Source organism: Brassica napus, chromosome A8, assembly GCF_020379485.1.
Source record: "Brassica napus cultivar Da-Ae chromosome A8, Da-Ae, whole genome shotgun sequence".
Lineage (NCBI taxonomy): Eukaryota > Viridiplantae > Streptophyta > Magnoliopsida > Brassicales > Brassicaceae > Brassica > Brassica napus.
The window spans coordinates 19,325,705-19,386,652 of NC_063441.1; the positions used below are offsets into that span (position 1 = coordinate 19,325,705).

General features: G+C 34.6%; 12 protein-coding genes and 1 long non-coding RNA gene across 14 annotated transcripts; 6 read left to right on the forward strand and 7 right to left on the reverse strand.

Annotated features, from left to right (window-relative positions):
* Window positions 1-3,768: 3,768 nt before the first annotated feature.
* On the reverse strand, window positions 3,769-7,388 carry LOC106434221 (polyadenylate-binding protein 3). Its single transcript, XM_013875058.3, has 7 exons — window positions 6,785-7,388; window positions 5,449-6,230; window positions 5,282-5,359; window positions 5,119-5,208; window positions 4,708-5,022; window positions 4,398-4,631; window positions 3,769-4,189 (listed from the first exon to the last, which is right to left on the reverse strand). The coding sequence occupies exons 1-7, from the start codon at window positions 7,089-7,091 to the stop codon at window positions 3,974-3,976; spliced, it is 2,022 nt and encodes a 673-aa protein (XP_013730512.2). The 5' UTR covers window positions 7,092-7,388; the 3' UTR covers window positions 3,769-3,973.
* A 3,156-nt stretch (window positions 7,389-10,544) lies between these two features.
* Window positions 10,545-12,315, reverse strand: LOC106434191 (ras-related protein RABG3b). Its single transcript, XM_013875028.3, has 7 exons — window positions 12,001-12,315; window positions 11,894-11,920; window positions 11,673-11,772; window positions 11,445-11,591; window positions 11,278-11,358; window positions 10,981-11,126; window positions 10,545-10,870 (listed from the first exon to the last, which is right to left on the reverse strand). The coding sequence occupies exons 1-7, from the start codon at window positions 12,051-12,053 to the stop codon at window positions 10,807-10,809; spliced, it is 618 nt and encodes a 205-aa protein (XP_013730482.2). The 5' UTR covers window positions 12,054-12,315; the 3' UTR covers window positions 10,545-10,806.
* A 473-nt stretch (window positions 12,316-12,788) lies between these two features.
* On the reverse strand, window positions 12,789-13,819 carry LOC106434188. 2 transcript variants are annotated; one of them, XM_013875025.3, is made up of 4 exons: window positions 13,515-13,819; window positions 13,326-13,385; window positions 13,190-13,236; window positions 12,789-13,103 (listed from the first exon to the last, which is right to left on the reverse strand). In XM_013875025.3, the coding sequence occupies exons 1-4, from the start codon at window positions 13,680-13,682 to the stop codon at window positions 13,016-13,018; spliced, it is 363 nt and encodes a 120-aa protein (XP_013730479.2). In that variant the 5' UTR covers window positions 13,683-13,819; the 3' UTR covers window positions 12,789-13,015. The 2 variants fall into 2 exon arrangements, with proteins under 2 accessions (XP_013730479.2, XP_048593998.1); XM_048738041.1 differs by having other exon boundaries at window positions 12,789-13,120; window positions 13,515-13,789.
* A 2,800-nt stretch (window positions 13,820-16,619) lies between these two features.
* Window positions 16,620-21,576, forward strand: LOC106434232 (phosphatidylinositol-3-phosphatase SAC1). Its single transcript, XM_013875068.3, has 16 exons — window positions 16,620-16,878; window positions 17,003-17,207; window positions 17,288-17,453; window positions 17,520-17,742; window positions 17,815-17,891; window positions 18,095-18,282; window positions 18,390-18,487; window positions 18,573-18,706; window positions 18,780-18,914; window positions 19,030-19,414; window positions 19,510-19,631; window positions 19,890-20,000; window positions 20,143-20,355; window positions 20,590-20,775; window positions 20,956-21,067; window positions 21,168-21,576. Exons 1-16 carry the CDS (start codon window positions 16,750-16,752, stop codon window positions 21,417-21,419), a joined length of 2,736 nt encoding a protein of 911 aa, XP_013730522.1. The 5' UTR covers window positions 16,620-16,749; the 3' UTR covers window positions 21,420-21,576.
* A 1,456-nt stretch (window positions 21,577-23,032) lies between these two features.
* On the forward strand, window positions 23,033-24,201 carry LOC106434210. The gene is made up of 3 exons (XR_001286717.3): window positions 23,033-23,518; window positions 23,593-23,645; window positions 23,799-24,201. It is a non-coding gene; the product is annotated as an uncharacterized LOC106434210 (long non-coding RNA).
* Window positions 24,202-28,117: 3,916 nt separating this feature from the next.
* On the forward strand, window positions 28,118-30,798 carry LOC106434228 (protein NRT1/ PTR FAMILY 5.15). The gene is made up of 4 exons (XM_013875065.3): window positions 28,118-28,419; window positions 28,496-28,713; window positions 28,798-29,345; window positions 29,812-30,798. The coding sequence occupies exons 1-4, from the start codon at window positions 28,296-28,298 to the stop codon at window positions 30,614-30,616; spliced, it is 1,695 nt and encodes a 564-aa protein (XP_013730519.1). The 5' UTR covers window positions 28,118-28,295; the 3' UTR covers window positions 30,617-30,798.
* A 1,425-nt stretch (window positions 30,799-32,223) lies between these two features.
* On the forward strand, window positions 32,224-33,510 carry LOC106434192. The gene is made up of 3 exons (XM_013875029.3): window positions 32,224-32,417; window positions 32,527-32,699; window positions 33,243-33,510. The coding sequence occupies exons 1-3, from the start codon at window positions 32,300-32,302 to the stop codon at window positions 33,255-33,257; spliced, it is 306 nt and encodes a 101-aa protein (XP_013730483.1). The 5' UTR covers window positions 32,224-32,299; the 3' UTR covers window positions 33,258-33,510.
* A 7,835-nt stretch (window positions 33,511-41,345) lies between these two features.
* On the forward strand, window positions 41,346-43,631 carry LOC106434194 (transcription factor bHLH94). Its single transcript, XM_022712181.2, has 3 exons — window positions 41,346-42,031; window positions 42,620-43,003; window positions 43,376-43,631. The coding sequence occupies exons 1-3, from the start codon at window positions 41,594-41,596 to the stop codon at window positions 43,460-43,462; spliced, it is 909 nt and encodes a 302-aa protein (XP_022567902.1). The 5' UTR covers window positions 41,346-41,593; the 3' UTR covers window positions 43,463-43,631.
* Window positions 43,632-44,998: 1,367 nt separating this feature from the next.
* LOC106434213 (cytochrome c oxidase subunit 6b-3-like) lies at window positions 44,999-46,239 on the reverse strand. The gene is made up of 5 exons (XM_013875047.3): window positions 46,055-46,239; window positions 45,737-45,832; window positions 45,581-45,663; window positions 45,407-45,488; window positions 44,999-45,316 (listed from the first exon to the last, which is right to left on the reverse strand). The coding sequence occupies exons 1-5, from the start codon at window positions 46,094-46,096 to the stop codon at window positions 45,263-45,265; spliced, it is 357 nt and encodes a 118-aa protein (XP_013730501.2). The 5' UTR covers window positions 46,097-46,239; the 3' UTR covers window positions 44,999-45,262.
* A 177-nt stretch (window positions 46,240-46,416) lies between these two features.
* On the reverse strand, window positions 46,417-48,670 carry LOC106434209 (alcohol dehydrogenase-like 2). The gene is made up of 9 exons (XM_013875044.3): window positions 48,327-48,670; window positions 48,193-48,239; window positions 47,725-48,053; window positions 47,547-47,629; window positions 47,349-47,424; window positions 47,192-47,256; window positions 47,020-47,115; window positions 46,787-46,948; window positions 46,417-46,670 (listed from the first exon to the last, which is right to left on the reverse strand). Exons 1-9 carry the CDS (start codon window positions 48,519-48,521, stop codon window positions 46,554-46,556), a joined length of 1,170 nt encoding a protein of 389 aa, XP_013730498.2. The 5' UTR covers window positions 48,522-48,670; the 3' UTR covers window positions 46,417-46,553.
* Window positions 48,671-49,663: 993 nt separating this feature from the next.
* Window positions 49,664-50,646, forward strand: LOC106434196. The gene is made up of 2 exons (XM_013875032.2): window positions 49,664-50,369; window positions 50,447-50,646. The coding sequence occupies exons 1-2, from the start codon at window positions 49,664-49,666 to the stop codon at window positions 50,644-50,646; spliced, it is 906 nt and encodes a 301-aa protein (XP_013730486.1).
* Window positions 50,647-50,823: 177 nt separating this feature from the next.
* LOC106434237 (14-3-3-like protein GF14 omega) lies at window positions 50,824-52,491 on the reverse strand. The gene is made up of 4 exons (XM_013875074.3): window positions 52,012-52,491; window positions 51,427-51,546; window positions 51,225-51,341; window positions 50,824-51,134 (listed from the first exon to the last, which is right to left on the reverse strand). The coding sequence occupies exons 1-4, from the start codon at window positions 52,489-52,491 to the stop codon at window positions 51,072-51,074; spliced, it is 780 nt and encodes a 259-aa protein (XP_013730528.1). The 3' UTR covers window positions 50,824-51,071.
* A 5,495-nt stretch (window positions 52,492-57,986) lies between these two features.
* Window positions 57,987-60,495, reverse strand: LOC106434230 (phospho-2-dehydro-3-deoxyheptonate aldolase 1, chloroplastic-like). Its single transcript, XM_013875067.3, has 4 exons — window positions 59,606-60,495; window positions 59,079-59,355; window positions 58,741-58,986; window positions 57,987-58,423 (listed from the first exon to the last, which is right to left on the reverse strand). Exons 1-4 carry the CDS (start codon window positions 60,376-60,378, stop codon window positions 58,166-58,168), a joined length of 1,554 nt encoding a protein of 517 aa, XP_013730521.2. The 5' UTR covers window positions 60,379-60,495; the 3' UTR covers window positions 57,987-58,165.
* Window positions 60,496-60,948: the final 453 nt, after the last annotated feature.

The following is a 60,948-nucleotide window of genomic DNA, read 5'->3' on the forward strand; positions in this document are numbered from 1 at the left end:
AATTATTTTTAGATTTAACGTATATAAAACATCAAAAATGATACTTTTAAATTGGTTTAAATACTTGAAAATATATATAGATAGTCAAAAGTAAATATCTGAAATAGTTAAAGTATACTCAAATCACCAAAAATACTTAAAATAATTATTGATTTCGTATCCAAAATTTTAAATCAAGCCAATTGATATGTTAAGTTTAAGTATTATGACATATGTTATTCAAATTTATACGTAATATATTATTTTATTTATACATTTTTAGAAATTTAAAATATATAATGATTTAAGACTTTAAAAATAATTTAAATTAGTTATCCAAACCCAAACCAAACCCGCAAAGATCCAAATCGAACTCAAACCAAAATTTAGAAACATTCTAATAAGGCTAAAATCTTTGACCCCGAAAACCCAAAATACAAACCGATCAGAACTAAACTCGTATGGGTATCCAAAAGCCCATCCCTAGTCATTATTATATATCGTATTTTATCATCATATAATTAATCGTATTTTATATGTACCATCATATAAGTAATCATATAATTAATAGTATTTTATACATACCATCATATAAATAATTACATATATTATATTTTTAAAACTTAATTTGAAATATGAAAACCATAATTTGAGTTGGTATTTCAAATTGGGCTTTGTATTATATTTTTCTTATATATACTAGATCCTTTCGCCGCGCTACGCGCGGATAATATATTTAAATTTGTTACATTTATCATTTTTATTTGTATGTAAATTTTTCTATATTAAATTATATATAACTAATTTTTAAATTTGATTTTTTTTTATTTTTCGTTTGAAGTAAATATTTATATTATATGTAACACAATTAACTAATAAAATATGAAGAATCAAGTCCAAGATTTTAGAGTTATGTAAAAAATATATAATTATGAATACAACACAAATTATCTTAGTTTAAAAGATCGGAATCTCATCTCGAATAAATTTACGAAAAGAAAAAGTACTCCAATAATCTACTTAAAATATTAAACCTCCTTTAAAAAAACGGTATTAATAATATTTTTTTACGTATAATAGTTGAAAATTGATAATTGAATATCGATCTAGAATATTATTTTAATATATCTAATATAAAATATTAATTGTAATAAACATATTTTGAATTTTGTAATATTACATGAATTAGAAGTCTTTAAAATCTAAAATCTATCTTATTAACATACTATTTTTTTATTCATTTATTATTTTAACGTTACAAAATATTGCTTTAGTTTTATTTGTATATTACTTTTTTAATAATTTAGTTTCTTTTTAAGTAATTTTAAAATTATCAAGAATATAATATATTTAAAATTATTTAAATATATCCAAATATGATGTCTCATTTTTATGTGTGTTTGCGTTGAGCATATTTAATTTGTAATTTGTATATTTAATAACACCTTATTGCGTGTCGTTATATGGTTTTAATAAATGTGTTGTCATTTCATTTTTATTACTACTAACATGATTTTTTAGTGATCAGTGATAATGTATTTTTAACGTTATGTATTATATTTTTTAGTTTATTTTTTAACTCTTCGTGGTGGCACTTTTTTTAGAATCATTTTAATTAGATAATAAGTTTCAAGATGTAAATAAAACTGTGTATGTTGTAAATTTAGACTTTTTAGTGTAGCTGAGCACTATCAATAATGGAAATTATATTATGATTTTATTTTACTAAATATTTCTTTCTGTGTATTTTTTTTGTTTTATTTTGTATTTTTACAATATTATTGCATTATTCTTTAAATGCAGAGAATTGATATTTCTATTTTTTGTTTCATATACCTTAAAAGTCTTCGGTTGATTTTTGTTTGTTTTCTTTCTCCAATTATAATGTACAATTCGACCGTTTTTTTTTTTTTTTTGGGATCAAACTACTAATATCATCAGATAGAAAAGCTTAAACTCTAAGAATGGAGTGAGTATTTGTGCTAGAGAAAACTGATTTAACCAATAATACAGTGAGATATTATAATATTAGAAGGTATGGAAACTCTTCTATGTTGTCCTACGCTGGACATAATTAAGTTGTTGTCAATTGATTCTATATTTGTGATAACTGGAAATACATCTTTATGTCCTTCTTACATCATCCTTAATTGGTTTACGGTTTGACTATTTCTAATATATTGAGAGTAACATAAAATTAGATGTTGATTATTTCCTTCCAATTAGGAATGCTCAGAATGAGAGAAATTCAAGATGAGACCACTTTACAATTTTGTCCTCATATCTATATAGAGTTAGTTTATACATTACTCTATCTGTTTCAAAATGTAATCAATTTTAGTTAAAATATGTAATATTTAAAAGTTATTACTTTAGAAAACTGTTATTTAATATAGTAATTTACATAGTTTAATTGGCTACACAATATCTAATAAATATAAAGTTACATTGAAATATAAAAACAATTTATATAGTGAAACAAAAAATACTTTTAAATCATTATATTATAAAACAAAGAGAATATTCAAATTATATTGAAACATTAGAATAGTAAAAATCAAAAAAGCTGAAATCTCAACTTTGATCATTTACGTTGGCCATGTTATTAACTTTGAAGATAACGTGAATGATCAAGAACAAAAAGATTAATTTTAGCTTCAGTCTTTTTTTTAGTCATTTTACCAAAAAGAAAAAAAGAACAGGAAGATGACTAATAAGAGAAGATACAAACAGATGTACTGTAAAAAGGTGTTGATCACAATAGCAAACATTATAGTCTCAAAAATAGTTAACTTTATATTAAATATATTAGTCAAAAATAATAAAATATATAATATTAATAAATTTCATTTTAAATATAATTTAACTTTTAAAAAATTTATCTTTGCACATGGTGCAGAAAAACACCTAGTATTATTTGAATTTCAAAAAGTATCTCATGCACTAACTTTTTGTGACAAAACAAATTTAAGGAACTGGGCAAGAGATTGAAAGGAGGGATGTGGAGAGGTACAAAGAGTCTTCACTTCATGAGTTATAATGGAGCATTGAAGTGCCATTGTTGTAGTCGTAGGAGTTACACCGGTGAAGTTGGGTAGACGAACAGATTTGGAGTCGCTGGAGACGTCTAAGGTAAGTAGACTAAAGAAAAAGAAGCTATAAGTTATACAATGGGCTGATTATTTTGATGGGTTTGGATGGTTCGAGACCCATCATCTAAACATTCGCGATGACGTGGCAGTTTGATTGGTGGAGAATATTTTATCCTATGTGGCACTCCTAAGAAGCCTCAAAATTAGTAGCTTTTATATAGTAGGATTGACAATATTTTTTTATAATGGTTATTGAAAAATAGTTTAGTAAAAATCCATTTTTGAATATATGTATATTTTTGAATCAATTTTTGATATAAATCAAATTTGAATTATTATTTTGATTTGAAATATGTATATAAAGTTTAAATTTTGTTTTATGGTTAGTTTAGAAAAAAAAATTTTAGGGAATTAGATTGACTCATTTTGGTATATTTTAAAAGTGGCCTAGATAACTTTCAATTTTTAAAAAAAACATAAGCCCATTACTTTTTTTCTTAATACTACTATCCTTGTTTTCAAACAAAAATATTTTTTTTTAAAAGACTGCAATCCATGTTTCCAAACACTCCAAATTTTTAAAAGTCCTATTCAAGTCTCCAAACACTCCAATTTTGTACTTGAGTTTTAATAAGATAGATGTCACATCTATTTTGTTAAAGTGATTATAGAGATGACACGTGGCAAATCACTTCTCAAATAATGTTAGTGCCATTATTATATATATATATATAGTCAAGAATAAACTAATTGAAGTAGATTCTTGTTGTGATTCAGTGAATGGACCAAATATTAAGTTAAAAGACTCAAAACCATAAGTTTTAATAAATAGAAAGTTGCTAAAAAGACTAAAGAAAGACTCATAGTATAAAACTAGGAAAATAAAAAAGAAGGTGGAGATTTCAGTCGATGGTAGAGAAACCAAGATCATGATCAGGTGCATCAGCAGAAAGCCTGAGAACATCTAATGCCTCAGAAACTTTAGACTTGAGTGCCTCTGGTGACTCCATCAGGTGCAATATCTCGGCCTGATCCATCTCCAACAACATTCCTGTCACTTTAGCCACGTGAAGTGGTTCCTGCCTTTCCACAAGTGGGTATAGTCGCTCTCCGAGCATCTGTAGAGTCCAACCAAGTCACAATATACATGTTACATTAACTTGCCAATCTTAATCAAATCTCTTTAACATGTTCTTTAAAAGATGTTATAAATCTATGGATTTGTTTACAAATTATACACTAAATGTAAAAGCAATATAAAACAATGGAAACCTAGCTAGGTCTCATATGAGGTTAGCTGAGATGTAGAGGAAAGAAGGGGCAAACCCGTGTGCGATCAGCTGGACTTGCAGAAGCTAAGAGAGAAGTGAGCTTAGAGATTGGAAGTAGAGGAGCTTTCTGGTGATTTTGAGGAGCAACAATACCAATTGAAGAAGCATCAATTGGCAAAGGCATGACTGGAGGCAACGTTCCTTGTGAAACACTCAATTCCAATCCGTTCCTCCCGTTACCCGCACCATTCATGTATCTCATTCCCGGGCTCGGGTTATGGTGTATAAGCTGCAAATATCCAACACAAATTCAGTCTCATGATTAGCTTAAGAACTATAAACAAAACTATGTTAGTTTAACATACTTGTTGCTGTTGTTGGATGTGATGTGGCATGTTAGTAGCACCGCGCCCAAATCCCATTCTATGACCGGCCTGAGGTTGTCTCTGAAGAGGATAAGGCATGATGAAGTTGCCTGGGCCAGAACCTGGACGCATCCCGGGCATGAACTGAGGCTGGAATCCATATCCCATGGGCTGGGATGGGACCATGCTTGAACGCCCATTCTGGCCTACGTACATGTGCTGAGGTGGACCATGCATTGGTCCACCTCGTGGGTGATTAAACCCCGTCATTGGAGATTGCATTGACTCTGGTGCTCTAATCTGTGAAAACAGCGCCTGAAAATAGCATGACGTAATCAGTCACACAACACAGCTTTAACAAACCACATTTTTAAAAAATATATGTGAATAAAGAGAGTTTGATTCAGAAACCTGTAAATGTGCTTGTCTATCTTCTTTGCGCTGCGCAAGAGCTATGTAAAGTGGTTTCCTTCCTATCATCTTCCCGTTCATTTCATTCAGCTGCATTGTTATAAATATTACTTCATATCTCAGATGTCAAAAGAGAAGAGTAAAAAAGCTTTAGGCAACTCACGGCTCTTGAAGCTTCTTCAGGATTGGAATAAGCAACAAAACCAAACCCTCTGCTTATTCCTTGTGGATTAACCATAACCTTTCACATATTATTAGAGGACTTGTGTTCAAACACAAACGTAACATCAATAAAAAAAAGATATTTGCATGCATTTTTTTTGCTATTACCTTGGAAGAGGTTACATTTCCAAACTCAGAGAACATCTCCTTGAGTTTCTCATCATCAACGCTATCATCAAGATTCTTCAAATACAGATTTGCTCCTTGAGATTTCTCAAACCGGTTCATCCTCTCTTCCTCAAACTTCCTTCTCAGCTCTTGCTCTCTCTCAGACTTCTTCTGCGCCCTCCCAACGAACAACACATCATCCCCTAAGCTAATCCCATTCATCTTCTCAACGGCTTGCGCCGCTGCTTCGGCACACTCAAAGTTCACAAACCCGAAACACCTCGAGTTTCCACTCTGGTCCCTCATCACAACCGCGCTCGAAATCGATCCAAATTTACCAAACGTCTTCCTTAGCTCGTCCTCACCAATCTCCTTGGGGAGATTCTTGACGTACACGTTAGTGAAACGCGGCGTAGGGGCGTTTTCTTCCCGAGAGCGTTCTTGGCGTCTGATGAAGTGTCCCACGTATACTTGCTTGTCGTTCATTAGCATTCCGTTTAGTTTGTCAATTGCTGCTTGAGCAGATTCCTCCTTCTCGAACTGGACGAACCCGTATCCCTTGGACTGTCCGGTCACGTCAGTTGCAACTTTGCATGAGAGGATGGTTCCGAAACTCGAAAAGGTTTCGAACAAGGCCTTGTTGTCGATAGAGGCGTCTAGGCTTTTGATAAAAATGTTACCTTTGCCGCTCTTTCGCGTGCTGGGGTCACGGTTCGAGAGCATGATCCTGATGGGCCTGTCGAAGAGGGGAGTGTAGTTCAAGGCCTCCATTGCGCGGATAGCTAGGAAAATAACTCACCTTTATTAGTTAACCAATCATATATAAATAGCTTAGAAATATATAAGATCGTTATTGTAAAAGTAAAAGACTAGCTTGCATCTGCGATGACATATATAAGGCCCAAACACACTAATTAATCACGTTTTTGTCAAGCATATCATTATAGAAAAGTTCTTTTTTTCCTATTGAAAGAATCTTTATAGAAAAGTTGCATGGGCAACATCTACGAATGCTCCTGTATTCAAACGATACATGTCAATGATGCATCAGTGTTACAATATACTGACTATAATTAAATAGCAGGTCTAACAAAACGCTACATTGGAACATAGTGATTTGCATGAATAGTAGAATATGAAGTTTTTTTAAAGAACAAAAAAAAGAATATGTATATGAAGTTTTCGCAAATATAATTATTAAAAGGTGAAAAAAAACGATGATCGTAATACTAGTGTGAATAGTATAATTCTCTTTATTGTAATGCAATTCATGAGAGTGTTTGATTACATGAAACCCTAACTCGAGCATGAAGCGATAGAGTAACGTGTATTTTACCATCATTAGGGTTACTGAAATTGATGTAGGCATATCCCAAAGATCGACGGTTTTGATCGCGACAGACTCGGACCGAGACAACACTAGCGATATGTTTGAACAGATCGAACAGATGTGCTTCGGCCACTCTCGGGTCTAGATCTCCCACGTAGAGCGATGAATTCGGATGCGTTTGATCAGCCGCAACCACTGGAGATTGAACCGGTACCGAAACCGAAACCTGAACCGAAGTCTGAGCCGCCGTCGGACTCGGAACTTGATCAATCATTGTCGACGGTGCAACCCCCGTCGCAACCGCGGCCGCCATGCTCGTGCGTTTACCTTTTTAGAGAATCACCGATCCTTAAAAGAATAATGGGAGGATTAGATTCTCTAGGGGCTTTAAGTGAGAGAGATGGTGTTTTGTATATTTTCTTCAAAGTTTATCATTTCCTTATTTTTAAGGGAAATTGTTTTTATTCTTATGTCGATTTTTTTTTCCCTTTTAGTTTCCTCCAATGATCGAGAGGATTGGTGAGGGGAAAATCGATTCGATCTGAAGAGTGTGTCTAAGGTATTTATAGATGAGAAAATGACTTAATTATTTATTTTTAATATGAAAAGACTTACAATTTTCTTTCTTCTCTTGTATTTTTACTTGTTTGTGTGTGTTTTATAGGCTCATATTTCAGGATGATGATGTCTCTTTCACAGTAGTAGTTGCTTTTTTATACACCATAAAAAAATCAGGATGAAATAACATGTCTCAATGAGTCTGGAACTAGATGATTCATATAGTTCTATAACACACAAAAAAAAACTGAAAGGTGTAACGAACCAAACTTTTTTTATAAACCCTTAGACCATAATAATCGTATATGTTATAATTTTAGATTATAGAAATAATACAAATGGTCTAAGATATTGATAACATTTTTTTAATGAAAACGTACCTCTTAGAATGTATTATTTAAAAATATATTAACATATATAATATCAAAATATTTATGAATAATAAACAATATTAATATGATATTATACTGGTTTTAGAAGTTAAATAACTATATATATTTTCTCAAAAAAAAATTATTATATATAGAATGGTTATAAGGAAGTCACATAATTTAATATTTTAAAGTTTTACAAAAAATCTTAATTTGTTGGTTAAAACTTAATCATGATTACATATCAAATAAAATTTAATGCATTCAAGATAATCATTTTTATTTTATTTTAATTATTTAATACATACTAATTACTAACAAATGTATTGATAACATTTGACTAGCTTGTATAATAATGGTACAGAACAAACACCCATCTATCTTAAGGAGTAGAGTTTGCGAATCTGGGAACTATTGATTTGGTCATGGCTAAGATATTTATCTACATTACCACAAATAGAACACTAAACTAATTTTAGATCATTTTGACCAGATCATGGATTACTGTAACTAGACGTGTTCAATATGATTCTTTTAATGTTTTTGAGATTTAAGATGTCACTTTTCTCTTATAGGTTCATCGTTTTTTTTCAAATATCACACATTAATTTGATTTACGATAAATTTTGACAAATTTCGATTGGATTAAAATACAAGCACCCATCTATGTTTAGGAGTATAGCTATTTTTAGGAGTATAGCTAACAACTATTGATTTGGTCTCTAGTCATGACTAAAGATAATTGTAAACAGTACCATAAATAGATATGTTTGTCCATTTTTGTTCTTTGACCAAATAACAACATATAAAACTATATTTAGTTCCTCAAAGTTGGGTTTAACGAGTTTATGATCCATGTATATTGCTAGGAAAGTCTTTTCATCTCTTTTCAATTGTGTAGTTTTTATATCAGTAAAAAAAAATTATGACAATATGGTGATGAATACGTAAATAATATAGAATGAACAAAAAACCAAAAAAAATCTTAAAATCTTGCAGAAATATTATTTGTGATTTAATTAAAATTTGATTAATTTAAGAAAATTAATCCATTTGCATTTATTATGGTTGTTAGAATTGAAATATATGCTAAAGTGACACTGTATCATTTGAATCAAATTTGTGAGTTGATTTTAAATCAAACAACCAAACAATAATTGGTAACAGGTTTTCTTGATTTAAAATGTTAGGAATTATTTAGGGCATGACTGGTTTTTCCGCTACCATCCGCAAACGCAGCTTTTACGGTTAGTAGTTATTATTGGCGTTTTGTAACAATCACTCAAACCGCTCTAAATCGCTTATTCAAACTATTTTAAACCTCTTAAATTCAAAAGTTGGTTCCAGCTAGCGTTTACGGTTGCGGGAGGGTAAAATTTGTTTTTTTTTTGTTTTTTAAAAACAATAAAAATACAAAAATAAAAATAAAAATTTTAAATTAAAATAATAGAAATACTAAAGATATATCTATTATATTTTAATTTTTATTATAAATTTTTAAAATAAAATATTTTTATAATTTTTAAAAATTTAAAAATTTAAAAATATAATTTTAAAAATATAATTTTATATTTATATAATATTATGATGTTTAATATTTTTATAATTATATAAAATGTAAATATTGTTAATTTATTATTTAACCACTGTTGTATTTGGTGGCTAATCAGTCATAAGTATCTCGCAAACGCACCAATTTCTAACCGCAGTACTAGTCGTACAAATCTCTTAAAACCGCAACTACCTGCATCGCAAGCTCCCGCAGCTGTTGTGGTTATACCAGTCAGACTTTTACTGTAAGCCATAACGCCTTGGTCTTCTCCATACCGGTCCTTTTTATTGAATTAGGTTTAGTTTCTATTGTGTTTCTAGTAATCACTAACTATTAAAGCATGAGCAGTTCATTCCTAATTGTTATCTCATACTTCTCATTTTAATGTTTTCATTACCTTAAAACACCAACCTTTTGCTTTTAACAAAATTGAAAGGCTAGCCCAAAGCCCAAAAGATCCTGAGAAAAGAGCTCAATCCATATCTGGTTTTCCAAGTCATGATCCCAACATTTCGATTACTACATCAATCAACATGAGTCATCATCATCATGCCCAAAAGGGCAGTTTTTTCATTTAACATGTTAACGGTAATATAGTTTGTCATATAAAAAGAAATTATATACAGATATCCAATATTACATGCAACTTACAAACTTGTAATGGATAAATAAATGTTTTTTGTGTGTAAAAATGAAATCACAAAGCTTCACATACGCAAAACCGAGGATGAATGTGCTCATACGTATCTCCAGCCCTGCCACGACCCATGAGAGTGTTCACTAACTTAGCCTTGGTAAAAAAGAAAAAAAAATTAGCCTTGTTTTGTTCTTTGCTTCCTCCTCTACCCAAAAGATTTTTAAAAATTTAACAAAAATTATAAGAAGTATGTTGATATTTGATAAGCTACATTTTAGTATCTATATTAGTCTATCGTCTTAGACTAACGTTTTATTAGGTTTTAGGGAAGAGAGACGGAATAGCTGCACGACAATGACTAGGCTCGTGCCAACTGCCAAAGCTGAGAAAGAGAGAACAAAGATGAATGTTAAAAAAAATTCTCCATAGATTGATGGGTGGTGAATGGATCCGTCAAGACTTTAAACTTTGAGATATATTGTACTTGCCGAGAGATGGTGACAGAGCAACCAATATTATTCCAATATCCAGCTAGATACTTTAAAGACGATCCATACCTGAAATATAAAAGAGTAAACGACTCTCATGTAAGAGCCAAATGCATAACAAAATCTGGTAAAGGAAAGGTAGAGCATTACTATGATCTCATGACAGGAAATATGATGCTAGCTTAATTATATAACTTATTGATCACCATCCCAAGCTGCAAATCCAATGTTGCAAAGATAGCCCCACAGGAATATGTAGCAGACTGAACCGGAATTGATTAATATTGGTTTAACCGGACAAGATAAGGTAAGAGAATTAGTCAGACTTTACAGAGTTTTTCCTACTACTTCAACAACTGGTGCAATGCAAACAAAGAAAACTAATGGCACAAATCAAACATAGCTAAAACAGATGTTTCTCTTCAGCAAGCACATCCTCCTCTTTGCTCAGGCTCTGAACCAGACTCTGGAATCCCCTGAAAATATCTGCCAAATCAAAGAAAAATGTTTTAATGGAACAGTTTCATCATCCACGAGCACGACCCCTTTTAGAATCCTTTTTTTTTAAGCCTTAGGATAATAAGAGGCTTGCTTACATATCTTGGTCGCGCTCATTGGCAAGGGCAAGTTTTGTGATGCACAAGAACGATTCATCTACATTGTAATCTTCTTTAGCCGATGTCTCGTAATAGCATATGTTTCCCATTTGAGCACACCATTCTCTAGCTTTCTTCTCTGATACCTGAAGTTAATATATGCAAGGAACATAACACTCGTTATTACAAAACATTTTCAATTGTTATAGTAATCATATTATATCATTCATAAGAATAACAATATTACTTCCTCATCTTTTCAGTTTTGTCTATATTAAGAAGCCAAGGCTGACTTACCACTCGACTGTTTCCTCCATCAATATCAACCTTGTTACCAAGCAATATGAACGGGAAGGCCGTTGGATCCCGTGGGCTAGCCTAAGAAAACATTCAAGATTCACTCACAGAAGAAAGATCTTCCAGAAAAAAAAAATTGGAGAAAAAGGTAGAAAGGGCAAAAGAACCTGCTTAAGAAACTCCTCGTGCCAATTGTCCAGAGAATCAAATGACTTGAGGTAGTTAACATCATAAACAAGCACACAACAATCTGCACCTCTATAGAAAGCAACACCAAGACTCTGGAACCTCTCTTGCCCAGCAGTGTCCCAAATCTAAAGCACACACACAGACACAAACATATAGACTAGAAACTAAAATATAAAGCAGATAAGAAGACAAGAGAAGAAACATACTTGGAGTGTGACGAGCCTGTCATCGATTTGAAGCTCCTTGGTGACAAAATCAGCTCCAATCGTGGCTTTGTACTGTTGACTAAACTTATTATTCACATATCTACACAGAGACCCGTTAAGGCTTCCATAGATTCTTGAACAGAAAATTGAAAACCAAGAATCCTAAAAAAATAGATTAAGTAAGATGACAGAAAGAAAGAATCAAAACTATGTGAGGATACTGATTCATCAACGATGTTTTGCCAACCCTAAAACAGAAAGATCAAGATTAGCAAAAAGAAGGTTAAAGAATTGATCAGGTAAGGTACAAAGGTGAAAAAAGGCTAACCCGCTGTCTCCAAGGACAATAACTTTAAGCAAACTTCTTCTTCGCATCGACATGTTCCACAGCTTCTTGTACTTAACTCTGTTCTTCGGATTCAAGAAAGCAAAGAAGCGCCAAGTTCGATCTACAATCTTACAAATAAAAAGTTTTCTTTTTTTTTAAATTAGAAATAAATTGTTTTCTTTAAAGGAAATTTATGTGAGGGAGACTCGTGGGACATGTCCAGCTTTTAAGAGAGAGGTGTCCAGAGGATAATGATTATTCTTGGCCGACACCATTCTTTAATATGAAATATTTCAAAAAACAAAATGATATATTCTGTGAAGACGATGATGACTCACAAAGAAACAAAACATACAGGTCAAAATTTAAAATAAAAGTTTTTAGAAAAAAGTAGTAACAGAACGTCACTAAGATCATGAGACAATCATCATCATCAAAGTACCGTATATGTTTATAAGGAAAAGGTTATTTTGGGGTGAAGGAATATGATGTAAAGGAATCAGTAACACACATACATCACTTTTACAAAGAACCATTTTTCATGTGTAGTAAATTTTTATGATGTTAAGCAACAAGTAGAGCCATAAAGGAGTCTACCACAACGGTCTTGTCATTTGTTACGCCTCATATGAGTCATTTACTCTCCTTCTCTCTGTTTTACTTCTGATTGAGTTTTTGATAAACATACGTCAATCAAGAAAAAAACTATGGATGTATCATATTATTATAATATTCAAGTAAATTGATGATGATTCTCTTTGGAATATTCCAAACTTGCCAAAGGTAGGTTCTGTGAAAATTTCAAATGTAAGAGAGAGCATCAGTGAAATAATGCCCTTCATGCCTTTTAAAGCATATCCATACAAACCATTACAATAATCTATAAGAGAATTTCACCATATGCATTGTAGAAATCTCAGTATAACCACAAAACTCAATCCTTCTTCACATCTAGCGCTTCTTTCTATTAATGGAAATAGATACATGTTTATTAGAAACAAGTAGTATAGTTCTTCTATCTTTCCCCTCTCTGTTCTGGCGTCAAACCTCCCTTGCCACATTTAGGACAGCTCTTCATACCGAATCCTTGGCAATCAAAACATCTACACATTTGCACTTTCTAAACCATTAACTCTTTGAACTAGAAAACTATGATTAAATTGAAAATTTTGTTTCAGTTTTTACTTACTTCCACCTCTCGAAAATATTTCCATTCTTCTTATTTCTACCTGTTCCCTGGAGAGGTAACATAAGATTTATTTTTTTAATATTAATGATAAATGCTACAAAAGAAGAAGTGTATGCATAAATAAAGACTAAGAAACCTTGCAACCGGGGCACTCAATTGCTCCTTTGGCTCCATAAGTGTCACAGCTTTTGAATATCTGTTTGTTTTCAACAAACTCTCACAACTTTGAAGAACTAATAAAAACCATTCATTGACAATACTAACAATACATCCTATATGCACGCATAGATATACTTTTGCATATTATTGAATTGTGAAGTCCTACCGAACCAAGGGAGAAATTTCCGGATTTTGCTGCAGAAACTTTGACGGAATCGCGTCGTCCCAGCACAATCTGTCTTCTGGTTTGCGAGATAGAAATCAGTGAAGCAGCAAAACCTAGAGTCTTGGATTCTGAAGATAACTCACAACCACAAAGTGGGAATGTCAACATTTTTGAAACTCAAGCTGTAAGAAGAAGATAAACATAGACACATGCATATATCTATATGCACATCATGTGATTAGTGAATAAGGATAAGTGGGAGAAAACAAAAGATTTGCTTGGCTGTGGTTTGTTAAATATCGAAACGGATAATGTGGGGGAATATGTTTGATGAGGTCCCAAAACGTTAAAATTTCATTTACTAAGAGAAAAATCAACTGTTTCACATTGCATCTCTATCGATGATTTTGTTCTTTTTTTTTCTTGGAGAAAATATCAAGGGTTAATTTGTGAACTAGCCATATATTGCATGTAAATTAAGTAACTAGCTTTGATTTTGACATAATCTAATATCTAACATTTATACCATAAACTACCCGGTTTTATCCTTTATTTTTGCAGGTACCAGGTAAAAAGGTGGAAAAGAATAACGTGGCCAGTAGAAAAAAGAGTGAGCCACGTATACTTTTATTGACCACATACATATCCACGGAGTTCTATTCTATATAAAATAGTATAAAATTATAACTTTATCTACAACCCTTAAATAAAAACATATCTCAAATCCAATCCTTAGAAAACTTATTTCAATCCCACCCAACCTCTATATTAAACTCTAAACTCTAATTAGTAAATTCTAAACCCAAATCTAAACCATAAAACCAAATATAAACCATAACTCCAAATATAAGCACAAAATCTAAATAGAATTGAACAAAAAAATAACATAGTACATATTTGTGAAATTATAAAATTACATGGAAGAAGTTATTACTGGCCTCAACCATACTCCTTCACTTTCTAAATACTAAACTTTAAACTCTAATCATTCAACCCTTACCCAAATATAAATCCTAAACCCCTAAATACTAACCCAATCCTAATCACACCTCAACCCCTAAATCCTAAACCCTAAACTCTAATCACTAAACTTAACCCAAATATGAACCCTAAACCCAAATATCAAAATTTAAACCTTAACCAATGTTAACCCCAAAATTTCATAAACTAAACATAAATTTTAAAAAGCCAGTAAGATGCATTACCATTCCACATGAGGCATATAGAATAGAAATGGTAAAAATGTAGTTACAATCTAAAGATCATCTTAACATATTTTTCAAATGCTGATATGGTCATGCCTTCATGAAAGGTGATAATGCTTGTCCCAATGCCAACTCCAATCGTACATAAACTAAACCCTAGCAACTATCACTAAACCCTACATAAAAATGTAAACCCTAATCTAATGTCAACTCCAATCTTCCATAAACTAAACCCTAACCACTAATCACTAAACCTTATATGGAAATATAAACCCTAATCCAATGTCAACCCCAATCTTTCATAAACTAAACCCGCAAGTAACATGTATGTCCATTCTACATGAGCCTATAGAATAGAAAATGTGAGAAACAATATAGCACAATACATATATATTGTTCAAATTTTGAAGTGTCTATGATTGTAGGGATAGAGGTAATGCTTAAACCAAATTCAGATTGTTGTGGCGAAAGAAACGAAGACTAACGGCATTAGAGAAAAGAGGTGGAAGAGATAACATCATATATGTATCATTCCCATTCAACGTCACATTGTATTCTGTTTTTTTTGATGTCATAATAAATTTTATTCCATTTACGTTCAATATATTATTTCTCTTTACAAAATCATATACAGACTAATATAAACCATATATAAACACCAATACAAAATTCATATCAATAGAACATGAAACAACAACAAACAAGATTGAACCCTCTCTTTAAAGCATCAAATGAAATATAACTTACTATATAGTACATTATATATTAATAAACATGGCAAATAAGAGAAGAGTCAAATTTGAAAGAAAAACAATATGTTCCATTTCATAAAATAGTATAAAAGTACTATTACCTTTCCAATTCATCTATGACAAACCTGAAAAACAAAATGAAAATGAAGACACACATTAGTCTACAAGTTGGAAGGAAATGAAAGCATATGAGATATGCTACTAGTATATGAATTACTTTATGCTTAAGTTAAATGTTTAGTTATGTTAATTCCAAATAGCCTATGCGAGTAAAGAAGTAACATGTGCAATTAGAATTGAACCACATGATATAATATATAATTTATAGATATGGAGTGGAACATATGGTCTGATGGAATGGAAAGCGAATAGTATATTAGTTATGATATGATTTTTCAGAAATAGCAGAGGAATGGAATGGCACATAACCAGTCTCTAAAACTAAAATTTTCCATTTCAAATAGCACATGTTCCATAAGATATTCCATTTCACACATAACTAAACTTGTTTTATCGCAAAAGGGACTTTTCATTCCAAAATCACAATCCCCCCTTTGCAGTGAAAACATTTCAACCCTAAATCAATTTGTTTACCCCAGCTTACCAGATCATGGATGCAACAGAAACAATAAGTTAGATTTATCAACTTAGAATACATTAGGTCTGAATCTATTTCAAATAGGAGAGCTGACATAGAAATAATAGAATCTATGGCACAAAACAGAGAACTTACAATATTGCAACAGAACTCACCGTAATCGCCGATATAAAGGAGATCTGAGAAGAATCAACTTGGTGAAGTTGGAGAGGAAGAGTCTGTTACTAACCACTGCTACAACTTTAATACCGTTCGATGTCGGATGATGGCACAAATGGAGAAAGTAAAAGCAGACGGAGGCGACGTTGTGGAGAGAAATATGTGAAGTCGAGTAAGCCACGATTTATTTTTGTGTGATTAATAATTAATATTTTTAATTGTTTTTGTTTGCAGGTTTTGCCGGTAAGATAAAAGGACAAAATGGTAATATTATATAAAAGCCACACCATGTATAGGTGTATTAGGGAAAATGGTCATGTAGCTAATTAGTGTTTTTTTCATAGCTATACAGCCCAATTCCCCAAATATCAATGCCTAATTAAAAAATATATATATAATTAAAAGACGGAAATACCCCCTATTCCCGTGCGTGCGTGCGTGCGTGTTCCAAACATTCTACGAACGCAAATCATCGCCGGCGTCAGAGAAACCCGATCGGTTCCCTGCGAAACTAACCCGCCATGGCGAAATCGGAAAACTCAACGACTTCCACTTATTCGTCTTCCGCCAAGGCTCAACCGTCCAGCGATTCCGAGGCCGGCCCCGACTCGTACGCTCTCGAAAAGTTCAAGCTCTACGAGACCAGAGCGGTAAGCTTTTTAGCCATTGAGCATCTCGAACCCCTAGATTCTGGAATTTCACGTGTTTGAACGATTAGAATAACCCCTAGATTGAATTGAATTGGCTCGATGCGTGTTCTTTGTTGTTGAGCAGAGGTTTTATCTAGTTGGCAGCGATCGGAGCAAACGATTCTTCAGAGTGCTGAAGATCGATCGCTCGGAGCCGTCGGAGCTCAACATTAGCGAAGATCCGGTAGTGTACTCTCCTCAGGAGATCAAGAGTCTGCTTCAGCGTATCTCCGAAGGCAATCGTGCCACCGGAGGGTTGGCTTTCGTGGCCAAAGTCTATGGAATCGCTGGTTAGTTTCCGGAAGCAGCGTTTTTGTATCTTTGGATTGGCTTTTGTGGCTGTGTAAACGTGTTTTTTCTTGCCTTGTAGGTTGTGCTAAGTTTATGGAGTCATACTACTTAGTTTTGGTGACAAAACGGCGGCAGATTGGGTGCATCTGTGGGCATGCGATATACGCTATTGATGAAAGTCAGATGATCACTGTCCCACATGCAACTATCCAGTCTGATGCTGCGAATTCGAAAACTGAACTAAGGTCTGTTTGCTTTTCCCTTTTAAAGCTGGACTATTAATAATTACTTTGTATTTCCTTTGTTTTCAGGTACAAGAAGCTTCTGTCAAGTGTTGATTTGACCAAAGATTTCTTCTACAGTTACACGTATCCTATAATGCGAAGTCTGCAAAAGAACGTTTTATCATCTGGCGAGGAAGGGGTGCCCTATGATAACATATTTGTGTGGAATGCGTATCTGACGCAGCCTATTCGATCAAGGTGTAACAACACTATTTGGACTCTAGCATTAGTTCATGGGCATTTTAAGCAGGTATGTGTATGTGTAGGCTTCATCTATATACGTCTCCATTCTGACTACTTATTGATCTACCCCATCGTTCAGATAAGGCTGTCGATATATGGAAGAGACTTCAGTGTTACTCTAGTCTCCAGACGTTCTCGACATTTTGCAGGCACACGGTAAGACTTCATTCTAATCGGGCCTCTCATGGATGAGGAATTCATAATCCGTATTGGTTTTCTATTGACCTTTCTTAGTTATATCTAGTATTTTTGGAGATTTTTTTTAGTGTGAACTTTTCTAGACTAGTTTGGATGCTTGTTTTTCTGTTATTAATGTAGTGCCCTTTCATTCTGTAATTTTTTATTTTTTTTTATCTCAGTTACTTGAAAAGGGGAGTGAATGATCGTGGAAGGGTTGCAAATGATGTGGAAACAGAACAGCTTGTTTTTGATGAAGAAGCTGGATCTTGCAAAGGAAAAATGACCTCAGTGGTGCAGATGCGAGGATCAATTCCACTCTTTTGGTCGCAAGAGGCCTCGAGATTTAGTCCTAAGCCTGATATTTTCTGTGAGAAACTAACGCAACATGCGCCTGTTATCTCTATTAGACCATTTTAACGTCTGTGTGGTTATTGATCTACTTACATTTTCCTGTTGTTTTTTTTATTGCCTCAGTACAGAGGTATGATCCTACTTACGAGTCAACCAAAATGCATTTTGAAGACCTGGTGAACCGATATGGGAATCCTATCATTGTGCTCAACTTAATCAAGGTTAGTTTTTTACTTAATGCTCTTTTCAAGCTAGAGATGGTTATGCCCTTTGTACTTACTCACAAATTTCTATGGAGTTATTCAGTCAGTTGAGAAAAGACCTCGGGAAATGGTGCTAAGGCGTGAGTTTGCGAAAGCAGTGGGTTACCTAAACTCAATTTTTCCTGAAGAAAATCGTTTCAAGTTTATCCATTGGGATTTCCACAAATTTGCAAAGAGGTAAAATGTTGTGGATTTGTTTTCGTGCATTTTTAACTTGAACTCACATTGCTTTATACTTTTGATGTTAAAGCAAGTCGGCGAATGTATTGGCTGTTTTGGGTGCTGTAGCAAGCGAAGCCCTTGACTTGACTGGGTTTTACTTCAGTGGCAAGCCTAAAATTGTTAAGAAGAAAGCTAGCCAACTTAGTCATGCTAGCACTGGAAGGTAATTTTTTGGGATGATGTGATCCACCATTACTTATATGTAGTCAGAAATTTGGCTTATTTTGTAAGCTGATGTATATATTACGTTTCTGATGTTAATGGAGATTTTTTTGCAGGGAACAATCTCTGCGTGATCTAAGAGCTTACTCTTTGGAACTTTCAAGGGGTGAGAGTTCAAATGATATACTTAGTGCTCTTGCTAACCGAGAGAAAGAGATGAAGCTAAGCCAACAAAAAAGAGACGATGGAACTGATTCCGCAGCTCCTCGTTACCAAAGTGGGGTTCTTCGTACCAACTGTATTGACTGCTTGGATAGAACAAACGTAGCACAGTACGCATATGGTTTGGCTGCTTTAGGCCGGCAGCTGCACGCAATAGGTTTGAGTGATACATCTAAGATTGACCCCGACAGTAGCATAGCTGCTGCACTTATGGATATGTACCAGGGCATGGGCGATGCCCTTGCACAACAATATGGCGGCTCAGCTGCGCATAATACTGTAATTACACCACTTATCACCTCTGACCAGTTATTTGTCGTTTTGACGAAGCAGTTTGCAATGCTCATTTATTAACATCGTTGAATGGACTATAGGTTTTCCCAGAAAGGCAGGGGAAATGGAAGGCCACGACACAGTCTAGGGAATTTCTCAAGTCTATCAAACGATACTACAGCAATACCTACACTGATGGCGAAAAGCAAGACGCCATAAACTTGTAATATACTTCTCTGCAAAATTCACTTCAGTTTCTTGCTAAGTTCTTGATATAGCTATAGATGAAGGCTTTAGAATAAGTGTATGTGTTCTTGCCTCATTGATGATATAGATAGAGGTAATAGAACCCTTGCATCCTTGGCATTGCCACTATTACCTTAGAATAAGTTCCTCTGAGGAATCGTTGGCTAAGGAACTCTTCATTTCCGTTTCTATTGATTCTCAACTCCTAGTAACTATAGACTTTTGTTGCAAGCAGATTCTTGGGCTACTTTCAACCTCAGGAAGGGAAACCTGCGCTCTGGGAGCTGGATTCTGATTATTATCTCCATGTGTCAGGGATTGGAGATGATATTTTCCCAGAAAGGGGGTAAGGTCCTACTTTTAGTGAACCTACTGCGTGTCAGATTATGTGTTTATGAAAATATCAAAAGATGTTAAATTACATTTCCGAAGATAAGATTTTAGATAACCTCTGGTTGCGTATGATTTCTAAATCTGTTGCATTGCAGGCTCCAGTCCATTGCGAAACCCATGAGTGGTATTGGAGTCAATCTTGCACCAGTGCCGGCTTTCAGAGAAGACTTCTCACGGAAGAAGCTGACATCATTTGACAAACTGATCGAGCAGACATGTAGTTCAATAAAGAACGTGAGGCTTTGTAGCGAGACAGACCAGAGGCCAGGTGGCAGCACTGGAAGCACTGGTGTTGCTCCTGATGCAGCGTAATGACCCTCGTCTGAAATTTTCAATCATCTTACTACGCCTTTGACTAAATAGTTTGGAGTGGCTAGTAATCCCTTGAATCGTGTTTCTTTACGTTTAGTAGGGCTTTTATCCGAATTAGAAAGTAGAAAGATGGTTTTTTATTCAAAAAAAAAAAACATAGATTTTAGATCAAACCAAACCATAACTTTGCCGAATGTTAGCTTATCTTTCTTGGCTCTTATCTACTACAGTGAGATTCAGCTCAAGACCCCCAATTGGCTGTTTGGTTCAAGAAAGCCCAAAGAGAGTGGCTCTGCCACGAAACCTGATGCAGATGATAGTGAGAAAGGAGTGACCTCGAGTGAGAGAGTCAACGATTTCTGCAACTTGGACTGGCTTTCTCAGTCCAACGATCATCAGGAAGATATCTTTCAAAGGTACTGATTTGTTTTTCCTTCCTTCATAATAATTTTGTATTATTTTTTTTTGGTAAACTCTTCGCTGAATCATTGACCAAACGATGGTCTAACCACAACTTGGCATTTAAAAATCCGGATATCTCTATAGAATCTCTCTAGTTGCATCATATCACTTGCTGCAATTGTTTCATTATATAGGTACCTGTCGATCACATCAACCAATGAAGCCAATGGTTGGTATGGTGGTACTCTCCTCGGTGACCAAGATGAAAACAGCGAAATTTTCAGACATTATGCCCAGTTCTGTCAGGTTCAGATTCTATATCTTGCTAATATGCAACCACAGATTAATCGATATCTTTTAGTTCAATTCAAAATGTTCCACTTCGTTATGATCCGAATTGAAACAGTGTCCAGCTATGGAGCCGTTTGAAAACGACCATGAGTTAGAACTGAACTCTGCGGAAGTTCTTCGAATGAACACAGTCGATGTAATGGACATTGGAGAAGAAGAATCGGAGATGGAAAACGCTTTAAATGAATACGCTCAGATCGGTAGCGACCTCGGGATCATTCCAACGCAATGCAAATACTTCGCCGGAGATCCTTGTTGGCTAGCCAGATGGCTCGTTGGAGATGATAAGGTCCCAAAGGTCATTTAATCACAAAAACCAATATAATGTTTCTTCCAAGAACGTATCTCACACCAGACACATCTCTCTTTTGCTTGTGAATGTGTGTGATTGTACATTTTGTTTAGGTATAATGAACACAAAGATTGTTGGTACATGATTAATGATAACCCCTGTTCTAAAACAATCCGTGAGGCGGACCAGGACCTAGCAAGTTATTGAAAAATCGGGTTGTTTGTATCCGATATATCCACCGAGTTAATTTTAACCCAAATGGCGAAGTTATAGTGATCATGCTAACATGCATGTGGTGCTACAGGATTCACTAAAATAAAAACATAATATGTAAGACCATCAACAAAAATCAAGTTACAATACACAAAATTTTATTCTTCTAATTTTATATTACAATGATTCATCTAAAATATACTCCTTCCGTTTTAAAAAAATAGAATTTTTAGTATTTTCATACATATTAAGAAAACATATTAAACTACCATAATAAATGTATCGTTTTCTGTAATTTTTAATTTTCAATAACTTTAAACCAATAGTAAATCAATGTAAAGGGATTGCGCTTGTAACTACTGTCACCTAAATTCAAAGATTATTTATAATGCATGTATTCCTGGCAAAAGGTGAAACCACCTTTTTTTTTACCAAAAAAAAACTCAAAAAACATGTGAAACCTATGCAAAAGTTTTTCGAGTGAAAGAATGGAGAATTTGGTGTACATACATAAGAGAATATAAAATAAAGAATATAGCCATATTACAGTAATCACTATTTGATGGGACAATTTGGCACATTTATGACTTTATACTCTTTAAGAGCGTGTGTCACGTACATCTAACATAATAAACATATTATACAGTACTATGTATATTAAATAAATAGTATAGAAAAATACAGAAAAATATTCAAAACTAGCATGCATTTGAAGAGGAGGAGGAGCAGCAGCAGCAAGGGAAGAAGAAGAGAGGAAGAGGAGGAGGAGGTGGAGGGAGAAGGAGGGATGAAAAGTAAGAGCAAGGGCATGAGAGAGGAAGAAGAAGAGGAGGAGGGAGAACCGGAGAAGGAAGGAGGTAGAAGAGGAGGAGGAAGCTCCAAAAAATTATACTATTCACATAAATAGAATAATATACTACTATAAATATTAGTAACAAATTGTTTTAAATATGTTTAATTAAATGTACTATTTTATTTTAATAAATAGTATAGTATAATTTTTGTTCGATATTGTTTAAAAATCTGTTTTAAAAATTTTAAGTTATGTTATATGTAAAAACATATTCATATTTTTAGTAACATAATTATTTGGTTGAATTATATTTGCTTCAAAAGATATACATCAATAAAATTTGGAGGGGAAAAAGAATAAAAAGACAAAGAAAAAAAGAAAATGAAAAAAAAAACAAAACAAAGATGAAAATCAATGGTTGAGATTGTTTAAATGGTACAACAAGTAATCTTATACAATAAAGTTGACTTGTCTCTCATCAGAGAGGGAGGGGCAAATCATGGCACGTATGTCGTTAGATCACACGTTAGAAAAGCATCCGACACAATTTATGTTTCTTCGACTTTTGACTTGAGTATGGATTTTTTTTGCTTTAGACTTGCGTATGGGCTTCTAGAAAACATTTAAAGCCCAGTTAAAATTAGGTTGTTTCGTCGTCTCCCCTTGGACCTTCAAAGATTATCGAAAGTTCCAGAAAACTTAAACGTCGTTCACCTCTCCGTAACGTCACGAGACTCACGACCTTTCATTGATTCATTCTTTACTCTGATCTTCTATGTAATTAACCCACTTCACCCACTCTGCAACATTCAATTGAGCTCATCGCATCTCCCAAAGTAATCAACTGAAGCTACGACTATAAATCTCTAATCTTCCAACTGTGAACAGCAAAACTTCGACCAGATCGAGGATAATAATCTATTCGTGACGTTACATCTATACGAATAGAGATTCTAAATACTCTTTTTTCCAGTTCATTAACTTAATCCCATATGAAGCTATTTGTGTTGTTTACATCTGATGGATATGGTCTTCTCTTGGAAAGGATATCAAGGGATGCTAGGAAAGCTGTTTTCTTGCAGCATGGTGTTTTAGATTCTTGAATGGGGTGAGTTTGACAATCTATTTCTTTGATGTCTTATTTTGTTACCTCTCTATCTCATTTGTTCTTTTTATCTTCAGATGGGTACCAAATGGAGTTGTTGGATCCCCTGCTTTTACTGCTTATGATCAAGGTCAGCGCCAAAGCGACACTTATTTCTCAAGTCTTTTGTGATAACTATATTTATACTTCATTTTGCGGTTTGCCTAGGAAATTTCATCAGTTTAGTTTCAAGAGATCATGTATAGAAACAAACTGCTTCTTCATGGTTTTGATTTCTTTATAGTTATTTCAGGTGGATCCTGAATAAATGCAGTTTCCGGAATTACTCCGTCAACGAGGCATGCAAGAGATGATATCCCCGCAATGATAGAGAAGATTCACAAAATCAAAACTTCAGAATTCAGACTCTACCAGCCTAATGTGGAAGAGGTAGTACACGAGGAGCAACCTTATAAGCTCTACGTTATCTATGAATTATGGAAAGCTATGCTTTTATAAAGTTACATGTAGCATGTCTGTAGTTTCTTTTGTTCTTGAGACTGGCTTAGAACACATTAGATGCATGTATGAGACTGTATTCTATTTAAGTCATCTACCCAAACTAGAATACAAAAAGGGAGACACATATGTTACAAACTTTGTATGATGTTTGTTGTTACAAATGTATAGACGAGTTTCTACAAAAAGCCATATGTTTACAATACACCTAATTTTTGTGCTTAAATACTCTGATTCCGACAAATAAAAAGATTTAGCAGAACGCACATAAAAAGTTTAGGAACACGGTATATAGTGCAAAAGGAGTGATTGTTTGGACTTGGGAGCATCAAACTCAAATTCTACTGTCTTAACATGTGGGGCAAAATTAGACACAGTCGTACATAGTATACAAGTAGTTGTTCCTCAATTGCTACACCACATATTGGGCACTTTGTACACTTGTCTGGACAGACTCTGAAACAAAAAATGGCACAAAAACAGCATATGAACATTGCAACTGAGTCAGCTATGAGATCTAATAATAACGATACGACCTCACAGGTTCCTATTTTCTTATAGTTAAACTGAACCGAACCAAACCGTGTTCTTTACATAACCCAATTGTCAATTGTCTGATGTTGTACTCAATCCAAATGGTTTGGTTTGGTCTGGTTTTGAACAAACTAAACCGATAAACCGATAACTTAATATATTTTTATACATTAATAAACAATAAATATATATATATTAACTATTGTATTTTTTTAGTTAAAGTTCCATTTTCCATTTTTCTTAACTTCTATATTTTGTAAGTTTCAAAATATGATGCAAATAATACAATTATATATATATTTCGAAATATGATGCTAATAATACTATTATATATATATATATATTCTCTAATGCAGATTATTCTTATATTACTACTATTACTAACCACTATCAAATGGATAAAAAAATTAATTTTGAATTCGAATCCGGCGCGTAGCGCCGGAATACCCCTAGTATTACATAAAATATACATAATACTCTAACCCAGGGCCAGGCCTGAGTAAAGGCCAATGAAGCATGTGCTTTAGGGCCGGTGAGATAATATATTTGTTGGGGCCAAAAGTTTCAGAAATCTAATATAGCTGTACTGGTAAAAGAGGCCAATAATTTACGTTCATACCCGGGTTCGAACCTGTACTGATGCATATTTTAGCATTTTCGTCAATTTTAAAATTTAGTGGGCCAAAAAAAAAAATTGGCTTGTGGGCCAATAATTATCAGGCACGGCCCAATAATTATCAGGCACGGCCCTGCTCTAACCTAATTGTTGTTGTGGACATACACTTTATTTTTTTTTGTTATGTACATGTGCCCTAATTTCCCATGAAAGAATCTCATATGCACGACTGGATATCATAAATTTCCACCATGTTCCATGATTTATTTTATCAATCACTACTGTTTCAACACTTCGTCCCACAAGTCTTAATGTTTAAAATCTCACAAAAGTCTTGAGACTTTGAGAGCGTAGTTGAGAACGTGAGATGTTAACGTAAACATGAACTTCATCAATAACATTTGACTACACTAAGCTAACAAAAAAATTAAAGCTAGAATCATTAGAAAAGTCATCAAGAAACAAATCTACAATAAAAACAAATAAACGTGATCACGGAATACGAATCAGCTAGCAGTATTCATATCTATCTTTTTATTTGTTCTCTTGATGACTATCACATTAAAAATCGAAAATCGTTACAAGATACATTGATAAGTGTGGAATATTGTCTGTTATATTATATCTTACAAAAATTACGACTTTACACAATATATTTCAGCCAAAAAGGGATAAAACTTTACACAACACATGAAAGACAAAGTAACAGTCAAAATCCAACTCCGTGTTTGGCGCAATAACACGGCCGATAAGGTTGTATCTTTGAAAACGAATAACAATCAAATGAGCATTTTAAACAAGAAGATTCAAATATGAAAATTAATCTGTCATCGAGACAACTTGGCTGATCTTGACACACACAAAAAAAATCCAAAAGGAAAACTAGTAGAAGCAACAATAAAGCCCAAAATCTAACCAATTCGACATAGATATTTTTTTGTCTGGACGTGGATTTTGATGCACGTCGAAAATATCTAACCTTGTAACCAAAAAGAACAAATAAAGTGACAGCTAAACAGAGGATAAGAACATGCAACCATCGTTCAAAGTTTAAGCAACTTGGAAAGAATTTCAGGAAAACAAATAAGTAAATGAAAAAGGATTCTCACATTACATTTATCAAAAATAAAAGAATTATCACATTACAGTCAAAATAAATTTCAGATGATAAATTAAATTAAATCCTTAATTAAGAAATACTCTGAAAATGTAAAACATTATTTGTAATATATTCGTAATGAATCAGAACAACAACAATTAGTAGCAGTTGTTATACAATTTTTTTTTTTTTAAACATAGATGTTGTGGTTCTTGATTTTAGATTCTTAATAATAAGTCGTGCGCCAGTTAAACCACCATCATAGTTGAGTTGACTTTCGATTGAATAAAATGCGACAAGAAAATATCTGCTGACTAAAAACAAAACAAAAATATACTAATACAGCTAAAAGTACATGGCTCGTGTAACACTCTTCAATTAGAAAAAAATACATGCAAAATAAATCCCTTATATATTAAAGGAGAAGCATTGTAATAAATGCATTCACACTATAATAGACACGTGGAAGTCTCACAATGATTTGATAATAAATATGCTAACGCGTTTACATTATATTCATAAATGTGTTCACACTATATACTTTATATTTTTAATATAAAACTCATATGCATGGTTTCAATAAAACTTTGGATTTTTCGTTTCGAATCAAAACAAATAATGAATCAAAATCTAAACTATATATATTATTTTTATTGTTTATGGATAAAGTCAGGCAAAACATTTCTAAATTTTGATTCGATTTGTTATCCGTTTTGATTTGAACAAAAAAATATGGATATCCGTAACTCTACGAAGCAAATCAGTTACTAAAATACAATTAAAAAAAATCACAAATTCCAATATTTTTAGGAACGGATATCAAATTTGATATGTTATATGCATATATATACATATATGTACAGAATTATATATATGTTATATATATTATAGTTTATATAAGTTTACAATATTTTATGAATTAAATTTATTATAATAGGTATTAAAGTTAAAAAAGTTAAATAATATTTTATTTTGTAATAAAATGTTATTATTAAATTTTTCAATTATTTTATAAATTTTATTTTATTTACAGATCAAATAGGATATTCTTTAAAATTCTAAATCATTTCGGTTATCAGAGTCACCGACTATCCAGGTGGCTAAAGATTGAATCGACTTGAATGCCTCTAAATACCAAGATATTCGATCTGTGTCCACCTCTATTTACGGATACAATTGATTTTTCTTTATATGAAAAAATTTCAGTAAAGTCAAGGTCTTTTTAATTTTTAATTAATTTTAATTTTATCTTTCATGTATTATTTAGAACAAAAATGTCATTTAATATTAATTAACAATATCTCTATATATTTGTCATTTATTCTTATATACTTTTACATACATATACATGTGCACCTTGATGTGAGCACTTTATAAGTATTTACCACCACTAAAGTATCTATTTTTTTTTTAGAAGTTAAAATATTTTTTTCTTAATGCTTCTTTCACTACCGACCAAATTGTAGTGAAATGAGTTGTTTTAATAATTTTCTTTTCTTTTTCTTGAACTATTATCCGCTTACAAACTATGATATGAAACCATTGGTTCGACATGAAGATTATCTAAAATTTATAACATGAAAATAAACAAATAATAGTAATTTTTGGTTTTTACCAAAAAGACTAAAAAATCAAACATTCTAACAGAACAAACTAAAATAAATATTAATTTAAAATAATAGTTATATTTTAGGAGATTAAAAACCAAAAAAAATAACTTAAAACCGAACCGATATCCAGATTAAACATATTTAATATGTCTTTATTAAAAATAACAAAACTAATAATCACATTCCGCGCAACGCGCGGATTATTACCTAGTTAAATAGTAATTGGGTGTCACTTTAGAATGGTATGAACGTACACGTACATTCCTTTATCACATTCCTATCTAATAAATTGACGAAGAAAATATCATATATTAATTACATCGTGTTCATTAGTGATGAACAAGATTTATCTTTAAAGGTCAAGTAACCCTCCACGTTTTCTCAAAGTTTCAGATCTCCTAAATCTCACAATCGGCAAGAACAATGAAGAAACCCGAAGAAGAAGCTTCACTTCTTGAAGATTACGTCAGCGATTCCGTCGACCACCGTGGAAGTCCCGCCGCAAAATCATCCACCGGCGGATGGAGATCCGCCTGGTTCATCATAGGTGAAGAATCTAACTCCGGTTTGTCTCTGTTTTCTCAACGTAGCTCATAAAATACTAATTGAATCTTGCTTTTCAGGTGTTGAAGTTGCAGAGAGGTTCGCTTACTTTGGAATAGCTTGCAACTTGATAAATTACCTAACCGGACCTCTCGGCCAATCGACGGCGGCCGCCGCCGTGAACGTGAACACGTGGTCTGGAACCGCCTCCATGCTTCCTATTTTAGGAGCTTTTGTGGCAGACGCTTATCTTGGTCGTTACCGTACAATTCTTGCAGCTTCCCTCATCTACATACTGGTTAGTACAAAAAAGAAATTATAAAAAATAGTAAACCGGTTTGGTGACGGTACGAATTAAACCGAAATTGAAATTTTATCACAGGGACTAGGACTATTGACATTATCAGCTTCCTTGATCCTTACGGGAGAATCAGAGCAGCGCCTCAATGTTTCTGCTAAGCCCTCTGTCTCGGTGAACATACTTTTCTTCTGCTCTCTTTACCTTGTCGCGATAGGACAGGGAGGACACAAGCCGTGTGTTCAAGCGTTTGGTGCGGACCAGTTTGACTCTGGAGATCCAAAGGAAGTAATCTCGAGAGGATCGTTTTTCAACTGGTGGTTCTTGAGTTTATCTGCTGGGATAAGTTTATCGATCATAGTGGTTGCGTACGTGCAAGATAATGTTAGCTGGGCGTACGGGTTTGGGATCCCTTGCTTGTTCATGGTTATGGCTCTTGTTATGTTCTTGCTCGGGAGAAAATCTTACAGATACCCTAAGGGAAACCGCGAGGAGAGCAGTAACGCTTTTGCAAGAATCGGTAGAGTTTTCTTTGTGGCGTTTAAGAACCGGAAGCTGAGTTTAGCAGGGTCCGGTTTAGGACAAGGTCTGTTGGAGGATGGTCCGTCTGAGAAACATAGCGGTCGGCTCGAGTAAGTTGCATATTGTTTCTGTTTCGTATAGTTAATTTTTTTTCTTGTAAAAATAAAAATTGTTTTAAAAATATATATTTTATTAATTAATAAGAATAAATTAGAAACTCCCAGAAATCAATTATACTTGTCTAGAGAATTGATAATCACAGAAAATAATATACTCTTTCAGTTTCATAAAAAATATCATTTTAATTACACAAAAATTGTAGTTTTAGAATTTCAATGCACAAAAATTAGTAAAATGCATTGATCTAATAATAAATTGTCATTTTTATTATGTGTGAAAAGTGTATTGAGACACTGTTAATGAAAAGGAGAAAATATTTATTATGAAATTTTAATATATTTTTAATATGTGTAAAACACATAAACATACATATCTAAAATTTGTAATCATTTGAATTTTTGGTTTTGTACTGTTTGGTGTAATTTGAGTGTGAGTTTCTTTATCTTGTGTGAAAAGGTTCCTAGCTAAAGCGATGATTGCAAGGGAAGACGGTGCAGAGCCATGTAGCGGTAGGGATGTGGAAGACGCGAAGGCTTTGGTGAGGCTTATTCCGATATGGATCACATCGGTGGTGAGCACGATTCCATATGCTCAATTCATGACTTTCTTCACTAAGCAAGGCGTAACGGTGGACAGAAGAATCTTACCGGGTTTGGAAATCCCTGCGGCTTCTTTGTTATCATTCATCGGTGTATCGATTCTCATCTCTGTCCCGTTCTACGAGCATGTGTTTCTACCGTTAGCTAGAATGATTACCAAAAAGCCTTTTGGGATCACAATGCTCCAGAGAATAGGAGTTGGAATGGTGCTTTCGAGCTTCAACATGGTGCTCGCTGCATTGGTGGAAACTAAACGGCTGAATATCGCTAGAGAACATGGGCTCGTGGACAAGCCGGACGTGACGGTTCCAATGTCCATATGGTGGTTTGCTCCTCAGTATTTGTTGCTTGGGATGATCGATGTGTTTTCTTTGGTGGGAACACAAGAGTTCTTCTATGACCAAGTCCCAACCGAGCTAAGGAGCATTGGTCTCTCGCTTTCTTTGAGTGCAATGGGTCTTTCGAGCTTCCTAAGCGGTTTGCTCATCACTGTGATTGATTGGGCTACCGGAAGAAACGGTGGAGAAAACTGGTTCAACACTAACCTGAACCGAGCCCATGTTGATTACTTTTACTTGTTGCTGGCTGCCTTCACGGCCATTGCTTTCATTGCGTTCTTGTTCATCTCCAAGTTGTATGTGTATCGTCGGGTGGACCAATAAGAATTCACAAAACAAGTTTTGTTGACATTCATGTCATAGTTGTGGTTCTAACTTGCAAGTTATAACGTCCTTATTATTTGATTTTTTTTTGTTTATATTTGTGGTTCTAACTTGTAAGTTATAATTTGCTTATACTTTGATTTGTGTTTTTGTTTGTGTTATTTACACATTTGATTTGTGTTTTTTTTTTGTTAATGGTTATATATATTTCTCAACAAAAAGTGAAAAGGAAAGTCTCACCCTTTAAAGACATTGTGTATAATGCCAACAACAAGTCTTTTTCTCCTTGAAAGAACAGCTGGAAGAGCCAAAAGGAATATTTGATTTCGCGACTGCAGATAACCAATCAAAATGATGAACTGATTTGAAAATTTAATTATTACTCCACTTGGGTGCTACCGAACAAAAACATTACTCCACTTGGAGAAAGTTCTGTCCAACTTTGGTTCTTGTCGGAAGAAACACGTATCTGCCAAGCCCGCGTGTGGTAAGCTAGCACAAGGGTTGAAGATATGGGGTCAAAGGCGAAGGCGGTGAACTCGTTAAAGCTCCGGATCCGATTCCTCTTGTGAACAATTGAGCTGTGCATGGACCACTAAACTAAGTCTTCGTCTCTCTAACTTCGGATTGAATGTTTTTTAGTAACATGGTGGGCTTGTCCTATATGTATTAGAAAGGGTTTGTTCATCCCAAAATTAGTATATGTATTTGAAGTAAAATAAATACCAATCGATTACAAGTAAATTCATATTAATGTCACATGAAATTTTCAAATATTAGGGTTGGCCGTATTCACACACCCAAAATAAAAAGATCGCATCTAGTCGACTACTATTCAAAGAAAAACACGACTACTATTCCAAGTATACTGAACGTTGAACCAATAAAGATCACTCGGTATTTATTGATTTTTCCACTTAAAATCAATTTAACCGTTTCCGCGGAAAACACGATTTAGGGTTTAGTTTAGTCAAGAAACAAAAATTTTGGTTTTAACGGAAAATGATTTTTTTCCGACAAAAAACGTGATTTCCGATTGAATATATTACATAATAATTATAACAACTAGTTAAAATAATTTTTATATTATATTAAAAATATTTAGGGTTTTTGAATTTTGATATGCAAATGTAGCATCCAAACTCTACATTTTTGCATTTCAGAGATCTAGATATTCATATATATCATAGATTTTGCATATAGATGTTGTATCCAGATGTTTGATGTAATAGTGTCCAAACAAACAATATCAAACAATATCTGAACATTATCATCCAAATGTAACGTCTAGATACAAAAACAAATTGTGCCTAATTCAATTCACATCCAGTAAAATATTTTTGCAAAACTTGTTTTCCTTAAAGATAATTGAAATTACATATTTAGATCAATATACTAAACATATAATTATTGGATAATTTAAATTATCATTAATTTTTAATATAAATTTAGTTCCAGCTTGTATTCGTTGTTGTTCAACAAATTCCACTTTTGTTATTTGAAATTCACTTGTATCAAAAGTCAAAAATATAAAAATCGACTCACCAAAATAAAATGTTAAATCTATGCGGCCCAGTACTTAATAAAAGAATCGGCCCATACTCCGGCCCACAAAACCTTGACATCGATAAAGTGAAGGAGGAGAACTTTCCGAGAAATCAAAACTAGAATCGAGCTGCGAAAATGGAGAAGAAGAAGAGTGATGATGTCAACTCTAAATGGGACGCGTGTCTCGATCTCACCGCTCGTCGCGTAGTCTACTCCTCCCTCGGCGGCGCGTTCGCCGGTCTTCTCTTCTTCAGTTCGGTTTTTCTTTTCTTTTCCCACTTTTCGATTCAGTTCAGATCTATCTATGATTCATCATCATCATCATCATCATGATAAAATCAATTCTCTTGTGTTTGGCATAGGGAGTCCCGTGACAAGATGGGCGTCGATTGCGTTTGGTGCTGGACTCGGTATTGGATCTGCGTACACTGATTGTTCTCGTGTCTTCGATGCATCATCGTCGTCTTCAGCTTCCGCCGCTTTGGTAGCTCCCATCAGTACAGAGACTTCTTCTTCGTCTTCTTATGTATCTCAGGTGAATCGAAAGTTTCTATTCGCCTTTGCCTTATTTGTTGGAATCTCAGTAACATAGTTTATATTGGATCATTTATTTCTTTGCATTTAGGATAAACATTGGAAGTTGAAAATGGTGATAATGTTATCATAGTAGTTTAAAAGAATTAATGATTCAGGTAGCTGATAAGAATCGATAATCGAAACAAATAGACTTTCTCAAAGCCGGACATCTCCATCCCCAGTCCATATTTTACTCCAAAATGGCGTATAGAGTAGTGCTTTAAACTTTTGTTCATTACTCCGTCGGGGACGGAGATCTATACCCTAATTTATAGTAGTCTATCAGTAGTACCTTACTTCACCTCTCATAGTTTACAGGTTTTGATTAGAAGTGTGAAAAGTTTGAATCTTCTTTTTTTCTTTTTCAATTTGTAGTAAGTGTGGTTATCAAGGAAAAGTGATCATTCCAGTCATGTTTGTAACATACGATGTGCTTTTACAAAGTCGAATCAAGTAGTTGAGTGTGTTTTATTTTGTTTGTAATCTTGTTGATTTATTCCAGGCAGAGGAAGAGTAAGAGAACGAGGAGTCTTGAGGATGAACCCAAACATTGATGATGGGTATTTACTACAAGAGTTGTTGTTATATACTGGTTTTTGAGATAATATGCAATTGTTAACCCTTTGCTTTTCAGTGGTTTTGTACACATTGGCTGATGCCAAAACATGTTTTACGACCAACTCATTCCGACTTATTTTTGGGAAGAAAAAAAAAATCATACGTTTTTTTAGAAATTCAAATCAATAATACTTCCGGATTGGTTTGCTCGACTCTACCGGGCTCCTTGTCCACATAATAAGAGTTATTGATATGTTAATAGCTTAATAGCCATCTTTAGCTCTAACAATTTCATCCATGTTTTAGCTAACTAACAAGTTGTGTATACTCGTGAAGTCCATCTCGTCTTCGGTGTTCATCGTGGCCAACACTTTGTTTCCGTTCATATTCAGTATGTGTGGTCATAATTCACAAGTGTAGCATATACTTTAGGATCAATGTACTTCTCCAGAGTTCCCTATAATCTATAACCCGATCAACGTCCATGGATACAATCATCTCGACCTGTTCACACTTCTTGATGACGGTCCATTAGAAGAGTTTTGACGGACAATTAGAAGACTATCCTGTCTCTCCAGTTCTAACTTAACTGCCATGCAAATGTCCCTCGTGGTGCTGTCGTCCATTTAGTTTGCTGGTTCCTTCTGAGGAAACATCGAGAGGTCGGGATGATACTACACGTTCTTATCTTTTCTTTTTTGGAATGAATGTAAAATTTATTCAGTCAAATACTTTCAAGTGCTTCTAATTCTAATATTGTTTGAAACTTATAAAAAATCAGAAAACACTCATTTCGAACATCAAACATGAGACATGACTCATGTTCTTACTCCAAACCATGTACATAACCCAACTTCCAATTTATCATCTCCCATTTGTTGGATAGAGAGAAGTCGATTTCTGACGTTTATGTCTACCACTCGAATCATATGTTCCTTTGCGCGGGAGAAAAAAACTCTGTATTGGCAAATACTACAATTTTCGGTAATCGGCGAGTGATGTCATTGTGGATAACTGATACTGATTGTATAACTACAAAGAAAAAACAATAAGTAGGGAGTGCAGAATGCCAAGTTAAAAAGGTGAATAATAAATAGGAAGTAACATACTCCTTCCGTTTCAAAATAATGTATATTCTAGAATTTTCGTATTCATTCAGAAAACACGTAAAATTTTGACAATAAATTGATTATTTTCTATGTGTAACTATTTCATATGATTTTTAATCAATCAAAATTCAGTAAATATAATTAATATTTTTTAAATTTAAAATTTGTCATTATTATATATACATTGAAAAGTATAGTATGATTTTTTTTTTTTTTTAAAGCAGGTAAATAGATTTCTGTTTTTTTTTTTTGCTTTTTGGAGATTTTGTGTAATGTTGACTAGATATAAGATCGAAATTATTTTGTTTGACGCAATTAATTATAGGTTTGACAAACTGTGATGCATACCTAAACGTGTTAGTGATCCATTTTGAAAATTTTGGATCCAGTTATTACTTTTTTTATTACGAAAACTGCTCATCACATAGCCCATCTAAGGAGTAGGAACGGGAAGCTCTAACTTCTCACTAGGAAAAGGTTTCGAAATCGACGGTCGCTTCGGTGGCCGGTGGCTATCGCCGCCGGTTACCATATTTCTCTTTTTGTCGACGGTTCACTGCTTCCCTCCTTTCGCCGGTTCTCTTTTTCCGGCGCTGGGATTTCGGTTTTCGTTTTTTGGTTTCTCACCGGCATGTTTGGATCTACTGATCTGCATGTCTGGTTTACAGTTCTAGTATCGCACCTACTGCTAGGTGGATGACTGGCTTGGACTCTGGGGCCGTGCTGTTTTCCGACAGTGGTCGCCGGCTTTTGTTTCTGATGGGTCGTGTTGATGATCTCCGATGGGCGGAGCTCTGACAAAGAAAGCGTGGTGGTGTGATTTGGGAATTCTCGGATGAGATCTTGAAATGTTGATCGATGCTCTCCGATGATTGAAACTTGAGATGGTTGGTTTGTTGTGAGTAATACTGTTCCCGGCAGTTCTCCGGAGGTTACTGTGGCGCCAAGGAGGTTTTCTCCGGCGTAAAGCTTTGGTCGGTGGATGCAAGGAGCGGTCTTCGACGCGTGTCCTTTGCTTCATCTTTCGTTGTACACGTTGTGTATACGTGGCTTGTCACTGATGGGTTGCGTTGGGCCTCTTTGGGCTTCGTTTATGTGTTTCAAAAGTTTGCCCGTTTGTGGGCTATGTTTAGTTGTTTGATTTTGGGTATAGTTCGGACTTGTACGTGCTCTTTTGTTTTTTAATAATATCAATACAAGTTAAGTGAAAAAAAAAAATTTAAGATGTATAAATTAATATACAAATATATTAATGTATTAAAATTTATAAATTAGTTTTAAAGGCTTATAAATCTTAAAACAATTTATAAATGATAATAAATAATTTAATAATATTTAATGACTTTTAGTGATAAAACCCCTCAACTAAAGATGAATCGTAAAAAAAACCCTCAACTAAAAATCCAGTGAAATAAACCATCAACTTTAGTTTCGTTAACATATGTTACCCTCCGTCTAAAAAACCGTGACGGAGGGTAACAAATGTTAACGGTTTATAAGTTGAGGGTTTATTTCACTGGATTTTTAGTTGAGGGTTTTTTTTACGATTCATCTTTAGTTGAGGGGTTTAATTACTAAAAAACCCAAAAATATAAGACATTTGTAGTGAACTATACTCTCAGAATTATTATTTTAGTTATGATATATACATTTATTGGTATATATAGAAACTCTGAACCATCAATCGCAAGAAGACACAAGCGCATATTTGCAATCTTAATGGCACTCTGGATTCATTGACCAGGATTTCTCCAAATCAGAAACCATTGCTTCCTTTTTATTTATATCTTTTACTATTTTAAAATATGTGAGCAGGTATTAATATTGTGTGAACTACTTGTAGATTTTTCTACTAAGAAAAGATTTAAAAAACTACTATATATATAAAGAAGGCAAATGTGCAGGGTTTCAACTTCTTTCTAAAAAATAAATAACATTTTTCAAATGAAGTTACAATTTAACAAAAACAACAAATTTTGTGGATGCGATAAATATACATCGCCATCCCCAACTTGCAATCCCCATAGGATGAGAACTAGAGAAAGTGGGCATCTAAAATATACGACAAAAAAAACCTGCAACGTGTTACACAGTAGCAAAATTACTACTTCCTCTGTTCGGGAATAGTTGACGTTTTAGTGATTTTCTTTTGTGTCAATATACTTGACGTTTACGGAGTCCAATGCAAATAATGATATAAGTTGATGTTTTTACCCTTGTAATATTAACGTGACTTCTAGCATCTTTATGACTAAAAAGCTAATCTAAAACAATTGAAAAGGTTAAAATATAAATTGTTTGTGCAAAGCTGGAAAACGTCAAATAAAAAAGTACGGAGGGAGTACATTCTTAGTTTCAGCTGTTTATGTTTTTCGTGTATAAATAAAAAAAATTACGCATTGAGAGATTGTTTTATACTAATCGTAATTAGAATCAGGTTGTTGGGAAATCTGATATTCTGCCATGTTTTGTAATAAATACAACCAAATTATAAGAATCATAGTTGGAATTATAAACTAAAATGTTTTAGTTTGTTTTACCATAATTATAATTTATGTATTTTGTCAAAGCTCTATGGAAGACGGCATAGATGTCCTTCGGCAAAAATTATTTGTTTTGTAAACTGTTATTTTAGATTTGTACACACAAATTAGAAAAATATTTAATTTTACATAATTTTTTATATAAAAACATCATTATTCATATACCTAATCATATTTCAACAAATAAAAAAATAAAATTAATAAATTCTGCATTGAAATGTTAAAACAACACTTTATATGAAACGAATGGAGTACTTATCACCCAAAACAAAATTCACCAAACAATTTAACGATAATGAATGACACACTACTTTCATTCAACATAAATGTTGTAATAAAGATTTATCACGCGAGTTAAAATGTCTGATTATACACTTTATAAACCTTGAGTCTTGAGCTTCTATTCCACTTTACATTCTTTTTTTTTTAAATGCTTGAATCAAATATTTTCATATCAAGTCTTGCATCGGTATTAATTTAATAAACATAAGATAGTGTCACATAGAGTGGTAGACAACAACGATAGTCTAGTCAAAATGGTTAGCGAAAGAAAAAAAAAGATAGTCTAGTCAAATGATAAAAGAAAAATAATGGGTGAGATTAAATATAAATTTGTTCAAAACAAGTTTGTAATCGTATCTGATTTCCAATTTATCGGGCATATTTTATTTATAATACTTATTTATTAAAAAAGAAAAAAAATTGAGCACATTAGAATAGATACAGTGGAAAGAGATATTTTTTCACGAATCATCTTTCTTACCCAGAACCGGTCCTATAAATCTAAAAGCTACAAGCCAAAACAAATAGTTTTAGAAAACTTGCTTCTCGAGCTATTTCAAACTTATCCAACACATAGATGGTATAGAACAAAATATACAATGGCTATTTGATATGCATATCTTTGAAAAAACACAATATTTTATAATTAGTTTATCTGAATTACTTGATTTTATTTCTGTAACACTTTTATATTGGTTTGAAATTATTACAAAATATTAAAGTATAAAGAAAAACTTAATGATTTTTTTCCACACTAGAAACAACATAGATACATTAAAACCTCTATAAATTAATAATGTGGAATTTTAAAATTTTATTAATTTATAGAGATATTAATTTACAAAAAAAAAATTATTTAGATTTTTATTTTAAGATATATTTATTATAAGATAAGATAAATATTTGATTTTAGTGCATAGACATTAATTTTTTTGTTTTGAAATTTAACATTTATATTAATTATATTATTGGTGTATGTAATATATATTGAATAGAACTTAAATATGTTTAGATAAGAATCCGATGACGAAACTTAGACGTTAAATTTAACATTTACTTTACCTTTAGACAAGAAACTTAAACGTTAAAACTCAAAAATAACTTGACTGGGAACTTAAGTAATAAGAATCCGATTGACGAAAAGCAATGCCGAGAACCGTTGCTGCAAAATCCACATGTATAGATAGATTGGTGCTAAAAAATATATTTAGATTTAAGTTACCATAATCCAGTTGGTAAAATTATTTGGCTTTAATTTCCCAAATTTTGATGATTATTATTTATTACATTGTCCGATTTGAGATCGATTAAAAACTGAGTGGTCAAATTTATTAGCTGATCTGAAGATGCTATTTCTAATAAAAATGGTCTTAGAAACGTCACTGTAAATTTGAAGACGAAATGACCATATCTCTTTGTTTTGAAGTATTTATCCCTCCCTCAAGAGTGGATCAGTGTCCCTCCAAGAATTTGTATCTCTTTGATTGATGAATATATCACAAAATACATGCTCATTAGAATTTTTTGTGTTAAGTAATATCAGAGATTTCTTATCTTCACATGTGACAGAAAAAAAAGCTATCATTTCACCAAGATGGCAAGAGAAGAGGTATAGATAGTTTCTCCCAAAGTCTTCGTTTCTTTCTATTTTTGATACTGTTATTGGGGTTTTTCTTCTGTAATTAGAAAACTGTAAAAACATTTTTATTTAGTTTTCCAATATCTGTTATTGGGAGATATATTTAAGATAATGAAGGACTATATATAAATATCTCCATTAACTTGTTTGTTTGTGATTCTATATATAAATATCTCCATCATAATAAACTGAAAATGGAGTCTGACACATATATTTAAGTAACTTATGCTTATAAATTATAATTAGTCAGTTTGATTTTGATAATATAGAATAAAAACAAAGATTAAGAAGAAAAAGGGGGAAATGTAACAATGATAAGGGGAATGATTCGGAGGATGACATAAGAAAACAAGCCCATTGGAAAATTGGAAAATTGGAAGCTAACCAAGTTGCTTTGGTCTAGTGGTATAGGAGCTCCAGCTGGAGTGCCCGCCCCTGGGTTCGAGCCTTGGCCACTGCGGAATTTACATATGGGCTGCAGCATCCGAGACCGAAGACCGTTACACGGTGAGCCACATGGTGACGCCCTGGCAGCGTCCTTGCTCACTTCGGTCTCTAGTCTGGACCACCTCGGTGGGGCCAGGATACTCGGTTAGCAAAAGAAAATTGGAAGCTGTGTTCTTGGGAAAGTACCTGAGAGACAATAAAAGAGAAGCTTGTGAAGTCACATGGACTCTTCTGGACGTATGTTCATGGCTTCTTCTCTTATTTTTCTTACTTTTTTTCCTAAATTGAACTTCACTTTAAACGTCTACAACAAAAACAATACTTTTATATGATCAATACAAAACAAATATCATTCATCTACTACAATGGTAAAATGATGAACAAATTGATTAAAAATAAACGTATTCATTCTAAAAAAGAGGATGATAAAGATATTTTTAGATGGCCGGGACAGAATAGCCTAGTGGTAACACTAGAGTGAACTGGATCCCAAGGCATCTGGGTTCGAGTCCTCTGGGATTCCGGAGACCGCCCGTGACAAAAAAAAAAAAAAAAAAAAAAAAAAAAAAAAAAATATATTGTTTTTTGTGTTCCAAAAAAAAAAAAAAAAGATATTTTTAGATGATAGTAACCAAAAAAACATTTTGATAATTAGTTGTTTTGATGATATATGTATAACATTAGGTACAAAAATGTATAACATTAGGTACACAGATTCAAAAGAGACAAGATTATTGCATGCAATAAGATTCTTTGTATGATCATGAAGTTTTGTCCTCAAGTTTTATGTTCACATGTGATTTTTTGTTTGGAGACAAAATGGTTCAGATTTTAAGATCCCAAGTGTCCGACCAATTTGACTACAAAACGCAGCCCTAGTCACATCTCTTTAATTCTCCAACTTTTTTATTCATTTTAAAATTAATTTTGATTATAGTACCTATTATTTTGCAGAGTGATTAGATAAGAATAATCGAAAGATGCCACTTAATTTAAAATAGACAACTTTTTGTTTCTGTTAACGAAGTTTTTAATACACAACCTGTTTTATCAATTTCTTACATATCAAGTGGACATCTTGATTTTAAACAAATGTGTATATTATCAAGAAACAAATTTGCTAAACCTGGCATTATGCGATATCCACCCGCCAAAATAAATCTTCTTTTGGTTGTTTTTTTTTATCATCTGATAGTAGAATTTTGGATTTTTGTAAGTTCAAACAAATACGAAGCCATTAATTTTATTTTTATATGTATGAACTACATTATATTTTTATTTAAAGTTAAATCGAACAGGATTATAACTAGACGACCGAAAGCCTGCAAACAGAATCTCTTATTTGGTCTTGTGGTCTACAATCACACGTGCGAAGTTGCATGGTTTATGTATGCATGTATCTTTATCATTTTATGTATCTAATTAGCAACTAATCCCTCCCTTTCTAAGAGATAAATATTTTGTAAAAAGATTGTTTCTAACAAATATTTTTCTAGCGGGTGCACACAAAAAATGTTTCTAGCGTTTTCTATTCATTTTATAAGTTAATAATAGAACAACGTAAATATAGAAAAATAATTTATTAATTAAAAGCTATTGGAAATAATTTATCATAGATGATAATATACTATTTGTTTACAAATTTTAATATGTGTATACACACGAAAATGTTTATGTTTTAGAAATAGAGAGAGTAGTAACCATAGATTCAAGCTGATTAATTGATTTAGTTCACGAATTTGGATACAAAAAAGTTTTTTTTTTTTTTTTTTTTTTTTTTTTTTTGCAAAATTAAAGTTTTTCTTGTAGAATTTTCGACCAACAAATCGGTACAAAACGTGAAAGCGAAAAAACGAAAAATTAATTGACGAACTGACTGTTGACAAAGAAAAAAAAAACACGACAAAACTAAACACTCTTCACAAAGCTTCTCTCATCGACCGAACCGGGAGAGCCACAATAAACAAATACAAATTTGTTTTATCTCCATACTCTCTTTCACTCTATTATTTTCCTCCGTGCAGGTGACTATTCTTGAGAGTTTAATATCTGCTAAAATCAATTTAAAAGGAATCTTTATATAATTAACTACAATCTTAGTTTCCTTTAGTGGGTCTTAACCCTTTTGCCTTTGTTTCCCCCTCAAGATAAAAAAGAGAGCAACAAACACTTTCTGTCTAAATTGTGTATCCTCTCATTCTCTTTCCCTCTCTTGATTCTCAATCCGTTTTTCTCATAATTTTTGTTTTATCTTTTCAACATTCTCTAGCTAAAAATGCCTTTAGAGTCTGTTGTATACCCCCAAGATCCACTCAGTTACCCCTCCACTTGCAAAGATTTCATGTTCCAGGATCTGTACTATCAAGAAGAGGTAGTAGTAGCTCAAGACACGAAGAATAACATGAATAAGTTAGGGCAAGAACAGAGCTTTGTGGAAAACGATAAGGAGGAAGATCGTCAATGGCGAGACTATCATCAATACCCTTTACTCCCTTCGTTGGAAGAAGAACTTGGTCTTCCCGCCATCGATATGGAGAGTCATCCTCCTCTGCAGCAGAGGAGGAAGAGGAGGAGAACTAGAAGCAACAAGAACGTGGAAGAGATCGAGAACCAGAGAATGACTCACATCGCTGTCGAGAGAAATCGCCGTAAACAGATGAACGAGTACCTAGCCGTGCTCCGTTCTCTAATGCCTTCCTCTTATGCTCAAAGGGTAATTGAGTCTTTAATTACCCACACACTTATGACATATATCATTTGGTCACTATGCTTCATAGGTTTTTCTAATGTGTGTCCTTGTTTTACTTTCTTGGCATAGTACTTAGTTTTTGCGTCTTTTGAGGTTTCTTCAGACCAAAAAGACAAAACTCATTTTGATGGTCAAGTATGAGAATGAGTTCTAACATTTAACAAAAAAGAAAGTTAAAACTCATTTTCTAGGCAAGGGGGATGCGTTTGTATACCTACATATATATGTGTATATCCTTTTTGCAGTATGTTTTTGACCAAAAAGTGATTCTTGTAAGGTAGTTTCTTTTGCAGTAGATTATTCTACTCTTTTTTTTATTAAAAAATATATTACAAAAAGTAGACAAGAGTATGATTGAAAATATTGTGATGTTTTTTTTTGTTGGTTAATGATGTTATAATTCTTAACAAAAACAACAATCGTAACTTGTATGCAACTATAGCGTGATAAAACGCCAATGTAATTATCTAACATTCAAAGATTTTTTTTCAATCCTTTATGAACCACGCAACTATATATCTGATTTCTTCTGAATGAATTTTTGTGATAAAGGGAGATCAAGCATCGATAGTAGGAGGAGCCATTAACTACGTTAAGAAATTGGAGCACATCTTACAATCTATGGAGCCTAATAGGACCACGACCATAACTCACGAAGCTAACACTAGCACTAGCTCGTTAGTGGATCCTTTCTCAGATTTCTTCTCTTTCCCTCAATACTCGACAAAGTCATCATCAATAACGGAAGGCTCATCTTCACCGGCGGAGATAGAAGTGACGGTGGCGGAAGGTCACGCGAACATCAAGATAATGGCGAAGAAGAAGCCAAAGCAGCTTCTTAAGCTTGTAGCTTCGTTACAGAGCCTACGACTCACTCTTCTTCATCTCAATGTCACCACTCTGGACAACTCGATTCTCTACTCCATCAGCGTCAAGGTATGTATACACTTTCCATATTTATTTTAATATATTTATTTAAAAATTAATTGAGTATCATAATGGTGCATGTCTGTAAGAATATATGAAACAATCAGGGGACCAGCCTAACCTAGAAAACAAACATGAATATGTTGATCTATATGCACGAGTATACTAGTCTTTGTAGTGTGGACATTTACTGGTCACAGAATTGTAGATGCAATGTGTACGGGCAACCAAGTGAGGCCACCACTTGTTTCAGGAGACTTTCATATCTTGTTTCTTAACAAAATAGAAAATTTATTATAAAATTTACATTGTTTTGTCAGCTTTAACCTTTTCCAAGAATCATTATATATACTTTTATTTTATTAAATATGGGTTGTTCAGGTTGAAGAAGGGAGCCAACTGACCACCGTGGACGACATTGCAACAGCTTTGAATCAAATCATACGAAGGATTCAAGAAGAGTCATAATGGGTTAGCTTAAATTATTTAGTTTCCAATGTTTCTTTTTTCCTTAAATGTATTTAGAAGTTGCATTTTTGTCTCCGGTAATCAATCAGTTGTCTTTAGCCTCTATTCTATGTCATATGTATTTGTAAAAAAAGGTTGAAGTTTTTTATAAATGGTTTATAAGTCGAAAGGTTGGTGATTTGGCCGCTAATGGTCATACTATACACTTGCCTAATGTTCTTTATGTGACATGTTAACGTTGATTACACGTAATAATTGATTATGGATCTATCTCTTTTCTTCAAAAAGGTTTGCATCTTTAAATCTTTTATTGGAACTTTGAAAGTGTGCGAGTACAACTCCGAATCCTTTAATAAAATTTATAACACCCTGTCATAGTGATTCATACTTTAGATTTGAATGTGAATATATTTTTTTGATCTAATAACCCAAAATAATAAATGCAAAGCTAGGGATTAAATTTATATAGGATCATCTTTATAAAGTAAACATGTAGCCGACCATGACAAACATGCATAAACTATTCACCTCGAGATATGAACCATATGAATAGACAACTCTATAAACGAACCCGCTATATAAATAAACCTTCTTGTAATTATTCTGCGAAATATGTATTTCAGCTAAGTTAACATAAATAAAAGCCTTTTCTCCAAAACCAAACATAAGATAAAAAGTTCGACCAATTTTTTTTCTTCGAGAGATAGCATGTCAAAACGAAAAGATTATTTTGTACGAATTTACAGTGATAATAATAGCAATCCACGTTTGGGGGGAGAGGGAGGGTGTTATAGTATATTGGGACACAAAATCAGCGGTACGTGGGATTCTCGGAAGAAAGGAGATGATGATCATTGGCATATTATGAAGACCCATCAAAGAACATGAAGCCTAATATTCACTTTTAGGGTTAAAAGGCAAGAAGGTATACCTACGTATTATTAGAAAAAGTAAAAAGTAAAGCCTATAGATATGAATCAAACTTCGTATGTGAGACTTCAGAAAGATACTGTTCTCTTCAGCAGCTTTTTGTGTTTTGAGCATAGATTCAGTATCTTGCAGCTTTCTCTTTATCTTTTGTTTGTTTATTATATCTATATATTGGATATCGAATTATTCAGTTATTAGGAACTAAATTATGTTAAACTCTGGCTGCTGCATTGAAGCATACACACACATATATATATAGCTGCTGGTGAGATTTACTGTGATGAGTCTCGGTTAACCAGTCTAGAGGTTCTCGTTAGGTATTACTACAAAGTTTGTAGCTTTTGGTTGATATTATTATTAACTAATGGGTTCAAATATTCAAATAAAGACTAACCCTTTTAATATAATGAAGGAAAAAAATGGCAAGAAAAGAAGAGCTTAAGCCTTTTATGAACCGAACCACTCAACTCGAATGGCTGCACCTGAGTACTATACATTGTTTCCACCAAAAGCGATGTTTATATTCCATCATATACCTGATATATTATTTTCTTACAAAAACGATTATATTATTTTTCACCATTCATAACATGCAGCTGCCCAAAATAATATGAGATGAAACTTATTATATATCAATTCAAATGTTTCTTTAGATTGGAAGACTAAGTACGTATGAACCATTAGACGGTACTAAAATTTGAAGCTCGCCATGGAAACGTATATGATCAGGAAGAACAACATATCAGAACTAGATGATCCCCCCAAAACTTATAGATAAAAAAATAAATAAAATTGAGATTATAAAAAAATTGTTCAAGTCTTCTCACATCTTATTGAAACTCTGCAGACAGCAAAAGAGGAAGATATGTCTTAAAGAGGACCAGGGAAAGTTCCATTCTCTCTTTGCTCGTTCCACCTATCAACCTACAAACACACACACACAAGAAGATAGTTTTCATGACATCTTGTAAAAAAATCTCAAGATAGGTGAAGGAAGCTAATAAGTATATATACCCATTCGCTGGGGCAGAGAGATCGATAAAACTTTGCAAACTTATCGCATTCTGGAGCATCGTCACCCTTAGCAGCTACACATCTGGAGATTTGAAAACCAATCACAAGACTTAGAAAATAAGGAGAGAGAACAGAATTTAAAATTAATTTACAGAAGAACATAGATGATTCCACCTGTGATACTCGATGTAACGTGTGAAACAATGCCTTGTTTGGTTTGTGGTCGGGAAACGGAAATCAGCAGGAGCTGTCTCAAGCTGCAAAAAAAAAAAAAAAAAAAACATAACATGAGCCAACTCAATCAACTAAGCATCAGAGCTATAATAATACCGTGATCTCATCAGGAGTCTCCTCCTCAGCAACTTCGTCATTACTTTCTTCAGGAGATTCTTTAACTTGCTTCACTTCATTCTCCAAATGATATTGCTTCCATATAAAAATCAATTGTTATACCAAATCTTGTTCAAAATCAAAATCTTTTTTTTTTAAGGTAAAAAATCAAAATCCTTTTTTTATGTAATGAATAGATAAATGAATCTAATTTCCGCTCGTTCTCGAATTGAATCGGATCTAACAAAGAGAGAGAGACGCACACACAAATGATAATTCTTCGTATGAAAAACTGAAAATGTCGGTGAAGAATAATACCTCGGAGAGCGACGGAGTTTGAGCAGACGCAGCTTTCGCCATTGGACCAGAGAGGGACGAGGATCGGAGGAGAGACAGAGAATGTTCAGGTGGTGATAACACAACAACACTCGAGAACTATTCGTTAGGTTTTAAGCTCTCATCATGACCGATGTATCTGGTCTGATTATTTTTTAATAACAGACCAAAACGACAGTGTTTAATTTAGCACGAAGTGGGCCTCGATTTTTCAGTCTTCTTTAAGCCCATTAATGTCTGCCATGCTCGGTATCTTTTTTTTCTCTCAACAGTCAACAGTATCAAGATTCAACACCATATACTTTTTTGGATAAAAAGTTTATATACCATAAACCTTTTTTTGCTATATATGTATACCATAAACCTTTTAAGAAGATGCAAATTGTGTCTCTTCCACCAATTTACAAGCACATTTTCAAAAAGAAATTACATTTGATAAATTTGTATAAACTTTTTGACATGTTTTTGGGATATGAAACAATTATTTATCCATCCATAGGACACACCGAATAGTCTCTCCTTTCACCAATAAATCGAAAGCCTTGTTAATTTCCTCAAAGCTTAACTCGTGTGTAATAAAACCGTTCAGATTAAGTTCCTGCAGTTCAAGAAATATAAAAACCACATGCAACATATTGTAAGCAAGCATAATCTGGTTTGAAAATAAATAACTCCAAATTTTGTATAAATAATTCAATATTCATTTTAAAATACCCTTTTTAGATAAGAATCCACGAGTATTGGAATATCAACTTTAGGTTTAAGACCACCGAATAAAGTTCCGCATATAGTTCTGCCTCTGAGAAGATCATGACTACCCAAGCTTATTGGCAACATCTGTTTTTCCATCCCCAAAATTACTGTTTTACCCGATCCCTGAAAAGAATCGGTTTAGCCTTGGATTGATGGTAAACCCATTAAACCCCGTCAAACCGGTAAAAACGTACCGTGCGTGTGCTATTGAAAGCCTCCTCCATCAAGGACGTTAAACCAATGCATTCAAAACTATAATCAACTCCTCCTTCGGTCATTTCTTTTATCACCTTTTCCCATAATTACCAAAATGCGTAAATTAACTTCTAATTGAAAACTTTATAGAAAAGGTGTAAATCAACAAACTTGGCTAATCTTTTTCTCTCCAGATAAAGCAGGGTTGACGAAGTCCGTGATGCCAAATCGTTTACCTACTCAACAACAATGGTTGTACATGTGTTTTATATGATAAAAAAACATAACATAAAGCCATCAACATATAAATTAGATAGACCAACCAAACCTATTTCAAATTTGTCGGGATTGAGATCTACACCGATGATCTTTGCAGCCCCACGTAGCCTGGCGCCTTCCGCAGCCTTTTTTACCAAAAAAAAATATTTAGTCTTTTCAATCATAGAACACTAGGATTCGCAAATAAGCTACTAATCGTTCATGTCATGGATAGAAAGAATATTATTTTAGAATACAAAAGTTGTACCGCAAGTCCAACACCACCAAGGCCAAAGATAGCAACAGTTGAACCTTCCTCTACGTCAGCCACCTTCCATGCAGCGCCAACTCCTGTTTCCACGTGTCGCACCATCAGTCCATTATCTAACTTTTAATATCACAAATTCACAATCAAACCCTAACACGAATATGGAATTTAGTTTTACCTGAGGAGACGCAGCAGCTGAGCAAGGCCGCTTTTTCAACGGGGATCTCAGGGGAGATTTTGACGAGATGTGCGATGTCAACGACGGTGTATTCAGTAAAACTCGAGACGAACAAAAAATGGTAAATATCTTCTCCCGAGGAATCTTTAAACCTGGAATCCATACCATATCGCCTCGTGTTTGAAAAGAAATCGTCACAATACCTCGAGCACCAGTTGCTCTTTGGGGATTTGCAGTCTCTACATTCCTCACAGTGAGGGTGAAACACTGGTAAAACAACATCTCCTTGTTTGAATCCGTTTACATGATCTCCAATGCTCTCGACAACACTTGGTTACAATACCAATTAAAAAATATAAGTAATTAGATTACATTAACCCACAAAAGAAAAGAAAAAAAAGAAAAGCAATCATGCAAATTCTTGAAGAAGAGTGAAAATTAAAATCAAAGAAGTATATGAAGAATCACCCCACTGCTTCGTGTCCTAGAATCCTCGGAAACCTTGCAAGAGGTCCCTGGAAAAAAAGAGTCAACGGGTAATGAAATTTAGAGTCTGCGTTTACTTTCCTATGCAAAGATGGTTATATATAGAGTAAACTTACCCGGTCTAGTTTCCAGAAAGTAACATCAGTGTGGCAAAGAGAAGTGCATAAGATCTTAATTCGAACTTCGTAAGCTTGAGGTGGATCAACTTGGATCTCCTCTATGACCAAAGCTTCTCCTGCTTTTTTACATAATGCTGCTTTGCATCTAATCGGTTTTCCTTCGTGGATGGAGATTGAAGATGTCTTGTCCATGGTGAATGATGGATTATGATTGTGATAATGAACAATGATTGAGTTGAAATGAGAGAAAGAGAGAGAGGGAGAGACTCACTTGTCCCTGTAAAACGATTACCTTAAAGTTTTATCGATTTCTAATAAAGTATAGTGTATAATAATTGAGCTCGTCTCTATTCTTTTTGACAAAATACGAAAAGGTTCTCCATATGAGACGTAACGGCCTAACTTTATTCGTAAGAAAATGAAATATAGACAGATTAATTCAATGGAAAAAATATATTGAGCTGGTGGAGGGTCGAATAAGAAACGTTAAAAGGAGCAAAAATTTTATGAGTATTGATTCCCTTCAAGAGTCAATTAACAGTAATTAATATTGTATTTATCGTTAGACATGAATGTTAGATAATAAAACTTGTAAACAATATTCGATTGTTAAAAGTTATTAGTACAAAACACGGTGGGAGTGATGTGTTTACTGAAACCTTTATTGCCTTTTACAATCCAAATGTTTTGAAAGTATTTTATTTTGGTCAAAAGTGTTTTCAGTAATATTTTTGTTTTAACATCTGCTTTTAGTAATCCAATTAATAATTTGAACATCAGATTTAAAAACGAATTTATAAGATTTAGTATATATTTAATCACTAAAACGTACTAAAATGACTATTAAATGATAAAATTTAATTTGCGTGCGGTTAAATTCTTAATTTAAATTCAGTTAAAAGATAAAAACTAGAGAACCATAATTTGTTTGCTAAACCTATCTCACATACACACACCGAGAGTCTTTTTTGGAAATCTAACTAATGAGTTGGAACATTAAATTTAAAATTAAAACTCACAAGATGTAATATACATTTATGTTAAAAATACTTTGACCATAAAATACTACACTTTGTAAATAATTTTAGCTTTTGCGCAGGTTGGTTCTTACTTTGAGTTTAAAAGATTACCTTAAGTAAAAGGAATAAACATAAAACATAATTTAATTAATTGCTTGCCAAACCTAAAGAACACATAGAAGAACAAGTGTGTGTTTGGGAATCTAATTAATTGGACCCTGACTAAACATGAAAACATTTGTTATTTATGTCTGGTAATTTCATGAGATTAAACACAAGAAAAATAACATAAAATACAAAGAGAGAAAGATGGCAATGGGGAAAAACAAGAAGCCGATTTACGAGAGCCGTCCCGTGAACATGGACAGGGCCAACGCCGCTGGATTCAAGGCCACGGCTCTGAGACTCGCTGGCACTACTCCATTCTCGCGGGGTATGAATAGCCTCCGTCATCTGCCACTGGCTCAGGTTAGCAAAACTCAGCCCATCAGCCGAAATGGCGATGGTATTACCCCTTTACTTTATGGTTACCCTGCGGCTTTGACTAGGAACAACGCCCTGAGCACCTCAACATTTGAAACATCACCACCTTCGCCACCGTCGCTGGAAGAAGAGTCGATGAAAGCTCCGGTGGCTGCCTTTGAGAACCGTATGGCCCAAGACGATTCGAACGTGGAACATTTCTCTGCGTGGTCTCCATTCGATGAACCGTTCATAACTATTGACAGGGAACAACAACCAGAGTACGTTCCACCACAAGTTCCGCTGAGTTCATCGTACGATAGTCTAGACTGCCCCAATGCTCTGAACGATTCGCCACCATTCCCCAGGACTTTGCTTTCGGATAATCTAAACTGGCCCAACTTTTCGCATTGTTTACGATCGGATCAAACTCCACTGCCACAGCCGACAACTTCACCTTCGGAAAGTCTGCATAGGACCGGTTCTGCACATGGTTTACGATCAGGAAACATCCCAGCAACGCATTTACCGTGGGGAAGTCTTTACCCGAATGCATATGGTAATTTACTAAATTGGCTTAACTATCATAATGCTTTTCGATTTTGAGAATATTCCACTGATCTGAGAACATTCTAGGACCTGTTCCGGCGAGGCCGAGTTATCTGAATGGTCGAGGATCTGAAAACATGGTACCACCAGTTCCGGGGTATTTGCCCTCCGAGAGTCTATTTAGCTGGTCTAATTCTCACAACATTCCACCCCTTGTTCCTGCGGCTTTACCTTACGGTAGTGGAGGTTGGCCATATCATCATGGTTTCGGGACTATACCGTCATAGAGCCTCCTCAGCTATCGGAGCGTGTAGCGTTTCTTGTTTTTCCCTTTCGTTGTTTGTTTTTGGTTTTTGTAACTTTTGCTTCTTTTTGTGTTTGTCATCTCAATTTTTCTAATTGACGTAGTCATCTCATTTGCTTAAACAAAAAACTACTTTTCTTTTTATAAACAGAAGGTTTGATAAACATCGTTAATTCTGCTTATTTATTTCCTAAATCACATGAAAAAAACTTTCATGATCTGAAAACAAACGGAGCAAGATTCCATTCTGATAATCGAAATCGATCCAAAAGAGTAAAAAAAAAACAAAAGGAGAGTGTAACTTCACCATTGAAAGAAAGAGAGAGAGGGACACACACACCTCTTTGATTAGACACAAATACTGACGAAGAAAGATGGTTTCATTCAATCCCTAACAAAAGATTCATATCACTTCTGCTCCTCTGTTGGCTTTGGAGGCGTTGCCTCCTTGATCTCATCAGCAGCTTCATCCTGATCCACACCAACAAAATAAATACGCAATGATTGCTACAACCGTTACAATGTGTAAAGACTAAAGAGAGAAGGAGACGATAAGCAAACCTGCATGTCGGATGTCCAGAGAGTGAGGTTGTCACGTAGAAGTTGCATGATCAAAGTGCTATCCTTGTACGACTCTTCCCCTAGCGTGTCTAACTCAGCAATGGCAGCATCAAAAGCCTAAAAAACCCCCACACAGAGAAACAAGAAGAACACTTACTCTCTTCATTATCCTAAAGATGAACTGGTCAAAGATTGGTTTTACCGTTTTAGCGAGGTTGCAAGCACGATCAGGAGAATTGAGGATCTCGTAATAAAACACAGAGAAGTTCAATGCCAAACCAAGACGGATCGGGTGAGTTGGAGCTAGCCCCTTCGCATTCTCCTGCACAATCAAAATCAATAGGAACAGGGCTGTCTCAATTATTTTTTTGGATCCTGTTCAAAAATATTAACGATATATTTAAAACATAATGAAATAGCTTTAAAAATTAATAGTTATATTTATATATGTTTAATTTTTTTTATAAATTATAAACTCTAAATTAGTCAGTACTGTATTTAAATTTTGAAGTTTTAGACTATAATTTATGTATATATATGTTGAAAACTTCTTTAAAAATTTTATTTTTATATTCGGATCCTGTTCAACCGGTCCACATGCACGTGCTATTAGACTTCGACCGGTCCACGTGCACGTGCTATTAGACGGTACTGCATAGGCATAACCTTTAAGGGAATCTAAATCTTATCTTGAATCAGAAACTAATCTAGGTCTAATCCAACAACCTAATCAAGAATCAGATCCGTTCAATCAGCATCAAAGAATCAACCAGATCTGAGCACGAACCTGAGCAGATTCGTAAGCGGAGAGAGTGTTATCAGCGGCGTCATCTCTCTCCTTACCGATCTTGAACTCAGCCAAGTACCTATAGTAATCGCCTTTCATCTTGAGGTAGAAGACCTTGGAATCCTCGGAAGCGGCGGAAGGGACGAGCGCAGACTCGAGCAGCTTCAGGATCCCGTCGCAGATCCCCGCTAGCTCCGACTCGATCTTCGCCTTGTAGTCGCGGATCGTCTTGACGCGGTCCTCGTTGCCGCGGCTCTCTTCCTTCTGCTCGATCGAGGAGATGATCCGCCACGAAGCGCGGCGGGCGCCGATCACGTTTTTGTACGCGACGGAGAGGAGGTTGCGCTCCTCGACGGTGAGCTCGGTGCCGTCTGCGGCGGCGGAGAGCTTCTCCATGAATTCGACCATCTCTTCGTACCTCTCGGCTTGCTCGGAGAGCTTGGCCATGTATACGTAGTCCTCGCGCGATGAAACTGCCATTGTGATATCGCAGATCGGAGAGTTTGTTTGTTAGTTTGTTTGATTCGGTTTATCTCTCTCTGTGTAGGTTAAAAGAGAGGAGAAGAAGGAGGAGGCGAAAGGAGTGGGGAGCGACAAACTGCGTTTTGATGATGAAAAGCGAGAGAGTGAGATAAAAGATGGAATCTGGGCCGTTGGATTTGTACGGTTCAAAAGCGGGAAGGTCGTGCTCGTGCGTTTTATACGGAAAAAGTTGGACGAAGATTCTATTAAAAAGCCTTTGTTGGTGTTTTTTTTTTTGTAAAATAAAGCCTTTGTTGGTGTTTCGTTTTAATTCTTGTGAAAATCTGATGCTATTTCCGAAATCAAAGCACAAACATTTTGTAGAAGTTTTTTTTTTTTAACTGGCCTAAGACATTTTTTTAGAAGTTACCAACAAATAATTAGAAAATCTTGATATATTGATTGACAAAGCAAGGTATTTATATAAATATATATTAAACATAATTCCACCAGGAATATGGTATAATCAATTATATAATAAATTATGTAAATCATAACATATAAAACAAATCAGCCAACATGTAAACGAATGAGTTGGATTAAGAGTATACAAATAAAAAATACAATCCAAATTCCCAAATAAATTTTTAGTATACGAGTGATGACTTGATCGTCGGATTGAACCAAAACCGCACAATAGAATGCCGCCGATATACAAAGAACTGCTACTGTCATGAACGTAACCAGAATCGCCATTATCAAACGGTTCCTATAAACAATTGTAACATTGGATAATTAGAGTTTTTTTATTTGTCTTAACACCCAAAAGTTCTCACTATGGAAAGACCATTAAATAGCTATGATTAACGAAGTCCAATCAAATAATGATTGGGTTGGTTTTCTAACCAATCATACAAGTTTTGATGAGTAAGTCTAAGTCAACCAAGTGACAAAAAAAGTCTAAGTCAACCACTGGAACCAAAATGAATACCTTAATCTCAGTTTACATGAATATCGAGCAACATAAGTAAATTTAGTTCACTCCATGAATGTTCGATAAAATCTTGTCAAATTCAAACTTATTGTATAAAGTTGCACATATAATTAATCTCTTAGTCGTATACCTTAATCGTAACCCGCTGATGATGAGGAGAATTTGAGTCATAGAAGCAGAAAACGATATTGTAGTACTAGTAACCATTCCATGATAAAACCCACGCTTTGAAGTTTGAACTATTGCCCCCCAGACTTTCGCCTTACAAACACCAGTTTGATGTCCAGGGGAACATATGTCACTTTGCCAAACGCCACTTGGAGGATTAACCATAACTTGAAAACTCATACCGGCTATGACCGTCGCCGCAACCATCAGATTGCCTCTTGTTTTCTCTAACCAATCACCTTGACGGTTTAGGTATTTGATGAACCATTTAGATAATTCTTCGCGTTGATTTGCTTCACTGTTAATTTCCACGATTTTAAGCTATCGATATCACACTGATGGTATTCACTATTCACTCTAAGTTATTAAAATGTGTGTGTATATAACTTATCTTTTCGTTAAGTTTAAGAAAAAAGAAAAAAATAGAATTGTGTTTTAGGAATTGAGATGGAAATTTCTGGTTTGATCAAGTCGACGATAGACATAGGTGAAGAAGCGTCTTCGTTTTCTTTAGATATTTTTTGAATTTTTTACCTCCTAGGACACATTTTGTCTTTGGAATTACACATTAACACACTCCTTGCTGGAGGCACACATTCTTCATGTGCAATGTCCTACATACCCTCAATCTTATGAAACCTTATCTAATACTAACTAGAGGAACTAACTGGACATCCTAACTAAGGTTAAAAGAATTTTGATTTTTTTATTGAATATTCTTTATTTGTTTGAATTTCGAATTTCAAAAATATATGTTCAATTAAAACATTATCCTATATGCTTTTACGATTCCCCCAATTGACAAACCCTAGACTGGGCGACTCACTCTCCCTCGATTGTCTCCTTCATCGTCACCTTCTTCACCTTCTCCACCAAATCAAACCCAGAAATCTCCAATCCTCGATTGTCTTCTTCATCTCCACCTTTTCTTCATTCTCCTCCCGCGAATCATGACGAAACCGCAGTGTAAGAAGAAGAAAGGAAAGACGACGCAGCAGACGCCACCAACGCAAATCGACGGTTAGTCTCTAAGCTTTTACGTTTCTTTAAGCTTTTATTGAAATTAGGGTTTTTATTAGAAATTAGGGTTTTATAGTTATTGATTTCACATCTCATCACTAACATCAATGCTAAATTAGGAACAGTCGGAGAAGACCTCCGTCTCCCACCCAGATTATTCGCAACTGATAGGTTCCCCGTCAGGCGACTCAATATCTACTCCTCGCCGGAGATTCTGCCGTTCATTCGCCACAATATCAACTACTACTATTGACAAGTCCAATCATTGCACCGCTGGTACCAAACCTCATTATCCCGTTCTCAACATTGGAGCTGCTGCCATTGCATTGGGAACAATGGCATGGCTATATGTCAAGCTCACCACCTGAACTCCAATTCATATGCACTTAATGTAACACAAAACCCTTGTCGTAATCTCTTTCAATCATCAAGACTCTGTTCTATTCTTGCTCTCTTTATTTCAAACTATAACTTGTTTCGGTTCTATATGTTGATCTTATCATGTTGTAAGATATGGGATATGTAGAATCCTTTCCTTTCATCTATTTCTACTTGTCAAGTAAACGAGCGCAATCATCCCATCTAAACAACACACGGCAATCAGCAACTGCTCAAATTATAAACACCAGCATCACTTTTTTAACTGACTACAACTGTCACAAATCTGCAAACTAAGCATAAACACTACTGTCCATGTCCACAAGGCAAGGGACTAAATGTGCTGCGATTAGAAAATCTAAAATAAATTCACCTTTTTAAAAGAAAATTATAGGTTGCTTTGTTCTTCAATCCCGATATCTCAACAAACCAAAATCAATAGTTGAGTAAAGACAACATAGCTTCAGAACAAACAGCCAGTCTAAAACTTAGAAAATAACACCCTAAACAACACTCCCAAAATCACACCCTTTAAGCTGCGTAACCATTCAGGGCATTCTACAACGAATGAATCCAACTTCGTCCTTGTCTGAGTAAATTTAAACTGTTTTTTAATAGCATATATCGCCAGTGCAATCTGACAATCTGACTTGCTCCCAAACACCTTCCCAACTTCTATATTACCATCACCCTCATCCACATCCATATCTGGAATTTCAGCTGCATCATATTCTGTGTCATCAAAAAGAGGGGGAATATCAAATTCCTCGTCATCAACATCCTCTAGCCTCCGCGGCGGGCCCCTACTTCTACTTCCTTGTTCTGCAACATTGACACCACTCCCCGCACCACCACTCCCCACACCACCACCACTCCCCGCACCACCACTCCCCACACCACCACCACTCCCCGCACCACCACTACCCACACCACCACCACTCCCAACATCATCACTCCCCACGCCCCCAAAATTCTCCACTTTCGCTTTGTTATCTCCAACGCTACCACCACCAACTTCAACCCAATGGTCAAAACAACTATTAGTGTCACAGAAGTAGGAACGAGGTCCATTCTTCTTCTTCAACCCTTCAACAATCTCATCCTCGTTGAACACAACATTGACGGCATTAGAACCTCCATAGTCGCCCGCTAGCAACGGATCCCAAAACTCCTTATCATATCCCCTAGGCCTCAACTCTATCTCGTCCAGCTCCCTTTCAACATTCTCTTCTTCATCAGTTCCCAAACTGCAACCACTGACTTCTTCTGCCTTGCAACTATCACTGAACATTATCCCTTCCACTTTCTCAACTTCACGTACGAAGTCATCATCATCTTCTAGATTAATAACTTTGGTCTTCGATGCTGCAGATGATAAATACCCTTTTCTAGAACGCCCTGACCCAAACTCCCCACTTCCTTGAAATCGAGCAGCCGTAGGTGAAACAAAACACATTCCACTGTCATCCACAACCTCAGTGTCCACGTCTTTTGGTTTTGCGTCAAACCGAGCAAACAGGTTCATCCCTCCTTTTACCTTCATATGTTGACAGAAATACTTCAGAGAGCAATCACTTGTTATAAGTACCGGTGGCGTTCGGATACCGGTCGCAAGCTCAAAACTTGATGGTGGCCAGTAGCTTAGTGATACACGGAAATGCCCTTCATCAAGTCTAAACTCCCGGAGAACGTTATCTTCAAGTTCTTTGAAACCCAAACCGGGGTGAATCTCAACCATTCTCCCCATCTGGTTCTTTTCGATGACAAAATCCCACTTCCCTTCATCTCCGCATACCCAGTCACCTGACAAAACCAAACATTGGTCATCCATCGCCGATGTACACGTTCTTCTTCCTTCACCTACGAGACCATCAAAGCTACAATTTTTAGACCTAAATTTGTCGTAAAATCTGATTCAACAAAGTTCATATCTTTCCTCACATTTGGTTGAACTAAAAAACTAGACAATCTTTAAAAATTACCTTCGGCGTCGAAGAACTTCCTCCGTCGTCGAGATGAAGAGAATACATGCATTTAATGACATACCTACATCTTTACAGACAAAACGTCCTTCACCTTTAGATTCGTTTTCATCCAACGGTTAAGAATGGCCCAGCTCACCTACCTTAATAACAAATAACGTTAACTAGGATACACAACAAGACAAAACTCTCTCCCCTTACTTTGGTCCCAACTAACCAGACAATGGTTTAACAAAACGCCAAACATCTCCTTCCTGTCCCAGTTAAGCCAGCGAGGGGTAGTAATGTCCACCTTTTGCCACCTGTATGGAGAAAGTGCCCCTCCAGCAAGAAGTGTGTTTTTGTGTCAAAAAAGACAGAAAAGTGTCTTAATGGGTAATCAACTCATATTTTTTTTGTTTTGTTTATAAACGTATTGCTAGGTTCTAAGTTTAGAATACTACTAATTGCACAATATCAGACTTGACCACGTATGAATACTTTTGTTTTTGCTTATAACGTATTGCTAGGTTTGAAGTACTAATTGCACAATATCAGACTTGACCTTGACCTTTGTATATGTATATTTTTGTTTTGTTAATAAACGTATTTCTAGGTTTTAAGTTTAGAATACTAGTTGCACAATATCAGACTTGAACTGTATTTATACTTTTGTTTTGTTTATAAACGTATCGCTGGGTTTTAAGTTTTACAAATATCAGACTTGACCTTTGTATGTATGTTTTTGTTTTGTTTATATATAAAAGTATTGCCAGGTTTTAAGTTCAGAATACTACAGTAGTTTTTTCTTTTTTTCAGAATACTAGTTGCACAATATCAGACTTAATTAGACCTTGGATGTATTGTTTAAAAACGTATTGCTAGGTTTTAAGTTCAGAATACTTATTGGTCAATATCAGACTGGACCTTTCAGTTTAATTGATTACAGTCAGAACCTATGTTTTTGTTCTACCACAAAACTGTTCACAACATGAATAAAAACGTTCCATGATTATATTGTAAAATGGAAATAATACTCATTAACAACAATATCAAAACAAAACCTTACGCGTTCTATTGACCCAATATTTGGATCAAAGATAAACGGGACAGTATATTGAATTCACACACTTATTTTATATAGAGATATTACACCACATGTTTGTTTAAATTAGACGGAAAAAGCCTGTTGGGACTTGATGCGTCTCTTTCTAAGGCGTTCGGCAATGATGAAGGAGAGCTCGAGAGACTGAGAAGCATTGAGGCGCGGGTCACAGTGCGTGTGGTATCGCGAGCTCAAGTCATCGAACGTGACTGTGCGTGAACCGCCGATGCACTCGGTCACGTTCTGACCGGTCATCTCTAAGTGAACACCTCCTGGGTGGCTCCCTTCTTGTTCATGCACGTCGAAGAATGCTTTCACTTCAGCCTAAATATTTTTCAGTTAACAGAAAAAAAAATTAATAGGTTATTTTGTTATAACTTATCAAAAATAAACTTCAAAGTCTACTAAAAATAGACGTAGCAGATAAATTCAGGACACGTGCTTTTGATAATTTTTTCACTATATTTTAAAGACCACCAAACTATAGAAAAAAGCAGTTGTCGTCAACTTTAGCCCAACTAAAGTTGATTAATGTCTCCTTTCGCTATCTCACCTACTACAACAAACATATACTAACCAATTAGAGAAAGCTTTTTTTTTTTTGACAAAACCAATTAGAGAAAGTTTTATGTAAACCTTACCATTATAGAGTCAAACGGACGAGTCTTGAGGCCACAAGGAGCCTTAATGGTGTTTCCATGCATTGGATCACTGACCCAAGTCACAATCTGTCCAGCACGTCGCACAGCTCTAATCAAATTAGGAAGCTTCACTCTCATATTCTCTGCTCCCATTCTGGTGATAATTGTGATCCTACCAGGTTTATTATCAGCATTCAAGATCTCAATCAGCTTCACAAGCTCATTCGGATCCATCTTATCACTCACCTATAACCCACCACAAAGATCTCAATCAGTTTCACTAGCACAAACTAAAACTTGATAATGTATTTAGAGTTGGAGAAAAAAAAACACAAAACCTTGATTCCAAGAGGATTAGCAACACCTCTTAAAAACTCGACGTGTGCTCCATCAAGCTGTCTTGTTCGCTCACCGACCCAAATCATATGAGCAGAACAATCATAGTAGAGACCAGAAGTTGAGTCCAGCCTTGTTAGTGATTGTTCATAAGGCAAGAGCAAGCACTCATGAGAAGTCCAGAACTCGGTTGTTTGCATGATGGGATGATCAAGCGTGAGTCCAGCCGCGTGCATGAAACCAAGCGCTTCATCAACACGGTGAGCTAGTTCACGGTACCTGCCGAATCAATACAACCATTTTTAACACACATACAAATACAATCAATACCTTAGGCCATCCACATCAGCATGTTCTAAGTGGATCTCTAAATTAAATTTAAAATAATAATTATAAAGTAAGAGACCTCTGAAATATTCTGAAAAAATTATGAAAATCCCAAGTCCTACTTCTCTCAACTTTAAAAAATAAAAATTTACCAAAAGAAAAAAGGATTAAAATAGTATTATTTGCTGTTGTTTTTGTTTACCTGTCTCCTTGCTCACTACGTTCTGTGAAATCAAGATTCCATTGAGTAACTCTCTGCATAGCAGCATAACCACCAGTAGCAAAAGCTCTCAAAAGATTCAAAGTAGCTGCAGATTGACAATAAGCTCTGATCATCCTCTGTGGATCAGGAATCCTAGACTTGGAATCAAACGCATCTCCATTGATGTTATCTCCTCTATAACTCGGCAGCTTCACTCCGTTCCTCTCCTCAAACGAATCAGACCTCGGCTTCGCAAACTGGCCCGCCATTCTTCCAACCTTAACGACGGGGACTTGGCCACCGAACATCAAAACAGCACCCATCTGGAGAAGAATCCTAAAGGTGTCACGAATGTTGTTAGCGTTGAACTCTTTGAAGCTCTCTGCACAGTCTCCTCCTTGTAATAAAAACGCTTCACCCATCGCTGCTTGACCTAACCGCTCTTCGAGAAGTCTAGCTTCTCCGGCGAAAACGATCGGAGGGAAAGATTCGATCGTGTCGAGCACGGCTTCTAGCTCAGCTAAGTCAGGATACTCCGGCTGCTGAAGAGCTTTCTGCTTCTTCCAGCTCTCCGGTGTCCATTTGGATTTACTCACGTTAACTTCGACGGACTTCGTTACCGTTGATGAAGTTGGTGGTTTTGGGTCGGTTTGCACGGCGGAGATACGGAGGGATGTGGTTCTTGGTACGGCGGAGGAGAAGCTTGTTTGACGGTGGTTGAATATCGTCGTTTTGATTGATGATAGGTTCATGCTTCCATTCATGAGCGCCATCTTTCCTCGATTTTTTTTATTTTAATAAAGAAAATGTTTTTTTATTTGGTGTTGAGATTCCGACAAGTTTGTGAGCAACACGAAACCTGAGAAGTGTTTGAAGGAGAAGTTAAGGGTTTTATAACCCGGTAGTTGTGTTTGGTGAAGCTTTTTGTCTTTGCGGTAGGTGAGGGTGGATTCGTCAATTCATCACATACGAGCAATCTAACCGGAAACTTATTTTCGGGTCAGGTTTACTTTGAATAATGGATTCGTCGCATGTGTTTGACGGTAGTGTTCGGTGAGAAAATGGTAATGTATGTAACCATTACTTTTATTAGGATGGTCAAGATTTATTTTCTTTTTTATTAAAGTGGTCTCATGTTATGTTTTATAATAAAACTGTGTGTATATTTTAGAATATAGATTGATTTATAAAAAAATATGATTAGAGATCAAACGAGGACTGATTAAAGCTAATCTCTCGCTTCGCCTAATATCCGTCGTGGAGAACGGAACCCCACCATTCTATTTCGCCTACTCCCACTTCTGATGTAATTTTTATTTATTGTTTTTATCTACTAATATTCT

Excerpts from the sequence above, each read along its gene's own strand:
- LOC106434192 (XM_013875029.3), top strand. The coding sequence starts at position 32,300 with ATGGAGAAGAAGAAGAGTGATGATGTCAACTCTAAATGGGACGCGTGT. Across the intron at positions 32,418-32,526 it reads CGCCGGTCTTCTCTTCTTCA|GGAGTCCCGTGACAAGATGG; the intron begins GTTCGGTTTTTC and ends TGTTTGGCATAG.
- LOC106434237 (XM_013875074.3), bottom strand. The coding sequence starts at position 52,491 with ATGGCAGTTTCATCGCGCGAGGACTACGTATACATGGCCAAGCTCTCC. Across the intron at positions 51,547-52,011 it reads CCGCTTACGAATCTGCTCAG|GAGAATGCGAAGGGGCTAGC; the intron begins GTTCGTGCTCAG and ends TTGATTGTGCAG. Across the intron at positions 51,342-51,426 it reads CTTGCAACCTCGCTAAAACG|GCTTTTGATGCTGCCATTGC; the intron begins GTAAAACCAATC and ends GGGGTTTTTTAG.
- LOC106434221 (XM_013875058.3), bottom strand. The coding sequence starts at position 7,091 with ATGGCGGCCGCGGTTGCGACGGGGGTTGCACCGTCGACAATGATTGAT. Across the intron at positions 6,231-6,784 it reads TTTCAGTAACCCTAATGATG|CTATCCGCGCAATGGAGGCC; the intron begins GTAAAATACACG and ends TTATTTTCCTAG. Across the intron at positions 4,632-4,707 it reads ACATCCAACAACAGCAACAA|CTTATACACCATAACCCGAG; the intron begins GTATGTTAAACT and ends GGATATTTGCAG.
- LOC106434188 (XM_013875025.3), bottom strand. The coding sequence starts at position 13,682 with ATGTTGACATTCCCACTTTGTGGTTGTGAGTTATCTTCAGAATCCAAG. Across the intron at positions 13,386-13,514 it reads GAAATTTCTCCCTTGGTTCG|ATATTCAAAAGCTGTGACAC; the intron begins GTAGGACTTCAC and ends GAAAACAAACAG. Across the intron at positions 13,104-13,189 it reads AATATTTTCGAGAGGTGGAA|ATGTTTTGATTGCCAAGGAT; the intron begins GTAAGTAAAAAC and ends GCAAATGTGTAG.
- LOC106434194 (XM_022712181.2), top strand. The coding sequence starts at position 41,594 with ATGCCTTTAGAGTCTGTTGTATACCCCCAAGATCCACTCAGTTACCCC. Across the intron at positions 42,032-42,619 it reads CTTCCTCTTATGCTCAAAGG|GGAGATCAAGCATCGATAGT; the intron begins GTAATTGAGTCT and ends TTTGTGATAAAG. Across the intron at positions 43,004-43,375 it reads TCTACTCCATCAGCGTCAAG|GTTGAAGAAGGGAGCCAACT; the intron begins GTATGTATACAC and ends TGGGTTGTTCAG.
- LOC106434209 (XM_013875044.3), bottom strand. The coding sequence starts at position 48,521 with ATGGACAAGACATCTTCAATCTCCATCCACGAAGGAAAACCGATTAGA. Across the intron at positions 48,054-48,192 it reads CTAGGACACGAAGCAGTGGG|TGTTGTCGAGAGCATTGGAG; the intron begins GTGATTCTTCAT and ends ATTGTAACCAAG. Across the intron at positions 47,425-47,546 it reads TTGGTGGTGTTGGACTTGCG|GCTGCGGAAGGCGCCAGGCT; the intron begins GTACAACTTTTG and ends TTGGTAAAAAAG.
- LOC106434232 (XM_013875068.3), top strand. The coding sequence starts at position 16,750 with ATGGCGAAATCGGAAAACTCAACGACTTCCACTTATTCGTCTTCCGCC. Across the intron at positions 18,283-18,389 it reads TCCTAAGCCTGATATTTTCT|TACAGAGGTATGATCCTACT; the intron begins GTGAGAAACTAA and ends TTATTGCCTCAG. Across the intron at positions 19,415-19,509 it reads GCTCAGCTGCGCATAATACT|GTTTTCCCAGAAAGGCAGGG; the intron begins GTAATTACACCA and ends AATGGACTATAG.
- LOC106434196 (XM_013875032.2), top strand. The coding sequence starts at position 49,664 with ATGGGGAAAAACAAGAAGCCGATTTACGAGAGCCGTCCCGTGAACATG. Across the intron at positions 50,370-50,446 it reads TCTTTACCCGAATGCATATG|GACCTGTTCCGGCGAGGCCG; the intron begins GTAATTTACTAA and ends AGAACATTCTAG.
- LOC106434230 (XM_013875067.3), bottom strand. The coding sequence starts at position 60,378 with ATGGCGCTCATGAATGGAAGCATGAACCTATCATCAATCAAAACGACG. Across the intron at positions 59,356-59,605 it reads CGTAGTGAGCAAGGAGACAG|GTACCGTGAACTAGCTCACC; the intron begins GTAAACAAAAAC and ends TTGATTCGGCAG. Across the intron at positions 58,424-58,740 it reads GTCCGTTTGACTCTATAATG|GCTGAAGTGAAAGCATTCTT; the intron begins GTAAGGTTTACA and ends AAAAATATTTAG.
- LOC106434191 (XM_013875028.3), bottom strand. The coding sequence starts at position 12,053 with ATGTCGATGCGAAGAAGAAGTTTGCTTAAAGTTATTGTCCTTGGAGAC. Across the intron at positions 11,773-11,893 it reads AAAACATCGTTGATGAATCA|ATATGTGAATAATAAGTTTA; the intron begins GTATCCTCACAT and ends GTCTCTGTGTAG. Across the intron at positions 11,592-11,672 it reads ACAGGCTCGTCACACTCCAA|ATTTGGGACACTGCTGGGCA; the intron begins GTATGTTTCTTC and ends TGTGTGCTTTAG.
- LOC106434228 (XM_013875065.3), top strand. The coding sequence starts at position 28,296 with ATGAAGAAACCCGAAGAAGAAGCTTCACTTCTTGAAGATTACGTCAGC. Across the intron at positions 28,420-28,495 it reads ATCCGCCTGGTTCATCATAG|GTGTTGAAGTTGCAGAGAGG; the intron begins GTGAAGAATCTA and ends CTTGCTTTTCAG. Across the intron at positions 29,346-29,811 it reads AAACATAGCGGTCGGCTCGA|GTTCCTAGCTAAAGCGATGA; the intron begins GTAAGTTGCATA and ends TTGTGTGAAAAG.
- LOC106434213 (XM_013875047.3), bottom strand. The coding sequence starts at position 46,096 with ATGGCGAAAGCTGCGTCTGCTCAAACTCCGTCGCTCTCCGAG. Across the intron at positions 45,664-45,736 it reads AGACTCCTGATGAGATCACG|CTTGAGACAGCTCCTGCTGA; the intron begins GTATTATTATAG and ends TTTTTTTTGCAG. Across the intron at positions 45,489-45,580 it reads CGTTACATCGAGTATCACAG|ATGTGTAGCTGCTAAGGGTG; the intron begins GTGGAATCATCT and ends TCAAATCTCCAG.